The sequence below is a fragment of the Sciurus carolinensis genome, chromosome 8 (genome assembly GCF_902686445.1).
Source record: "Sciurus carolinensis chromosome 8, mSciCar1.2, whole genome shotgun sequence".
NCBI lineage: Eukaryota > Metazoa > Chordata > Mammalia > Rodentia > Sciuridae > Sciurus > Sciurus carolinensis.
In genome coordinates this window covers 33488949-33561037 of record NC_062220.1, presented here as the reverse complement: position 1 = coordinate 33561037, position 72089 = coordinate 33488949, and the positions used below count along the sequence as shown (strand labels likewise).

The 72089-nt window shown below is 34.5% G+C and overlaps 1 pseudogene; it reads left to right on the top strand.

Moving 5' to 3' along the window:
* The first annotated feature begins 13559 nt into the window (after window positions 1-13559).
* Window positions 13560-71401, top strand: LOC124991287 (vesicle transport through interaction with t-SNAREs homolog 1B-like; annotated as a pseudogene).
* Window positions 71402-72089: the final 688 nt, after the last annotated feature.

The following is a 72089-nucleotide window of genomic DNA, read 5'->3' as shown; positions in this document are numbered from 1 at the left end:
GGAAGTCAGGAAAACAAAACCAGTGCAGAAATTAGCACATGAGAGAGTTTTGTCATTCTAACTCTGGGTTCAATACTCCAAAGGATGATCAAATTCTTCCCTTCCCATAGCCTGGTTAAGCTGGCTTGAATTTGGTTCTGACCTTTGAATTTAAAAATTCTTATATAATACCCACTGGAAAGGTCAACATCATTTCTCTAAATTGTATTTGGAAAACATTCCTGCATTATGGCAAATGCATTTTAGAAATTAGAAAATATGCCTTATCTTCATTGAAAACAAATCTTCATAAATGAGGGAAAAAATCACCTTTGAATTAATATAGAACCCATTGTATAATATTAAAGACAACAGACTCAATATTAGGAGGTAAATTCAGTAATAAACTTGAAGTGGTTATTAGTTTTAATAAAGTTAAATAATCACTGAGTTAAGAAAATAGAAATGTATCTTAGGAGAATTCAGCATTTGTCTCAAGTAATATGGTATACCTTATAAAGTACAGCTAGATAGATATGATACAGAGATATGGATTAGAAAAACCAGAAACATGGTGTATATTTGAAGACTGTATAGTCTTATAACTGAGATTTGAAGAAAAATAGGTCTGGAGAAAAAAATATTTGTCATCTATTAGTTTTTCTTCTTTTCCTACATTTGTAATTTAGTTCTTGCTTAATATGATACATTAAAGTATATTTCTATTGTATATTATATTACAACTAGAAAAATCAAAGACAAAATTTTAAAAAATAAAAAATAATTCCACAGCTGAGAGGTAATTATTGGAAATTTTGATGTTATCATGTTTAGCATTTTCAGGGGACTCAGAAATAACCCAATGTTGTTATTGCCCATCTGCTTTCTCCATGATAATTCCAAAGTATCAAGACACAAAAGGAAACACAGATTGTGGGAAACAGTAGTTGGTTTCATCACTACTTATATTTTTACCTAAGTCCCATCTTTCTAATATTTCTAATATTTCTAACAAATATTGTCAGAAACAACAGATATTGAAACCCTGAAATACAAGTCCCTTATAGATAATTTGCAAATATTTTCCCTCATTCTGTGTATTCTCTTTTCTCTTTTCTGGGAGAGTGCTATGAAGCATAAAATTTTAATTTCAAAGAAATACAATTTAAGTAACTTTACCTGTGTTCCTAATAATTCATCTTTTATTTAGGTTGCTCACTTATATTTCTTTTAATTAATTAGTTTAATATATCTGCTGCCTTCAGTTTACTCCAGTAAAAATATCAAAAATCAAATCATACAAGAAGGAGTTTATTTACTTATTTATTTATTTAGGTAGCAGCGATTGAACCCATAGGTACTTAGCCACTGAGCCACATCGCCAGCCCTTTTTTATGTTTTTTTTTTTTTTTTATTTTTGAGTCAGAGTCTTGCTAAGTTGCTCAGGGTCTCTCCAACTTGCTGAGGCTAGCTTTGGACTGGTTATCCTCCTGCCTCAGTTGCTGGGATTACAAGTGTGTGCTACTGCACCTGCCAAGGAGTTCGTTCGTTTACTATCTTGTATACCCAACAACATGATCCACAAAGCTCTGGTGTGAGCGGCTTACAAAACAGCAGCCTGATGTGTTAAGTGGTGCCGCTGCAGACCGGACAATTAGGAATCTCTCCAGGCACTGGGTCAGATAAAGGATCTGGAATCCAGGAGAGCTGCATGATCTAGGGGGCTTGGTGGGGTGACGTCAATGTCTTTTAGGGAATGAAACCTAAAACCTGAAGACTAAACAATGCCAAATTGTGGCAGTTTGCTTGTATAGCATCTGAGCATCTGATAATAATGCAACTCATGAAACATTCTATATTAAAATAAAAGCTATCTTCAGTGAACCAAAAAAGTAAATTGACTAATAAACTTTAACCTCTCTCTTAATAGATTTCCTTTAAAATTCTCTAAATGACTCAACTTTGTTTGCTGCTGCAACCAAAAGACCTGAGAAGAACAATTTGAGCAGGAAAAAATATATTTAGGGACTCATGATTTCAGAAGTCTCAGTTCATAAATGGTCAGCTCCATTCCTTGGGGCTCAAGGGTAAGGCAGGGCATCAAGGCAGAAAGGTACAGCAGAGAAAAGTGGATCAGGGCTTTGCACCAAGAAGAGAACTCTGCTCCATGAGGACAAAATGTATACCCCAAAGGAATGACCCCAGGGACCCACCTCTTCAACCACACCCTACCTGCCTACATTACCACTCAGTTAATCCCTATCAAGCGATTAATTCACTGTAACTGGATCATTTCATCTCTAAACCTAGTTTAAATCTCTCCAATGATTTTTACAGAAAAACTCAAATCTAAACCATAGAGGTGAAAACAAAAAATTCATGTACACTTTTTGCTCTACATGAGTGAAAATGTTAGAGATTCTGAAAGAATAGTATGATAAGGTCAATTGAGAAACACGCCCTGTATGAGCTTGAAAGGCAGTGGGTCCTACTAAAAGTTCCCAGTTGTGACTAATGTTAGAGCAAAGAAAACCACAGGTGCTAAAAGATTCTCAATGACATGCTTTTTATAAAAAAGGACAAACTCAATATTATTTCAGTGACTATAGTGCCAGGAAATCTAGAGTGAGGATGAAGTCAAAGGCAAAAATGATTAAAAAAAAATAAAGAAAACTGCCCTCATAAAGTTACTAAGGAAATAGACATTAGTAAGCAATGCATACAGCCTATCTTCTGCTAATTGCTATATAGAAAAAAATAAAGCAATGGAAAAGAATAACAAATGCCCAGGATGTATAAGAAATGAAGTCATGGAGGTATCAGGATGCCCAGTTCACACAGCTAATAGCAATGCCTCTATTCTAATGGAGAAGGTAACCAACTCAATGGAAGTTTATAACGAGAAGTGACATAATCTGAGTTTAGTTTTAAAATAATTAACCTGACTGCTGTGTTCAAAATAGACTGAAAATGACAGGGGTGGAATCAGAAACCTGGTTAAGAGGCAATTGCAGTTCCCCAGGTAATAAGGGAAATTCAGACCTCACTGAGATGCACTGAGGTGATGAGAAGCCATCAGTCTGAATGTTTTGAGATAGAGCTGACAAATTTGCCGACCTATCAATACTAGCACAAGAGGAAAGGAGGCATCGTGTGAATGCAAGCATTTGAGCTAGCGCAATGGAAGTGAGTCAACTGAGATGCTGATGGCTCACGTGTTGATGGAACATGTTTAGGGGAAGACAGTGGAAATTCAAGTTTGACTTGGACAAGTTGGGTCTGAGATAACCATTAGCATCTAGATAGAAATTTCAACTAGGCCATCGGATATCAAGCCTGATGTTCCAAACATTCTAGAAACAGACATACCTCTGATCATTATCATATAAGTGGAATTTCATGTCATAAGTGTATAAATTTCCAAAGGAATAACTATACATACAGAGACAAAAAGCCAAATACTGAATCTAAAGGTCAAATAGTGAGCAAAGGGAGCAGGAACTTGGGGGAGTAAATAGTCTAGAAACTGAGTGAAACTGGAAAGGAAAGGACAACCCCTGTGGTTAATTAAGTGCTGCTGATAGAACAAGTAAAATGAGGACTGGTCCTTTACCATGGGCTCACTGGTGCCTCTGCTAAGCCATGTGAGGGGAACACTGGTTTTCCTGCCAGGATCACTGTTAGTAGAATGGTGAATTTCAGAGACAATGGGAGTAGAGGAACTAGAAATAATGGCTATAGCCCATTGTTTTGAGATATTTGAGTACCAACTGGGAAATCAGGTGGTAAATGGAAAGAAAGGTGATGGTAGAGACAGAGATTCTAGTTTGTTCATTTGTTATGTTGTTTTTATGATAAGAGAAATAAAACATGCCTGAAGTTGAGGTGAAAATGATGATCATAAAATAGATAATGCTGAAGGTTGAAATAGAATAGGATTGCTAGTACAACTGTCCTTGCCTAGCCAAATGAAAGCAGTAGGTATTGCCAAAGTGAGGGGAATTTAGTGAAATATAAAGACTATACATATTTGCATCTGACTTTTACTTGGCCAGGCAAATAGAAGAAAGGAAAATACAGATTTAAAATGAATGTTATTTGAGAGAGTTCATTGCAAATCCTTAGAAATATTTCACTGCTACTTCCATTTTTGTGCTATTTTTATCAGATTTGATTTGAGGGCTATACTCAGTTCATAAAAGCTATTAAAAACCTTCCAATGTTTTTTCTTTCTTTGTGCTATTGAGGCATACGCACACACACACAGACACACATACATACATTTAGATGAGTTAGGCAGAATTTTTCCCCTAAACAGTATGCTGATGCCAGTTCCACGGTTATATTACGTAACATGGCAAAAGAAACTTTGAATATATAACAATCAGATGAATTTAAAATACCTCAATACAATTATAAAAGCCCTTAAAGGAATAAGAGCATGAAGGGAAAAAAAAATATCAGCAAAATGTGTCAGAAGGAGAATTCAGAGATTCTAAGTGTGAAAAGGACACACTGCTGCTTGCTTGAAGATAGAGAAACCATGTGGAAAATGTGAGGAAGGAATGGATTTTACGAAGAACCAGTGATTGTGGAATTGCAGCCAGAGGCCCAAATGAGAATTCTTGTCCCAGGCAACAACTTGATTTCAGCCTTCTCAGACACTGTACAGAGAACCCAGTCACATTGTTCTTGGCTTCTAGCCTATGGAAACTGAGATGCTAATAAATGAGTATTATTTCAAGCTGCTAAATCATGGTAATAATTTCACATAAGATTAATAATAATAATAAAATAAATAATAATAAAATAAGTAATATTTTGCATTAATAGAGAACTGATACTAATGGCAATAATTAACTGTGAATTTTTAATTCTAGTAAAGAGAGCTTTTTGACAACTTTCACCTAACGGTATAAAATCCTTAGTAATAGCGAAGGGAGATCTTCCTCTGAAAATTTGAAAGGATATGTAGAAGAATGAAATCAAAGTCTGATGATTGGTCTCTGCTCAAATATCAAGCAACTAGTAAGGTGTCTGTCCAACCACAAAAATATTGTCTTATAACTACATCAGATCTATGTAGTTCCAGATGACTGTATTTAGACAGGGTAATCCATTAGTCTGGTCACATTGATTAGAATAAATAGAACATTTACCTAGTCTGGATCAAAGTGCCTTCATTAAGTTGGAAAAATAACATTCATTTTGGTTTTAGAATGAAGGAGATGTGAACTCCAAGAATGGTCATAACATCTTATTTTATTATGTGTGGATTAAAAAGCAAAAAATGTTGACCCATAAGGGTATTGAAAAATATTATTCTATTTAGGGAAGCAAAGATGATGATGAGAAGATTGCTCACACTTCCTGTTACATTCAAACTTACTCAAATATATTTTTCAAGACCGATATGGTGTTTCACAAGATAATCCCATATCCTGATAGGACTAGAAAAGTAGAGGAATGCTGTGGCTGATGAGACAATGTAATTGCGTACAGGGACAAATTCCCATGGAGATGATGCACAAACATAGTAAAGGAAGCTGAGGTGCAGAGATAGGAATCAAATTCTGTTATGCCCAAGAGTAGGAAGGACTTCAGTCATGTGCTGGAGTATGTAGAGGGTTCCATAGAGCCCAAGAGGGAGAGTTCAGGATGAATGAAGAGACTCATTTGGGAAAGTTCTCAGGGCAGCATTGGGGTTAGATGCTGGATTAGACAGATGGATAGAGAAGTCAGATTGTGTGAGGTGGTGAATGAGTGGATGAGTGGCAGGCTACTAAGACATGTATTACCAACTGGTCTCTATGGCATGTGGGGAATTCTGATGTGAGGGTCTGACCACACCAACACAGGTGTTAGAGGGAAGTTAGTAAATGGTTGTTGGAAGCCCAGTCCCACAGTAAGACACAGCACAGCTTAAATGAAGTTCGTGTTATTCACTAGCTATGTTTCTTTGGGAAAGCTATTTACATTTTGGTATCTGCAATTACAAATCTGTGAAATGAAGCAAATGATAAAAATGCTTTACTTAGGTATATGTGAAACAGGCCAAGATGTACTACATGCATGCAATAGCAAGCCAAGAATCAAAACTAGCAGATAAATTTGTAAAAACACCTTCACTTTGTAATGTTTATAGAAATGGAAAGTTAATAGGAATTATAATAAAAGTATTTTGAATATTTACATTTAAAATGTTGTTTACAACATGTGCTATATATTGATAAGTCAAATCCTGAGTCATATACTAAGGTTTTGGTGACAATATAACTGGTGCTCTAGAATCATTAAATAGAAATACACTCAGATGCTTTCACCAAAGGTTAGTTGTAAATAAAATCATTATCTACTACCATAATTATTTCTCCCTACACTTTAATTGTAAAGGAATGACAAAAAAATTTCTCTTTGCTTGAGTTAGCAATCAATTTATCATTCAAACCATAGCTCTTAAAAAATAAAGAATGTTCTGAAAATGATTAGCAACTACCAATTTGCCTATTCAGGAATAAAATGGGAACATGAGGCAAATAGTCATCCCATCTATAGAATCTTAAATGTCTGCTCATAATTACTTGATGGAAAGGAGGAAAAATAGAATGAGTGCTGGTCTGAATTTGGGCTCTGAGAAGTTTCAATATCACCCCCATTCCCTAGTACCTCCTGCTTTCATTAAAACATCGTAGACCACGATTATCATTTCATATACAGAAAAACTATTTTATTTTTAAAGTAAAAGGAAGGCCAAGGGAGGAGGAGAGGATTCTGCTAAGACAGCAACTTGAGTACTTTTTATGGTCTCATTTTAAGCCTAACTCATCTACCTCTCTCATGTCAAGCAACTTCTGCCCTCCTGCTGTTTAGTATGCTAGATGCAGACTGCGTGTGAAAAACCTCATTCTTGCTGGAATCTAATAAGAACAAGTGTAGGCATCCCCCACTCTTTCTATTATGAATGAAAATACAACATTAAAACTCCAGAATATCAGACAGGAACAAATCGTTGGATAAATTATGCCCTCAGATACTAAATTTTCTTAGCGCTCCTGGTCTCCTGGTGTCCTGGCATACTGGAATGGAGAAGCAGCTCAGCAGTCTGGCTGTCTCTCCTCCATGGCACCAGTTGGAGGAAGGCATGGAAATTAGCTAGGACAACCCACGTGGTATCAGGACAGGCAATAGCAATATCCATATTAGAACGGTTAGCCGTAGATCACTGTCCTCTGTGGGTATCAGCTACCACAAAACACAGTGGAAGACACCAAACACTGGGACCTTATTTCCAAGTAGTAGACGAACTAAAATAATATACTTAAAAATAAATAAATATGAATCAAAAATTTTCTCCAGTTTGCAACTGCATCTTGAAAGAGTCACAGTGAATATTACCCTGTGCTCCCCTCCCTTGATCTAATATCAGTTGAGGTTATGAACAAATGCAAATGGGGACCAAGCTATCACTAAGATGATATCAGAGGTCAAAGTTTAGTTGTACAGCATTCTACTACTGAACCCCATATTAGATCAACTTCCCTGCACAGACATAGGCACCACAGGTCAATGATTAGACTTTGCCTGTGAGGGTCTGTCTGTTAAAACTTGTAGTTGACCAAAGTAGATGTACCAAACTCCCCAAAGAAAAGAGGATAGAGGAAGCTGAATTATACATACCTAGTATTTTCCATTATTCTACAGTCAGGTACTCAATCAACCTGTAAAATGAAAGAATAATAGATGGGGCAATGGTTTAAGCTTGCTGAGGGAAAATTCACCCTAAGAATGTAGAACATACATTCTCCCAGCCTCCCACCACTGCCCCTGCCCTGACATTTTGCAATTAGCAACCTAAAAATTGAAGCAATAAAATGTTCCATTCACAAAAGCCTAAAATAGGAAAGAATATATTAAATAGTAAATTCATAGTACTTGTAAAGCTCTAATAAAAGATAAATAGTTAATTTGGAAAAAAAAATATAGAACATGATAATTTGGATCAAATGCAAGTTTCTACTGCAGTATAAGAAGTTCCACTGTAACAGTTTAAAACTGCATTCATTTGATATCTCAGTCTCCCTGGTAACCCACCTAGGCCTCCTACTCTGGTTCATGACAGTTTTCTGATTTATGAGTAGATGAGGGACCAGAGAGACTTCACCTTGCTTTTAAAGGATAGGGCATTGAACTCTGGTCAGAACATTTCTCCAGTAAGACCAAATCAGAAAATGAAAATGAAAGCCCAGTTTAGGTCAAGCCATCCTCTAAAAAGGACATTAACATCAATTATATCTGTAGCACAGTAATACTGTTATACAACATCCACATACTGAATATTTTTCACCAGGGCACCAGCAGGGACTAGAAGGAACAACTGGTAATATCACTGGTTGCTTCTACAAAAAAAGCATTCAAATAATTAGTTTTTAAAATGTTTTTTCTGTTGCTCACTATAGGAGAAAATAACAAAATTAGGTTAAACCATGAAGGTGAGATAGAAACAAATTAAAACTCACCATCTGTAAGTTTGTTATCTTACTTAAACCTTCACAAAAAGTACACTTAGACCATTCCATATTTCAAAAATTATTCGATAATTTTATTAAGACTAAGGTTTGTACAATTTAAATTCGAAATAGATTTATTCCAAATCTTCTTAAAATATTGTGTTGTGTAAACTACTGAAGACTTAGAAATTCATTTTTAAATAAGTCTTTTATTTTAGAAGACTTATATTTATCAAACAGTTGTGCAGATGCATAGGGGAGCTTCCACATAAGCTGCACCTAGTTTCCCTTATTGGTAACAATTATGCTATATACTATATTTGCCACAACTAATCAAACAGTATCAATAGATTATTAACTATGATTTTTAAAATTTGCACACATTATAATTCAACTCTTCATGCTACATTGTGAATTTTGAGAATTATATAGTGGTCACTATCCCTTATTAAATTATCATTTGAAAGAGTTTAACTATCTGAATAATCCTCTGTACCTTTTCTAAAAGTCAAATAAATTGTATCAAATCAGCCTTTCAGTCTGATTTGTGTATTTATCAATATACAACTAAAATTCACACGTAACTTTGTGACTTCACAGATGATACTTTTTATTACTGAAAAGGAGTCATTTATTTTAATATCCCACATTGTTTATTCACCTATGGAAACTCAATACTTAATTGCTCCAATTTTTGGTGATTAAAAATGTGACTGCTATGGCCCCATGGTGGCATACAACAATAATCCCAGTTTCTCAGGAGACTGAGGCAGGAAACTTCAAGTTCAAAGCCAGTCTCTCAAATTAAAAAGAAAAACTTTAAAAAAAAAGACTGGGGATATGGTTCAGTGGTTAAGCACCCCTACATTCAATCCCCAGTGCCAAAAAATAAAAGAATATGACTGTTAGAAGAAATTTCTGTGTAGGTTTTCTTGTGGACGTATTATTATAACAACTGTATAAATATGGAGGATCTTGATTGAAGTAAATTAGAGCAGGATTATGTTCACCTATTGTTTTGCATTCTTGACAGCAGTAGTTATCAAAAGGTTTATTTTTGTATTTTAGCAATTCTATTAAGTGTTCAGTGATAAGTTGTTTGAAATTGCTGTTGCAAATGATGTTGAATGTCCTTTCATATGCTCATTTTCCCCCACCCATGTATCTTATTGCTGATAACTGCTTAGATGTTTTGAACATTAAGAAATTGAACTGTTGTATGATTTCTTTTGTATATTTTGGACACAAGTCTTTTATTTGATATGAGATTTTCAACCATCTCTTTTAAGTGATTTCTCATTTAATTTTCTTAACAGTGCTGTTCAGAACAAAATTTTTAATTTTAATAAAATCCAATTTAGAACTTAGTGATTTTTTTTCTTTCATGAATTGTGGTATTGTTATTGTATGTATCATTCTATCACCAAACCCAAGGTCACATAGACTTTCTTCTTGATTTTATTTTAGAAGTTTTATAGTTTTGCATTTTAGTAAGTCCATGATCCATACCGAGAATAAGTGTGAAGTGTGTGCCCCCAGCCTCATTTCCTGAAGAAATGTGCATGTGCACAGTTATATGTGTAACTGCATAACACATGTGAGTAGGCATGCATATATTTTCCTGTTTTGGTCACTGAATCTTGTAAGTAATGAACTCCAGTAGTAATAATTTTCTTTGTGACTTTGACAAAAAAACAAATGACTACATTGTCCTGAATCTATTTCTGGGTTCTCCATTGTACTCTGTTTATTTGTTTGTGTATAATTTCCTCAATACAATGATGTATTGATTAAAGTAGCTTTATAGTAAATTTCATAATAAAATAATTTCAGTCTTGCATGTTTCTTCTTCCTCAGTATTATGCGACTATTCTATATCCTTTTTCCTTTCCATAAAAATTTCAAAATCATCTAAAAGAAACATAAAAGAACCTGCTGGGATTTTTATTGGGCTTGCATTGACTCTGTAGATCACTTTAAGAAGAATTAATATTTTATGAATGCTGAATCATTTGATTCATAGACAAGGGATCTCTCCATTTATTTAGTTATTGGATTTTTTAAAAAGTCAGTGTTTTGTAGTTTTTCTTGTATGTATCTTCTATGGATTTGTTAGCTTTATATGCAAGCAGTAAGCATAAAAATAGGTATTTTATTTATTTGTTTGTTGCAGTACTGGGGATTGAATCCAGAGGTGTCCTACCACTGAGCTATATCATTCTTTTTTTTTTTTTTTTTGAGGCCAAGTCTCAATAAGTTGCTGAGACTGTCCTGGAACTTGCAAACCTCCTGCCTCAGCCTTCCAAAACGCTGGGATTATAGGCTTGTGCCACCACACCTGGTTTAAAAAGGGGTATTTTTTAAAAGGTAGTTTCTATCTCTGACATTTTCTTAGAAAATAATTGTGTATTATATCTAATCACCTGATAATATGGACAACACACAATAACTTATTTTAACATATGATTCTTTTTCTGACTTTTTAAGCAGCAGTCAGTTGATACATCACCATGGTTACTTCACTCTGGAAGAAGCCGATTATTGATGTGCCCTATTCTCTTAATAATGGTCAATCTGATAGAGGTGACTCACATTAGAAGCGCCCATTTGTATTTTAATAACCCTAATGTTTAAGACACAGATGATACTGAAGTTTAAAACAATAACCAAGTTTTCTTTTCATTATGTAATGTCTCTTCCCTTATAATGGCTTATAACACTGGAGCACTCCCCTTCCCTCTTCCTCTTGCTATGTGAATTAAATAATAAGAATAATATAAACTTAAAGCTTAGCAAAGGGTCACTACATCCTCTGGGGAAAGCTGAAAGCTTTTATTCTATTAAGTTTTTTCATAGCTCTGCAATTCACAGAGCTGGAATGCAGCAATGCAGATGGAATTTAAGCAATGTAGATGGGAGATGGTCAGTAGCAAGCAGTCAAGAGCCCTTCTATTTATCACTTAATGTGACTTTCTCTGGGTTTTAATTTTAGGCTCCAGCTTCTTTTTAACACTTTGTTCCGAGTCTTCTTTGAGCTTCAAACCTGCTTTATGAACTTTCTACTCCATCTTTGGAACTCTTAATCTATTCTTATTTCCTTCATGAAAACCGCTATTGAAGGAAATTAAACTGTCCATGAACTGGTAACTCTTGACTGTGATTTTACTTTTGATCTCTAAGTTGCATTGGACTGTTTCATTTCCTAAGCCTAGTTTGGATAAATGAATATAAAATTATTTATCATAACAATGATGCCTGAAATTGAGTTCCAAAACTAAAATGATTTCATTTTATTACTGAAGACTCACGTCTCAAAAATCTGTTGAGAAAAGCCTGAAATTTGTAAAAGCTCACAATTAGATGAATGGATCCTTTTGATATGATGAATTTTAAAGCCAGTCAGAAAAACTGGATGAACCACAAATCTAAAAATGACATCTTTCATTTTACCTCACAATTGGCATCAAAACTAAAATCCTAACTGTGTAAAGTCTGTAGTCTGAGAGTCGAAGAAGTCATGGGGAAATTAATTTATAAGGAGTTAGGTGCTTCCACAGTAAGAGCTAATTTGAAATTTGCCTTTAGCAAGTATGTGTACTGCTGACCAGGTCATTGAAATTTTTTTCTGATTATGACAGGAATTCATACTTTTTTTCCTTTCATTGTCCTGATTCACTGAAACATCATTTAGATGCCTATAGCTATTAATTTAATAAACTACTGATTAACCACATAGTTTAATGGAAACCTTACAATAACATGGTAACTACATGATTCCCATATGAGTATTTAGAAAGGATGGAACCCTATCAAAAATAAATCCATCTTATAGGACTGCAATTGCTTGGTAATGAACCTACAAGAGCCTTAAAGCCCAAGAAAATGACTCTAGTGGTAATGGTGATGATGTGTTTAATGACTTAAGCCGAGTGGCTTTTAGAGAAGATAAACACACTGGGTAATGGGTTTTAAAATGTACCAAGGAGACATTTTGGTTTACTGAACATAGAGTTTAATTTTATAGGATTTTTGAAATAAGTATTTATAAAGATAAAATGGACAGTTATGACAAGTCCTTCCTTAGAACAGGGTTTCCAAGGGGGCAATGTTTATTGCTAATAGATTTTAATTCCCTGTATTTCCAAAGCTATTACATGCAAGGTTGCCTAAAAAAGAAAACATGGACACAGAGCCTTTTTTTATACTCATTCTAATGTTGATGTTTAGTGTAATTAGCAACAAGTAATCATGGTCAATGTCTTCAAGTCTAAAATAAAAAACAAGAAATTAATTAGATTGGATTTAAAATTTCAACTACAGGGAAAAGGTATTCCCCAAGAGGTACATTCTACAAATTGAAATCAAAAATCATAAGAAAAGTCAATGAATATACCTTCTCATAACACCAAAACAAATGACTGTATTTTTTTTTCAGTGAAATTAGATTTCACTTCTCATTCTTTCACTGAATGCTTATATTTCTATAAATTTACTTAAGCAGAATAATATTCTGCTTTCATTCTCAATTGCAGAGTGAGAATGGTTAATATGATTATTATAAAGTATATCTAATTTTGAAAAAGAAATTCTAGTTCAAAGAGACAACTAAGTACATGTTCTTTTCTCCACACTCTTCCCTTTAAAATAGGTATGTAACTAAAGTACAAGAAAAAACGGAAGCATAAGATTGTTGGAAAATAAGAAAAAGAATGAGAAAAAGGTCAGAAATTTGAAGATTATTTTATAAAATAGAAGGCAACTGAATTAGAAAATGTGAACATGTTTGGAAGAGGAAGGGAAGGAATGGGTAGAGGAAAAGTCCATCTGGGAGGCAGTTTCAACAGATGCCTGTTGACTTGGTGGGTGGCTTGAGTGACTATAATAGACAGGTGTTTATACCCACAGCCCGTTAAGTCCTTGAAATAGGATGTCCTGAGTAGGGCCTGGCCTTAGGCAGAGTGGCTCTGAAGCTGAGAGTGGCTCTGAAGAAAAGAGCAAGGGAGTCATTCTGTTGACAGCAGCACTAATGGATGCACAAGATGCACAAGTTCTTTCCTGAAGGAAACTTAGACTATGTATCTTTATGTCTTTCACACGCTGTCATTCCCTGTTAGACAGGCCTTGAGGCAAGAACCGAAAGCAGCTAACCATGACAACATGCCAAGCGAAATAAGCCAGACACAGAAAGGTAAATATTACATGATCTCCTTTACATGCTGAAACTAGAACAATGAAAGTCATGGAAGCAGAGAGAACAGTGGTTCCCAGAGGCTAAGGGGTGACAGGAATGGAGGAATTGAGCAAGGGGTAGAAATCTCACTTAGGAGGAATAAGTTTTCCAAATCTATCGTACAACATTGTGGCTATAGTATTATATATTTCTGGATTGCTACAAGTAAATTTCAAAAGTTTTCCAATACAAAAGTATAATTTTTTACAAAGCAGAAAAATAAAGGAAATCAGTGAGTAGGTTAGATTGGCAGCATAAGATCCATCACAACTCCACCCACTTCTTTGTCATGAGATGACTGATATAACCTAGGAATCAGATACCCCTTACAATATGAAGATAAAATAATCTTATTATCACTTCTAGCTGCAAAAAGAAATAATAGATAAGTACTTCATCCAGGCACAGTGGTGTGCGCTCCAGAGGCTGAAGCAGGAGGATCCCAAGTTCAGAGCTAGCCTCAGCAACAGCAAGGCCCTAAGCAACTCAGTGAGAACCTGACTCTCAATAAAATGCACAAAATAAGGCTGGGGATGTGGGTCAGTGGTTGAGTGCCCCTGAGTTCAAACCCTGACACCAAGGGGAAAAAAAAAAAAAAAAACAAAAAACTATACTTTAGTATCAAGCATTCATGTATAAAGAAGAAAATGGAGCAAGTGAGTCAATTGACAGTCACTGACATGGAATGAGACCACAGGAGAATCTACTTAGTGGGATCTTGCTGTTTGAATGCACAGAAGACAGGGTGTATAATACAAGAACCTGTAGGACAGAAAAAGCTTCCCACATAGTTGTTCTAAATTCATTAATCCATGGGGGTCAAATTATCAAGATCCATGCAGCCAAGTATCAGGCAGTGAAAAATAAATCAATAGCTCAAACTTGATACAAGTGACAAGCAAAATATTTCTTTGGACTTTGGCAAAAGTATAACATATACTTGAGACTTTATTAAAGAAAATATACCAGAGGCTGGGCTCAGTGGCACACACATCTAGTCTCAGCGGCTTGGGAGACTAAGGCAGGACGATCTCCAGTTCAAAGCCAGTCTCAGCAAAAGCAAGGTGCTAAGCAACTCAGTGAAACCCTGTCTCTAAATAAAATGCAAAAAAGAAATGGGGATGTGGCTCAGTGGCTGAGTACCTTTGAGTTCAATACCTGTTAACCACCCCCAAAAGATAATATACCAGATAATTGAAAAGAACATGACTTCTTTTTATCTGTGATGACCTTATATTTATAAGATACCTAAAAGCCAGTTCCCACATTTTAATTCACGTGAAACTTTTAATATTTGCTAAAGGATCTTTTTTTGGTATAAAATTTTGTGTTTATTTTATGAAGAAATAAAAATATCAGAGAATGACCATAAAATATGGGATATCACCAAGAATCATTTCCTGAAAGTGTTGCATATCACATATATTTGTAATGTCATACACTTAAATTGAATGTGAATATTAAGTCCCAATTTATTTGTATTAACTTGAATGTGCTAGTTGGTTTTATGAAGTGTATGAAACAGAGAATATTGTGAAGGTACCGATTTTGTAAAATTGTTCAATATGAAACTTTTGGATCAAGTTTTAACTCTTTAAAGAATTCCTTTACTGGTATTAGTTCACTTCCTTAACTGAGTTCGAAATTGTGGTTGAATATAATAGCAATAGCCAGGCATGGCTGAACAAGCCTAAGATCCCAGCGGCTTGGAGGCTGAAGCAGGAGGATTGTCAGTTCAAAGCCAGCCTCAGCAATTCAGCAAGGTTCTAATCAACTTAGAGAAACCCTGCCTCAAAATAAAAAATAAAAAGGGTTGGGGATGTGGTTAAATGGTTAAAAGCCCGGAGTGTTCAATCTCCAGCACACACACACATACACACACACACATGCACACACACACACACACACACATAATAGTGAGACAACAATATATTCTCTTACCTGAAGAATTTTTAAAATGTGAATTTCAGCACTAAGAAAGCTGTTATAAAGTACACTAACATGAATGCTAGGAAAAATAAAGAGCTAATTGTGAATTTTAGTCAAAACTTTAAAAGATTTATAAACAGTGTCTTTCATTTCTTCTTTTTCCTAAATACATTAGATTCTTTTCATTGTAACACACTTTATAATTTTTGTAGTATACTTCTATGAGAAGATCAAATATTGCTACTCCATATATCATAAATATATAGTGTCTATTAACATACAGGTTCTATTTTATATTTGTATTAAAACTCAGAAATGGAGCTACATCATCATTCCTATCTCTTGTGTATTATACTTAGGTGATTTTTGCCTAATTTTGAAATAAGCACATTTTCCAGTGTACAATCATTCCTTCTCTTTTCACATCATGCTACAGTTGTAGGAGCAGTTAGGAAACGTGCTTTTAAAGATTTATATATGTTTTGTCCTAAATGAGTGTCAAAGACACACCAACCAGGAAAAAGCTCCTAGAGAAATTCTCCTTCATGAGGGGAAAAATAATCACTCAGGAGTTACACAAGTGAAGGAAAATGAAATCTGAAAAATGAAAGGGGGAAAAAAATGAAAGTGGGGAATCATAAAAGAAAGTAATGGGTGAAAATGATGAGAAAACATTTTAAAGAATCAGAACACGTGTGACTAAACAAGATTCGGTCGTCAATTGAGAGTCTCATGATTTAGAGATCTTAACCAGTGTCAAGCTTTACTACAACTTTTTAAGAACAGGATAGTTAAGGGTTCTGCTGAGGCAGAGGTATGTGCAGGAGACTCCCCAGGTTCCTTCTTCAAAACTTAGAGATGTACCCATGGTCCAGAATAGATGAGGTTGGGTAAATGAAATCACTGACATTATAAACCATTGCCTAGACATGCTAGAAGTGATTGTCGCAGGTGATATTGTCCAGGAGTTAGTCCTCCTAGACAGGCCATGAGTCTCACTTACTGTGTATCGTCTGCAAGAGACATCATCCTAAGAGCATTTCAGAGATGGGGCATCTTTCTCTCAGCAAACATTGCTAATTTATTTACTTGTAAGTACAATTGACAGAAAGATTAGACCAGGTCCTGTTACTTCTTATTTTATTTCCCCAGATACATTCCTCTCTTGGAGTAAATAGATTGCAGGTCAGATGTTTTAATCACTTTCTCTTAGAACATAAAAGAAAATATATTATGAATCGGGAATTAAAGGATTCTTCTTTGGCTGGATAAAAACATAATGACATAGGATTCCAGGTCTAGGAATCCATCTATTTTAGGTTAAATTGAGAATAATAACCATCAAACATAATATTATATGGGATTCTTTTTCATAGCAATCACCTCAAAACAAAACAGAGTTATTGACCAGCTTGTGTTTCTAAATTCTTAAAATGTAAAATCAGTGTTACAGGTCCAAATAAGAGAAACATATCTTTCAACATCTCCAGTGAATTTAAGTGTAAAATCTGCACAGAATGCAGAAAATGCTTTTGGGGACTCTGAAAATTAAATGTAAAGCAGATATATTAGGGAAAATAACCTCTAAGTTTGAGTGACCACCTAGTCATTTAATGAGGTTCATCTTTTTTTCCCTCTGACCTGAACTCAATGCAACACAATACCATAAGTGGGCACTTTGGAGTGAGTGCATAAAATCTAGAAAATACTCTCCAGTATTAGCTTGAGCAGCAATAAAGAAAACTATAAGTTCTGGTTCATCAGAACCACATTAATTCACCAAGTCATTTGATTGACACCAAAGACAACACAGTGCTAATGACCAAATCAAGCAAGCAAAAACAAAAGCAAAGTTGAGGATAGCATTCCAGCAGAAAAAGTGTTAATTTATGCTGAATACAAAATATTACAAAATACTTCTGATATATATCTAAAATGGCATTGACTTTCCCTGATAAATGTTGAACTATAAGAAAAATCAAAACATGCATGCAATGTGGGACTCTCCCTATAGGTTTTGACCTAGACTCTGAGAACCCCAGCATTGGAAATACAAAGGGCAGGCGTGTGTTGCTGTGCCTGTGCTCATATATTGGGATGATGAGAAGGAAAATAAGAAAACATCAAGTGAGGAACAAAAACCTAATTTATTCATGTCTGTAAGGAACATGTGCATATCACACATCGATAATCAAAATCATACTCCAACACAGGTCAGGGTTCTGGGTAGCCTTGGGCCAACCCAGCACTTCCCCATATTTTTGTTTATAATCCTCAAGAATAACTATAATATGTGCCAGAAACACAACACCCCAAGACAAGGGGATCCTGCCCAAGGTCTGGGTTCCATTCTGGTACTCCCAGGACTGGATGTTTTCCAGAACCTTAGCCCAGTGAGTCTTGTGACCCCAAGTTGTATGATGCAGGGTGAACTGCTTTCAGGGTCTCTCTTCTAAGATGCAAAAGGGGCAGATGTAGCTTTCTGAACCTAAGGGAGTCTATTCAAAAAACCCTAGGAGACTACTCTTGTTCCTTTCTACTTATAACTAATAACTTCATGTAATTTATTGCACAGGAGTGTGTTCTGTCTCACAGACTTAGATAAGTTGGTAATAAATGCTCAGTGAACTTGCTTCTCACACACACACACATACAGCTTTCTTAAAAAGTGGAGAAAAAGAAAAGTAATTCAGTCAGGTGTGGTGGTGCACACTTATAGTTCCAACAACATGAGGAAGGAAGACTCTAAGTTCAGAAGCAAACTGGACAGCTTGGTGTCTCAAAATAAAAAATAAAATGGGTTGAGGATATATCTCAAAAGAAGAACACTTTTGAGTTCACTCTCTAGAACCCCTCCCCACACACACACACATACACATACGCACACTCACAAAGTATTTCAGAGGGAAAAGGAAAAAGAAAGAAAAACAGTGTGGACAAGATAATATTTTACCCTAGAATTCGAAAATGATCTAAAATTAAAGATAGATGATTTAATTGTTAATATGTATTTTCTCCCAATCTCCACTTAGGATACAAAATCTGGCAAGAATTCGACTCAAACATTATAAAAGAAAAATGTTATTTAATCTACATAACCATAGCTTTTCTTGATCCTTTCAAACACCTAAGGTCACAGAGCTATCAACTAGCATGAAATCTAAGGAGAGAGAAGCATCGCCAAGGAGACGCATGACTGTAAGTTCTTGTTACTTAAGGCAGACACCAGGTGTCATGCAAACTGGTAACAGTAATTCACCTAAAATGTTCAGTTAGTTAAAATGAGTGGGAGATCAGCTGAGAGAATAAAGACCCTGGAGCAAAGCCACAAATAATTGATATATATTACAGGTGACAGATAATACTGATTAACCTGATTTGATTATTCCGAAATGTATACATGTACCAAAACATCATGCAGTACTCCATATACAAATTATTATTGGTCAATTAAAAAACTGTTGAAAAATCAAACTAAAAAAAAAAAAAAAAAAAGAGGAAGAAAAGAAACAGGAGAAATCTATACCCATCCTTGACTTGACTTTTAACAATATGACTTACAAAGCCTCCTACACATGGCGGATTTAGGAGATCCAGAGAATAGACACTGCAGGATAATTAGAAAGCCATCTAGATCATTCTTTTCTAATTTTTAGGCAAACAAAAACTTTAAGCCCCTGGAGGCAGGATGATAAACCTGGCATTGATGATACCCATTGCGACTGGAGGAAAGAAGTAGAAAAATTTCTACCTACAGGGTGCAGACCATAGCAGATCCTTTACTAATGATGGGGAAGAAACACTGCAGGGCCCTCATTCCCAAGACCTAGGGATGAAATACTGTATTGTTCTCTAGAGAACAGAACCAATAGAATATATATAAATATATAGTTATAAGAGGGGATTTATTATATTAGCTGACAAGATCCGAGGACTGAAAATAGCAAATTGGCCATTTCCAAGTTGGAGAACCCGTGAAATAGGTAACTGCTCAGTTCCAATTGTTCTGTTAGCAATTTTCTAGACATACCTCAATCTCAAACACATACCTAAAACTAAGTCTGAATTGGGAAGATAAAATGCCAAGTAACAAAAAATTGTGGTCTACTATTGGAGATGGGGCAAAAGCGTGGAGAAAGAACACCTCTAAGTTGCAGAGTGACAAGGAAAACAGAGCTGTTATAGAAGAGAAACAAAAGAAATGGTTCAGGCACCATCCAAAACACAATGTAATGCCGGAAGAACTTAAAGCATGTGGTGACCAAAAACAGAACAAAACTAAAAACAAGGCCCACTCCTGAATGGATCTGAGTCAGCCCCTGTCCCTAAATCCCTACCTAGGAAGGAACTCTATTACACAAAAAAGTGAAAATAGCTATACTTCAAATGTTGAAATGCTAAAGTCTCTTAGATAATATATATGGCATGGGGGAATTACAGTACTTGCATTTAAAAACTGTTGATGTGGATAGAATGAAAGAGAAAGTTCCATTCACTTCCCTAAAGAACTCCTGCAAAGATGAAATTGTCTCATTAATCTTTCCTGTCCCAGTAACTGTTGAACACTTGAAACATATCTAGTATTACAGAGAAACTGAAATTCTAACTTTATTGAATTATGCATAATTTTAATTTAAACAGACTTACATGGTTAATTGTGGAGAGGGGTGACTCACTCGGATCATGGTCTTTGATTGACTTGTGCTGGGAATTTCCTGTGCAAAGATGCAGGTCAAGATTGCCCAGTTGCTATGGCAATGCCCTGCTTGAGGAGGCTCTGTGCAAGGCACAGGACTATCAGTATTGACCCTGAGTTCAGACACCAACTGTTGAGGATAGAGATTTATGGACATAGTGATGTAATTATAATTGATTACAACTACTTCAAACTTCAAGACTGCCTGCTTTAAAGAAACGTTTTTATAGAAACCCTTTTGATGATAAAACCTATATAATAGACATGATGACCTAGCTCAGGGTCATTGTCCTTCATCAGAGGACAATTCTCTCTATAAGTGTTCCTTGGTCTTTCTTAATCCCCCATCACTCCTTGCGGGTTTCTAAGATTCAACTATACAGGTTGTAGCAGTTAATGGTTCCTACAATGGACAACTCAAGATACCTCTTTCTTATAAAAAATTTAAAAAAAAAAATAAAAAGAGAATTTTTCAAATACTGTCTATTTTTGATATTTTTTATTGAAAGTTGTTCACCCTTTCCTTTGTGTCTCAAAATATACATGATTTAAAGATAAAAAAGTTATTAATATCTGTATGAAAGATGGGGTTCCTACAAAAAAGAAATTCTTATAATAATTTTACTACATTTCTATGTGCATTTCTCTATTACTTGTGTAACATTTCTTCACAAATTATAAGGAAGACACAAATAATGTTTTTTAAACATTAAAAAAATTATACATCTCCTGTGAAAGGTCCTAGGAATTGATTTGCTTGATTAGATTGTTCACAGAAGTTAAAGGAAGGGGCGATCCAAGATGGCGGCCTAGAGGGAGACTACACCCCCTGTCGCTCCAGAACCCAGGAGTTAAGAAGGGGAGGCATTGAGAGACTCGGACTGAAATAGAGCCACAGGTGAGTCTGCCCACTGGGTAAAGTGCGGCCCGGGTGGCAGGCCCAGATAGAGGTGGCTTATCGGAGCCGGGCGGGGCAGCTAGAGTCATCCACAGGCAGCCCTGCGCACTCTGGCGGTGGGCCCCGCCCACACAGCCAGCTTCTCCAGGTTCTCGGAACGGAACTGGCCCGCTAGTGAGAGCCTTTCTGACCAGAACAAGCTCCGAGTCCCGGAGCCAGCGCATCGCAGCGTACTCCAGCACGCAAGCAGATTCAGGGACCAGATAGGGCAGCCAGAGACTTCCCCAAGTAGTCTGGACCCCTGCGGTGGGAGATGCCGTTCAAGGCTAGTTTCTCGGAGCTGACCGCCCAGTGAGAGACTTTTTACATAGAACCAGCCACAAGCCCCCGAACCAATGGAGAGCCTCGATCCGCAAGCAGTCTCTGGGATCAGGGCAGGGCAGCCAGAGACCTCTTCAGGCGGCTCTGCCCACTCCAGCTGCAGGCTCTCTTCACGGGGCGATCCAAGATGGCGGCCTAGAGGGAGACTGCACCCCCAGTCGCTCCAGAACCCAGGAGTTAAGAAGGGGAGGCATTGAGAGACTCGGACTGAAATAGAGCCATGGGTGAGTCAGCCCACTGGGTAAAGCTCAGCCCGGATGGCAGGCCCAGATAGAGGTGGCTTATTGGAGCCGGGCAGGGCAGCTAGAGTCTTCCCAAGGTAGCCTTCCACACTCCGGCAGTGGGCTCCTCCCACACGGCCAGCTGCACGGTGCAGGCCCACAGTGAGAGCATTTCCGCACAGAACCAGTTCCAAACCGTGGAACCAGTAGGGGGCTATGGGCAGTTTTCTTCGGATGAGCTGCTTTATTAGATTCCTCGAAGACATCAGGCTACTGAAGGCTGGGAGGTGATACACTGGAAATCTACCGGGACACTATAAGCCAATAGCGGAAAACTGCAATATCTCAGGGTCCCACTGACAACTGACCAATATGAGAAAACAAGGGAAGAAAATGTCCCAAACAAACCTAGATACTACATCAATAAAACCCAATGACAGCACAGCAGAAGAAATGTCAGAAAGGGAGTTCAGAATGTACATAATTAAAACGATCAGGGAAGTTAATGAGGAGATGAAAGAGCAAATGCAGGCATTGAAGGAGGAGATGAAAGAACAAATGCAGGCATTACATGATTGCACCAATCAACAGTTAAAAGACCAAATACGGGACGCAAGAGATCATTTTAATAAAGAGCTAGAGATACTGAAAAAAAAACAAACTGAAATCCTTGAAATGAAGGAAACAATAAACCAAGTTAAAAACTCCATAGAAAGCATAACCAATAGGATAGAAAACCTGTAAGACAGAACCTCAGACATTGAAGACAAATTATTTAATCTTGAAAGCAAAGTTGGCCAAACAGAAAAGATGGTAAGAAATCATGAACAGAATCTACAAGAATTATGGGATATCATGAAAAGGCCAAATTTAAGAATTATTGGGATTGAGGAAGGCTTAGAGAAACAAACCAAAGGAATGAACAATCTATTCAATGAAATAATATCAGAAAATTTCCCAAATCTGAAGAATGAAATGGAAAACCAAGTACAAGAGGCTTATAGAACTCCAAACATACAAAATTACAACAGACCCACACCAAGGCACATTATTATAAAAATACCTAACATACAAAATAAAGACAGAATTTTAAAGGCCGCTAGAGAAAAGAATCAAATTACATTCAGAGGGAAGCCAATAAGAATATTAGCAGATTTTTCAATCCAGACCCTAAAAGCCAGAAGGGCCTGGAACAACATATACCAAGCCCTGAAAGAAAATGGATGCCAACCAAGAATCTTATACCCAGCAAAACTTACCTTCAAATTTGACGATGAAATAAGATCCTTCCATGATAAACAAAAGCTAAAGGAATTTACAAAAAGAAAGCCAGCATTACAGAACATTCTCAGCAAAATATTCCATGAGGAAGAGATGAAAAACAACGATGCAAATCAGCAACAGGAGGCGCTAGCCTAAAGGAATAGCCAAATAAAGGAGAAACCAAATCATGTCAAAAACAAATATGAGTCAATTGACTGGGAATACAAATCATATCACAATAATAACCCTGAATGTTAATGGCCTGAATTCATCAATCAAAAGACACAGACTGGCAGATTGGATTAAAAAGAAGAATCCAACAATATGCTGCCTGCAAGAGACTCATCTCATAGAAAGAGACACCCATAGAGTAAAGGTGAAAGGATGGGGAAAAACATACCATGCACACGGACACAGCAAAAAAGCTGGAGTATCCATCCTCATCTCAGATAATGTGGACTTCAAACCAAAACTAGTCAGAAGGGATAAAGAAGGACATTACATGCTGCTTAAGGGAAGCATAAATCAGCAAGTCATAACAATCATAAATATCTATGCCCCGAACATTGGCTCATCCACGTACGTCAAACAAATCCTTCTCAATTACAGAAATCAAATAGACCACAACACAATCATACTAGGCGATTTTAACACACCTCTCTCACCACTGGATAGATCGTCCAAACAAAAATTGAATAAAGAAACTATAGATCTCAACAACACAATCAGCAGTTTAGACTTAACAGACATATATAGAATATACCATCCAACAAAGAACGAATACACTTTCTTCTCAGCAGCACATGGATCCTTCTCTAAAATAGACCATATTTTATGCCACAAAGCTACTGTTAGCAAATACAAGAAGATAGAGATACTACCTTGTACTCTATCAGATCATAATGGATTGAAATTAGAAATAAATGACAGAATAAAAAACAGAAACTTCTCCAATACCTGGAGAATAAATAATACACTATTATATGATGAATGGATAACAGAAGACATCAGGAGGGAAATAAAAATATTCTTAGAAGTAAACGAGAACAAAGACACATCATATCAAAATCTCTGGGACACTATGAAAGCAGTACTTAGAGGAAGATTTATTTCATGGGGTGCATTCAAAAAAAGAAGTAGAAATCAACAAATAAACGACTTAACACTACAGCTCAAAGCGCTAGAAAAAGAAGAGCAGACGAATACCAAAAGTAGTAGAAGACAGGAAATAGTTAAAATCAGAGCCGAAATCAACGAAATCGAAACAAAAGAAACAATTGGAAAAATTAACAAAGTAAATAGTTGGTTCTTTGAAAAAATAAATAAAATTGATAAACCCTTAGCCACACTAACAAAGAGAAAGAGGGAGAAAACTCAAATTACTAAAATTTGGAATGAACAAGGAAACATCACATCAGACACGAGTGAAATACAAAACATAATTAGAACCTATTTCGAAAATCTATACTCCAACAAAATAGAAAACCTCGAAGACATCAACAAATTTCTAGAGACATATGAATTACCTAAACTGAACGAGGAGGACATACACAATTTAAATAAACCAATTTCAAGCAATGAAATTGAAGAGGTCATCAAAAGCCTACCAACAAAGAAAAGTCCAGGACCAGATGGGTTCTCAGCCGAGTTCTACAAAACCTTTAAAGAAGAGCTCATTCCAATACTCCTCAAACTATTCCATGAAATAGAAGAGGAGGGAACCCTCCCAAACTCGTTCTATGAAGCCAATATCACCCTGATACCTAAACCAGACAGAGACACATCGAGAAAAGAAAATTTCAGACCAATATCCTTAATGAACATCGACGCAAAAATTCTCAACAAAATTTTAGCAAATCGCATACAAATATATATTAAAAAGATAGTGCACCACGATCAAGTGGGTTTTATCCCAGGGATGCAAGGTTGGTTCAACATTTGGAAATCAATAAATGTCATTCACCATATCAACAGACTTAAAGTTAAGAATCACATGATTATTTCAATAGATGCAGAAAAAGCATTCGATAAAACACAGCATCCCTTCATGCTCAAAACACTAGAAAAAATTGGAGAAGTGGGAACATTCCTAAACATTATAAAGGCAATCTACGCTAAACCCATGGCTAATATCATTCTAAATGGTGAAAAACTGAAAGCGTTCCCCCTAAAAACTGGAACAAGGCAGGGATGCCCTCTTTCACCGCTTCTATTCAACATCGTCCTTGAGACTCTAGCCAGAGCAATCAGACAAACCAAAGAAATTAAAGGGATACGAATAGGAAAAGAAGAACTCAAACTATCCCTGTTCGCTGATGACATGATTATATATTTAGAGGAACCTGGAAATTCCACCAGAAAACTTTTAGAACTCATAAGTGAATTCAGTAAAGTAGCAGGTTACAAGATCAATGCTCATAAATCCAATGCATTTTTATACATAAGTGATGAATCTTCAGAAAGAGAAATTAGGAAAACTACCCCATTCACAATAGCATCGAAAAAAATAAAATACTTGGGAATCAATCTCACAAAAGAGGTGAAAGACCTCTACAATGAGAACTACAGAACACTAAAGAAAGAAATTCAAGAGCACCTTAGAAGATGGAAAGATCTCCCATATTCCTGGATAGGCAGAATTAATATTGTCAAAATGGCTATACTACCTAAAGTGCTATACAGATTCAATGCAATTCCAATTAAAATCCCAATGATGTACCTTGCAGAAATAGAGCAAGCAATTATGAAATTCATCTGGAAGAATAAAAAACCTAGAATAGCTAAAGCAATCCTCAGTAGCAAGAGCGAAGCAGGGGGTATTGCAATACCAGATCTTCAACTCTACTACAAAGCAATAGTAACAAAAACGGCATGGTATTGGTACCAAAATAGACAGGTAGATCAATGGTACAGAATAGAGGACATGGACACAAACCCAAATAAATACAATTTTCTCATACTAGACAAAGGTTCCAAAAATATGCAATGGAGAAAAGATAGCCTCTTCAACAAATGGTGCTGGGAAAACTGGAAAACCATATGCAATAAAATGAAATTAAACCCCTATCTCTCACCCTACACAAAACTCAACTCAAAATGGATCAAGGACCTTGGAATCAGACCAGAGACCCTGCATCTTATAGAAGAAAAAGTAGGTCCAAATCTTCAACTTGTTGGCTTAGGATCAGATTTCCTTAACAGGACTCCCATAGCACAAGAAATAAAAGCAAGAATTAATAACTGGGATAGATTCAAACTAAAAAGCTTTCTCTCAGCAAAGGAAACTATCAGCAATGCGAAGAAAGAGCCTACAGAGTGGGAGAAAATCTTTGCCAATCATACTTCAGATAGAGCGCTAATCTCCAGAATCTATAAAGAACTCAAAAAACTCTACACCAAGAATGTAAATAATCCAATCGACAAATGGACTAAGGAAATGAATAGACACTTCACAGAAGAAGATATACAAGCAATCAACAAACATATGGAAAAATGTTCAACATCTCTAGTAATAAGAGAAATGCAAATCAAAACCACCCTAAGATTCCATCTCACCCCAATTAGAATGGCGAGTATTAAGAATACAAGCAACAACAGGTGTTGGCGAGGATGTCGGGAGAAAGGTACACTCTTACATTGCTGGTGGGGCTGCAAATTAGTGCAGCCACTCTGGAAAGCAGTGTGGAGATTCCTTAGAAAACTTGGAATGGAACCACCATTTGACCCAGCTATCCCACTCCTTGGCCTATACCCAAAGGACTTAAAATCAGCATATTACAGAGATACAGCCACATCAATGTTCATAGCTGCTCAGTTCACAATAGCCAGATTGTGGAACCAACCTAGATGTCCTTCAATTGATGAATGGATAAAGAAAATGTGGTATATATATACAATGGAATATTACTCAGCCATAAAGAATGATAAAATTATGGCATTTGCAGGCAAATGGATGAAACTGGAGAATATCATGCTAAGTGAGATAAGCCAATCTCAAAAAACCAAAGGAAGAATGATATCGCTAATAAGTGGATGATGACACATAATGGGGGGTGGGAAGGGTTAGTGTTGGGGTTGGAGTTGGGTTTAGGGAGGGGGGCAGGAATGGAGGAAGGAAGGACTGTATAGATGGAGGGGAAGGGTGGGAGGGGAGGGGGGAAGGGAAAAAATGGCAGAATGAATCAAACAACATTACCCTATGTAGATTTATGATTACACAAATGGTATGCCTTTACGCCATGTACAGACAGAGAAACAACATGTATCCCATTTGTTTACAATTTTATAATAAAAAAAAAAAAAAACAGCAAATGAAAAAAAAAAAAAAATTGAGGCCACATTTTTAAGTATATACATACAACTCATCTCTTAATTAGACCTTAAAGTCCTCAATAACATAAAATATCTCATTCATGTTTCTCTTTCTTAAATACCTGAAACACTATTACGGTCTCCCAGTCTAGTTATACCTGGAGAAGAGTCAACGTTGAGTAAGTTATTCACGAAACTTAAGTGTTGGAAAAGACTTCAGGAACATTCTTATTCATATGCTTGCCTTTAATATAAATCACACTTTTATTAATAGATGAATAGTTCAGCTTATGTACACATCTACCTAAACAAATAACAACAACAACAAAAATTTTAGCATTACCCTATCATTGGTTAAAACAAGGCTGTACAGACTTGTAAGGATAGACATGATTTTTTAAAACCCTGCCACCTACTTTCCCCATTTTGTCTCATTTCACTTCTGCTCTCATTCCTGGATAACTTTTCACCTCTCATGAATCAAAAATAAAAGGAGAAGAGTGATGTTCAATATATTTAATAACAATAGTGGTACTGGAATCTTCTTGTCAAAGTAGAGCACTAAATCCAAATAATGCCAACCACCTTGTATTGTGCGTACCACTGGTATATGTGCCAGATGGATACCACCCTTTAAACACGTAATGGGGAAAAAAAAATAGAAAAAAATTTTAGAAGAATTAAGTGTCAAATGTTTTCACAATCATGATACTGATTTTTCACAGTACACCATAAAATATTACCAACAATATTAGGACACTAAAGCTTGGTGAAATAAGTTGATTTTATGAGAGCAACTACGGAAGGTAGAACTAGAACATAAATCTCTCTAAAGTTCAGTCTTTATTTATTATAGTAAGTACAGAAACTGCATAAGAAGTAAAAGAATTAGACTAATCCCATATTATTTATAAGGAAAACATAATATTTTTCCTCTTCCTTTGTGGTTGTTTTCAAAGATCGTAGAATAAGAAAATTTATCACAAGCATATATCTATCTTTCCCCCTTGGAATAGAGGGTCATTCAGGAAAGCAGTCAGTGTCATTCAGGGAAATATTACCAATGATCACACCTGAAAAAGGAAATTAGGCCTTTGCTGACGTATTATGTAGTAGATGGTCCTAAAAATGTGGAGATATCCCACCGAACCTGTACTGTTCTGTGATCACATTCCTCTTCATTCCCTCCAGGCCACCTTCGTATTGATGGCCCTCCCCAGTGAGGGATCTAGTTCCAGCTTCCATTTCCATGGCTCATCTGGTCACAACCTCACTGAGCCATAGTCTTCATCATGCTTCCTGTCACCATGCTGATGGACACCAGTCTTATTATCCGCAGTCCCCTCTGACCATATATTTTATAAATATGTTTCTATGTTAAATTCGTTCAACTTAGTTGTGTTGCTGCCTCAACCAGGCATGGTTGTTTGAAATCCAATTGTTCTCTGTCACCTTTGACCTGGTTAAAACTTCCCCGTTCCTTGCAGTTCTTTGCAATACAATTTATTCAATCCTTTATTGCACTGACAGAACAAAACACTCCACAGCTGCTAGCTTCCATACAACCAAAGGGTCAAAACTAGAGTTATGTATATAAAAGTTCCTTTGGGTATGTTTTCATTAAACCAGATAATCTACAACTCCTGAGACAAAACCTAAGGGATAAGCCCAGGTCCCTTGGTAATGGCATAGTCCCAAGACCTCTCTCTCAACCCCATCCCCACCCTCTGGTTGAGCATCCTTCTGTTTCTAGACTTCATCTTGGCCCCACTGGATACCCCTCTTCTCCCAGGATCTGTAATTAATCATGTACTTCTGTTATTCCATGTGTTTTGTTGTTTTGCTCCTCTGTGTCTCACCTTACCAACACACCCAAACCTAATTCTTCTCCAAGTCAGGGCTCCCCTAGCAAACAGCTAGGAGAGCCAGCTATATCAGATAGGAACCACGAGGGATCTGCTGCCACTAGCTACACATAATAAAAAAAACTGGCAAGGGGCGATAGACAATTGAGAAAAGACAATCAGACACACATAGAAAGAAAACTGGGACCAGGTGAGACACTGTCCTCTGTTGGAGAAACAATGACCCGAGCTAGTTCAGCACATTTATTTTATAGGTTTTATCATGGAAAGGTATTTGTGGGAAAGTCTCTGCAAAGTAGGCAATCTGAAGGATGCAGCACTAGGGAGACATTAAGGTTATCTTGTTATGCCCAGATTTCTCTATCCCTGGGAGTTGGTGCCTGAGTTCAAGGTCCAGACTGATATAGATCTGTTGCCTTTGAATGGAGCCTCCCCAGACTGGGCATCACCATAGCAACTGGGCCATCTTGACCTGTACCTTTGCATGGGAAGTTCCCAGTGCAAACAGCCATGAGGCAATCAGTCCATGGTACAAATCACCACTCTCCATGATCTGCCGCTGTAAATGAGTTTCCTGTGAGAGGGACACCAGTTGGACATCTAGGCATTAGGCTATCCACCAGCATCACAAAGTATCCTATGAAGGCCATACTGTGAACATCCATGAGCGCCTCTGCTGGAGCCCCATCTGTACAGCACTAGAAATCATAGCCACTCTCCAGAGAGAGATTGAGACAAATCAGAGAAAAATGCAAGTCTCACTAAAATTACTTTTATAGTCTTTCTCACTGTATGACAGGGTGGCTAGCACCCCGGTAGAGCAGGCTCCTGCTCAGGAGGTGTGAGCCACCTGGGAAAATAAAAAGTCTGAAATAATCAGTAAGAAATAAAGACAAAGATTAGATTTAAAAAACGGCACCTGATGGGTCTTCCAGCTCTGATAGGAACTGGAACTGAACCACTGAAAATGGCCCCAATTCTTTATTTAAGGGGGGTCCATCAGAGGCAGGGATAAGGTTTCAGTGTGGGACGAGTCTTGTTTTGATGCTTGTTTCTCGGTGTGGCAGGGGTGAGGCAGGGGTCGTGCAGTAAACAGGTAGTTTGGTCTTTGGCAGGTTATGCCCATCTCCAGGAGACTGATCCTCAGGCTCTGAGCTAAGACAGGGTGCCCGCAACATCTGGGCTTCTCGAATCAGGGAATTTCATCCAGGAGTTTCCAGAGAAGCAGCTTCCCTGCCTTAATGACTAAACCAAACCCATAATTTACATATGGCTTCCAACATCACTGTATTCTGGCTATTTAGAAATTTAATCAAAATGTATATGTATATGCATATACAATTGAACTTTAAGCTTTAAAATTCAAGTACTTTACCAGATAAGAATATCTTAATGTTAAGACATACACATTAATGTTAAAATGCAAAACCGACCTATGATTTCATAGACATAAGCAATATTTAAAGAAGCCTTTGAATTTGGGTTACACATATTAAAAACATAGTGTTTTGTTCTAAGAAGTATGACATTTATAGTTTTCCAAGATATTAACTTGATTCCTCTGTAGAAATCATGTTTACTATATAAAGACAACAACGAAAATCTCTGTAATTTTACTTAGTTTGGAGCTTTCTAAATCTTAAGTTAGCTGTGAGGTGGACACAATATGAGCACACGTGGTGCTGATAAAAACATCTTCAAGAAAACCTATAAATGTTTAAATACAGGACATTTTACAAGAGTCTATAGTTTAGTGCTGTTCCATTGGTGAAACACACTTTTTCTGTCGTATAGTAATCACATTAGGAACATTTTATCAGAGGTGTTCCTGTGTTCCTGTCGAAGCATTCAACTTTTGCAGCCCATAAGACAATGAGTTAGAGAACTTCTGCTAGAACCACTGAATTTAGTTTAGTGGTGATGCCAAAATGATAGGCTGGAGTTTCCAAATTCAAGTCTCATAAAGCAAATTTATATATGTTTACATGTTATACAAGAAGCTTTATACCTTAGAGTTCTGGATAAATAATTGTATTGAAATGTTTTAGGGGAAGCCAGGCATAACTTGTTTTACTCAGCCTGAGGAATAGCCAGATAAGCTCCATCTTTTCAACTACAGCTGGTAATCCCTCTCCAGTCCCTTGTGTTTGTGAGGATTATATGCATGAACCCGAAACAGTATTCCCACAAGCTGGATATTTGATACTAATTCTGGACAGTTATCATTATATTTATTATCTCTGCACGATCCTGAATCTCCACCTCTTAAACTAGTTCACCCTGTAACATGTCTCTGCATACACACACACACACACACACACACACACACACACACCTTTCTCTCTCTCGCTCTCTCTCTCTCTCTCTCTCTCTTTCTCTATTGGGAAGTGATGGAGGTTAAGCTTTTAGACACTAAGGTCATGCGACCTCCAGGTATACAATACTTTTATGTTTTTTATGACACTAATTCATATAGAAATAAAAAGAAAACATGTATTCAAGTTTTCAACAGATGTTGCACATACAAATAACTGAAGTGTTAACTTCTTAAAACATTCTCTAAAATTAATGTTTTCTCTGAATGTGAGGTTTGCAGTAAGATTTACAAAGTTCTTATAAAAATGTATTAATATAATAAAAATTGATTAAAATATCAATGTTTGGACAGATGTGCTTTTTGCTTAAGGCATACTATACATATTAAATGCTAAAACAATAATTAGTAGATGATAAAATTGAGATTCAGTTATTGCGTATTTTATGAAAGACTTAGACTTGAAGAATATCAGAAACAAATTTCAAAATTCGACTCTATATTAATGGCAGTTGCTAATCAGATATCTTCCACAAACAGCTGAGAAATATCAGTGACCAAATTTTAGAAATTATGTGATAAACTTTATTATGGAAAAGTAGACCTTTAAAAACCATGCAAAGTAGACATTTAACATAAGAGGTAAAATTCTTTTGGTACTAAGGGACCAGTCATTGAAGTAGTTAAACTAAACACTACTGTTAATTTGGTACCAAAAATGGGGCTGGCTGAAGGTACTTGGAGTTATTTTCTGGGCTGTAAGATTACATTTTTATGACACAAACACTCACCTTTGCAAACTGGAGCAAGTCATTTTAGAACCATTATATTCAAGTGAACAATATCAAAATGAATCACTATTTAGTAAGATGAGCCAACTCAAGATCTTTCAGTGCTGAAGTGCTGCCTAGGAAATAATCTTTTCTAGCAGAATCAGTCAGAGTGAAACAATGCATCAGGTGGGAGACATCCCAATGCAATTACTGCAAAATCTCCACCTGGCTAACTGAGTAATCATTTTAGAGACAATCAAGAATGTTGATATTACCCCTCATTCTTAATGATTCTTTTATAGCTAGAAGGACAGAATAAATGAAAAGAGATTAAGAGTTTATATTTCAAACAATTAATGTATGCAAATCCCTTCATTGATATCATAACATCTAAATAATATGTTTGGATACATATTTGGCATAGACTAGGTGAATCTGGGGACTGTCTACTAACTGCCTTTTATTCCTTTAGCTGGCAATGACCTTTTTCCCCTAGGACTGGCAAAACATAATCCTATGTTTCTGGCTAAATTAAAGCCCTTATCTCCATGCATGTCAAGCTTATGTACTCACTTTAGAGATGGTGACTATAGCACAAATGAACTATTTCTTTAAACAAAGTACACTGCAAAATATAGTCATTTTTATTAAAAGAAAAAAGGAGAAATAACAGGCAGAGAAATAATTTAGTTTCAATTTTTACTTTTCTATGTTTTTATTGGTATATTTATACATAATAGTGGGATTTATTGTGACATACTCATACTTGCACATAACATAATTTGCTTCACTTCATTTCCCAATACCTTTCCTTTCTTCCCCTCCTCTCTCCCCCTTGGTTCCCTTCCTCTACTGTACTGTTCTCCCTTCTATTTTTGTGATACAGAAGTTTTATTCTTTTTTACTCTCTAGATTGTGCTTATAAAAGAAAGCATTTGGCCCTTGACTTTCTGAGTCTGGCTTATTTCACTTGGCATGATGCTATTTCCATTCATTTACCATCATCTTTTTTACAGCTAATGAAACTCCATTGTGTATATATGCCATGTTTTCTTTATTCGTTCATCAATTGACAGATACATAGGGTAAATAACCAATCAATAAAGAACCAATCAATAAATGGACAAATGAACTAAACAAACCTTTATCAAAAAAAAGAAATGCAAATGACCAACAAATAAATTTTTAAAAAATGTTGAACATCCTTTTGCAACCTGAGAAATGTAAATCAAAACTATGCTGAGATTTTTATCTTACCCCAGTTAGAAGGGCAATCATCAAGAATACAAATAATAATAAATGCTGGCAATGATGTGGAAGAAAAGATATACTCGTACATTGTTGCTGGGACTGAAAATGAATACAGAATACAGCTTTGGAAACCAGGATGAAAATTCTTCAGAGTTGCAAAGGAAACTCCATATGACCCAGATATCCTATTCTTTGGTATTTATCCAAAACAATAAATTCAACACAGTGTAGTGATACATGCATACCAATGTTTATAGCAGTATAATTTATAATAGTGGATGTTTTTAAAAGTTTATCAGTATCCTCCTATAGGTAAAGTGTCATTCTAAATTAGCTTCACTGTTTTATATTCCTTTGTTCTCTGTATTTAGTTTTCCTAAAACAGAGCTTGAATGGATTATTCAATATGGCATAATAAAAAGACAAATGCATCAATTCCTAGGACACCTGCTATTATAGCTTAAAAATAGCTTAACAAATGCAATATTAAGATTTATTAAAGTTTGCTAAAAAAATTCATGAATAAATACACAGATTGACCTTGAGAAAAGTAACATGTGAGTAGACTTCCAAATCCTGTCAGATGAAGGAATTTGCTTCATTTTCACACATTTCCATATCCTCTTTAGTCAATTAAATATGTTTAGGAAGTGCTTTCCTGATGTATGGATAGGAAGAAGAAATGAATTCTGTTTATTACATCCTCCTCTATAGACCATGTGACAATGATTTGCCAGGTCTTTTATTTAAAGTAAATTTTTATGAGGTGATCATTTAAATAGCAGATTTTTAATGTCATCTGTCATATGCTCACCAATTTCCCTGTTTCCTCTTTCCACTGTCTTGCCTAAGATGTCAGCAAAAGGACAGAAAGTGAGAAGCACTTTTAAATATAGATAACTCGCTCAGATCTAGGCAACAACGAATTAGTGAATATCGACATCTAAGTTTTCCAAAGGCCAATAGAGAAGAAACCAAATAATAAAAAAATAGAAAAGGAATAATACAGAGTGAGGTGAATGTTGGCACATTTGTGGATATTGAGAATAGGGATCTGTCACTACAGTGAGAATGGTTGGACTCTGAGACTGAAATACCTATAAACAAAACAGTAAATAAGTTTTTATTATTCCAGTACGTTGTTTTCCTGATGTTTGAAAAGTGGATTTAATTCATTAATACTAATATTAGCCTTTTTATTCAGTGAAGAAAAATATCTGGAATTGCAGCTGTCAGTTAAGCTTAGGGTTCATAAATTAATGTTAATTTATTATATAATTATAAAGAATTTTGTCTGTATTTTTAAATTTTACAAAAGCATTATTTAGTGTTTAAACATCTTATAAGGCATGCTAATTTAAAAATTGAAATAGATAAAATTTATTAAAATTTTAGCATTTAAAATAGATTATCTGATTTTATGCTATTTTAAGATTCAATGTGTCTGAATCATAGAAGCTTTCATATACTCAAATGTGAAAAAAAAGGGAAGATGGTTAGATATGACTGTCAATTTTTTTTATATGCAACTCACAAAGCCAGATATGACACCAAAATTTTATGACTGAAAAAGCGCATTAGACCTTTCCTGACAAGATAATGCACTTCCAAAGGCATAGACAGCAATCCTTTGAAAAATCGGCTCCTCAGCCAGCTCAGGAAGGCTTACCTCACTCTGATGATTTCCTGCAGTCTAAATGCTGTCATTGCAGACTGTTCTGAACATAGCCTTAGGTACCAAAATGAGGAGAGACATTTCTAGGCCTCCTGCTGTGCTTGGAGAAAAGGAAGTTAATATTTTCCCTCAGCAGTGAGGATCTGCAGTCCAATGTCTTTGATACAGAGATTGCCAGGGGAGCAGGAGGTGATGTTGGAAATTACTTTATCCCTTTCCCTCTGTGAACAGTATGAAGAATATATCTAAAAGGGTAAGATGATTTAGCTTGGAAATCGGGTAAAAGATTGCATTTCTTCCTCTTTTACTCCTTTTTGCTGATTAAAACCCATCTTCTACCTCCAAGGCAACAACTTGTCTTTGAGATTAAATTCTCTATTTTCTCTGGGGAAATACAAACGCTAACCTGATCTTTATTTAGCAGTAATCTCCAAAGTGTAGCACGTGTACACAATTACAATGACTTTGTAGCAGCTCTCAAAGTTTCCTTGGTACCTACAGAGAATACCTTAAGTGCTGATATTGGAATAGGCAGCTTACTATCATTTATATTTGTTCATTCGGTAGTTCAGTCAGGCCTAAGAATTTTCATTCAACCAGAACCAACTACCAGCCAGACAGATAGGTTTCTGGGAAAAGAGTGTTGATGGCATCTGGTCATGTCTTCTGGGAGCCTAGTTTCAGGAAAAGGATAACATGGGAACAAATAATCACAACACAACTTATAAGCGGAATGTTCAGCATGTGAAAAAAATAGAGCCTGAAGCATAGACTTGTCAGCTCTCTTAGTCTTTGAGTTCTGTTTTTCCTAGGCTGCACACACATACATGTATGTGTTTGTATACACACACATAATTATATATATGCACATAAAGAACACAAGGTTAAGAAAAATAGTTTCTACTTGATCTTTTTGGTCTAGATCTCAAGGTAAAACCCTGTTGATTGACAGTAGAACATACAGAGAATAATCTCTTTTAGGATAGTGTTTAGATTAGGGCTAAAACTCAAAGCAGTTAAGAAACATGAGATTGGATTTAGCACCTAATATTTCGACACAGCGATGATAAGAAATAAACCTGACCAGGGTGTAGGAGTGGAGAAGTATCATACAGAAAGAAAATACAAACTCAAGGAAAAAAAAAAAAAAGGGTCTGGAAGTTTTTCCCAGTAGATCAAAAAGAGGGAAAACCAGCCCCAGGCTCCTGGGTTCAGGGAAACCTCTAGACTTTCAGGAGACCATCTGAAAGGCTACCCTTGATATTTGCATAAATTGGAGAATCACTCATACCAACTTTTGCATAGAATGAGGTAGGAATGGGGAAAGGGAGAAATATGAGTCCCGCAGATGACCACAAGTTGTAGCAAAAATATTTGCAAAGTGTTTGATGATTTGGGGTAGGAAGGAACTGCAAATTAACTTTGGGGAGATTTAAACAGGTTAAGACAAAGGTTGTATTTCATGATAAGCATGCCTAAAATACTCCCACGTACATCCTGGAACAGCTTCAATTGTCTCAGCAATCAGAGCCCGCTGGCTAGAAAAAACTCTGAATTGTTTAGTGGTATATTTGCATTGTAGTGTATAATAGTATTTACTTTGGTTTGCAATATGCCCATGTTGAAAAATGTTTACTAAATAATAATAAAGGCCATAGGAACTAGATGCAGAAAGCAGTGAGTTGGGATACACAGCTGGACTATGCGGTCTATTCCTAGGATCAATTTGCATTTGTTTGCATTTTTATAAAATTTCCCACCATAGTTTGAAAATAGTTCTCTGTAGTACACATGGAGCCCAAAAAGCAACCTAAAACTGCTTTGGTAGTATGTTGGATGGTATGACAGGAGCATGAGTTACATCTGCCCTTGCTCTGCCTTCCAATACTGTCATCGGTACACTTCTGTGAATGACGAAATAGAGCACAGACAGAGGCTAGAGATTTAACCGGAAAAATCTCACTACAGACCTAGGCTCTGCCCTTTTGGGTTTGGAAATTGCGTAAATAATGTGATTTCTCTGGGCTCACTTCTTAACATAATGCTTTTCTCATCAAACCAAAGAAAACATGATTCTATTTCATGTCCTTATAAGCTGCTAATGTTAATAGAAAAGATTTCAGAATATTCATACTTCTTTATCTATTTCAAACTGTGGGAAATTACAGAATGTTAACAAGTGAAAGTTGATATTATAAAAGGTAGTTGAAAATAATGTGATTATAACTACATACTAGTTTCAAGTCTGTTTTTGTATATTCCTACAATGTCTACTTTTCTTACTCACATATTGTTTATTAAATAAGTGTAATACTGAATTCTAGTTCTAAGTAATGCTTAGAAAGAAGAAAAAAATAAAGAAGAACCCATGATGATTGCAACTTTTTATAAATTTAAATGAAATACATACTCTGGCATTGAGTCAGATTATATTTTGGCTTATAATTTAGACTATTTGGTTGACACATTTTAAGAGTAATAGCTATTTTTAGAAGGAAGAAAAATGTTTAAAAACCAAGAAGGTTTTCATAGAAATGGGAAAAAACTGATAAAGAAATATGATGATTCTGTGATATTGTTTATAATGATTTTTCAGATAAAACACTTCAAATAAGATTTGTAATCTATTTTATGTAACTGAAGCACATTCTAGAAACATGGTTATGAGACGAAATATTCATTATTGTAAAGTTTTCATAATTCATAATGTTCAAAAGAAAGCAGGCCCTTTCATTTCATGAGATGTTTAGAAGTGCTTAAAAATTAAACCCATCCTGTTCATTCTAGGAGGACTAGAAATTGAAGGAATTCGGAAAACACCAACTCCCAGGGCCAATAAACTAAACTTTAGAACAACAACAACAAAATCAAATAAATTAAAAAAACCAAATATTTAATAGTTCAAGCTTATCTAGTAATTAAAGTTCTTTTTATCAGTAAATCCTTTTTCCATTTCAAATTCATCCACCAAACACTTAGGCGCACCTGCCATAATCCAGGTACTCACAGCAGAGCGGGAACAGACCAAAATCCCCACCCTAAGGTATTTACTTCTTAGTAATAGGAGAGACAGACTCTACACAAACAAACCAGAAGGTTAGGTTGTATGGAAAGTTCAAAGAAATGAGTATTTGGACAAAAAGAGAAAAAGAAAAGTAGAAGCGGTAAAGGAAATTAGTGGGTTTAAGGAGCAGGAAGGGAGAACAATTGGACAGGTAAAGTCAATAAATGCATCAGCTTACACCAGGTACATCTTTAGCTGCATTTTGGTTTTGTTTCCTGGATCCCTTATCCTCTTCCTTTCTGATGAACATTCGCCTGCAGAAGATTGTTGTGCACCTCACACTGCTGAGCGCATGTTGTTCAAGCTATCTATTCCCTACTATCCTTGAGTTAACGCCTCACTTAGTAATGTACTTAGAGCACAGCCAAAATCTCCATCAGCCATTTACAATATGTGTAAAAAACAGTAGTGGTTTTTAGTCAGTGCACTGACTAGCTTGAGCTGCTGTAACAAGTGACTGTACTACAAACCTGTTGGTTTCAGCATTAGAAGTTCACTGTCTCATGGTTCCCATGGTTAGAAGCATGCAATCAAGGTGTTTGCACAGTTATACTGCAAATCTGGTTCATCCTTTTCTCTTAGCTTCTGGTGTTTTGCTATCAATCTGTTTTCCCGGCATGTAGAAAGCATTCCTCCCATGTCCTCACACTGTCTTCTCTCTGTACCTGTCTGCTTCCTTCACATGGTGTTCCGTCTATAAGGACGTCAATCAAACTGGCGTAGGGACTTCCCTATTCCAGATGACGTGATCTTAACGAATTCTGTCTACAATGACCCGATTTCCAAATAAAATCTTATTCTGAGTTACCTAGGGTTAGAACTTCAACATATGAACTTCAGAGAGACACAGTTCAAGTCATGATAGTCAGTTTTATCATCTACATGTCACTTAACCTCTATCAAAGTTACCAGAATGTACCTTAATTTATTTAGATATTTGAAGACTAAATTTCTATTTAAGAGATTGTTTTGCCTTACTCTCATTTCTAAATGTGTATGTGAGTGTATGTAAATATACTATATATAATATATATGATGCATATACAACAGAATACATCAAAAGTATTGTGAACCAGTTTATCTTTTTAATAGTAGTGAAACTATTATTGCATTATGTAAACATTATTTTATTTGCTAAAGGAAACAACTACTCTCATGTAAATAACAAAAAAATGAAAAATTCTTCAAATGAACATATTTACTCTGTTCCAATACACTACTTAGTCCCTACAAATTGACATATATGTAATTCTCAGAATTTAATAGGATGTGTATAGTTTTTATATTAATATCTAATCAGTACTATGTAATTATAATAAACTATCATTTCCCCCCTAAAAGAGGTGATTCACTGATATTTATTATCTTCCCAGATATGTTCACTCCAGAGCTAAAGTAAAGTTCATTCCTATCTTTCTTAGGTAGGAAACTTAGAACATAATAAGCTACCAATTTACTCCTGAACTCATAAAGTCATTTAATGACTTATCCATCCAGAACATATTTATTAGCAATGAAGAATATACCCAAATACCAACTCCTGCTTATCTGGGATACCAAAGTTAATTATTGATAGATAACACTATTCAAATGCTTCATCTCTCTGTAGAAAAATTAAGTGATGAAATTATTTAATTCACACTTACAAATATTTAAATACAAATGGAGAAAAAAATGCAAGCTTTTAAACTCTGAAATTGTCATTCCCTATTGAAATAGCCTAAATGACCTACAGAATTCAGTTCAAGGTTCATCTGTTTACTCAATATATTGCCGAGGGAGTGTTCAAAGAGAAAATTTATTTGAGAAGAAAATTAGATAATCATTGGGGGGAGTTGATTGAATGCTGACAAAGTGTCAGCAAGTTGCTTCTTTAATTTATGATTTTAATCACAGGAAGTTTGCAGAGCTGGGAAGTATGCACATACTTTAACCAATATGCCAAGTTTCACAGGGATTAACATTAAAATGTGCTCAATGAAATATTAATGCTATATTCAATGTTTCATTCATTCAATCAATAATTATTCGGCATCTGCTATATGCAATGCTTTGGAGAACTATGTTTGCCCTGTGGGTTAGTAATATAGTAGGGGTGCACTACAGAAACTTTTATTCTGAAGGACTTCAAGGAAGGCTTTCCAGAGGAAATTACATCATTGCTAATTATAAAACGATGATTAGAGATTAGCTAGGTAGTCATCTGGGATGGGTGGAAATGTTAGATGACATAGTGAAATGGATTTCAGGCAGAGAAAATAGTATAAATAATATAAAAATTTGAAGCCAATAAGCATGTAGCACATTCTGATTTAAGCTTGGCTGCATGCTGGCAGGGTGTGAGATGGCACATGATGCAAGCAGGCATACACAGTCTTGCAGCCATTTTAAGAAAACTGGAATGTGTGGTATTTGCAAGGGGCAGCCACTGAGGAGGTTTTACTTGTGAAGTGTTTGTACATTTTAGTATTCTACAAACCTCATTGTAACAATAGAGAGGAGAGCATATTGAATGGAAAAAACAACAACCACAAAAAAAGAAAAAAGAAAAAAACACAATGAAATGCCAGAAGACCACAGTCTTTCTGCTGTAAAACCCAACAGAGCTGCTGTGTGGCTGGTCAATATTAACAGAGACAAAGGAGCCAGTACTGGTAAAAACATACTTTGGGAGTCACATTGTTGTCCCACTGGTATGGGTGAAAAAGAAAATTGACTGGACTAGAAAGATTGCAGCTCTGATATTTTAAAAGAAGTGAAAATTCTATCCAGATCAAAAGGGACAAATCACTGCTGATCAGTGGGGGTAATTACAACCTATAGATTTAGGTGAGAATTTTTGCTCACCTATTGGCCTATTTGGGAAAGATCCATGATTTAAAAAAATATATATATGATGTCAATATTGGGTTCAGGAAATGGTACTAGTAGTAAGAATGTCTCAATCTTGCCCACTTATTCCCTTTTTCTACCAGTAGTTTAGTTGGTCTTATCACAAACATACTATCTTTATCTTTTTTATTATAGAGTTTCCGAGCAACTTATATTTTACAAACATCTTTATAATTTGTGTACCTTATGATTCACCTCTTTTAAGTTGTATAATCAGTATTTTATTAATACATTAATAGTTGTGCAATTATTACCATAACACGGTTTTATAACGTGTCACATCAAGAAGTTGTCTTGAACCAATTTTCAGTCCCATCTCTCATGCCCCACTCTAAAGAACAAATGATCTGTTTCTACCTTTATAATTTTTCTTTAATACACATCTGGTATCAATGGAATCTGTTGTAATTTAGACATGAGGTGTCACCCAAAAGCTCACGTGTGAGAAATGCAAGAATTTCCGAAAGTGAAATGTCTAGAATATGGAAGGTGTAACCACTGTGGATTAATGCACTGAAATGGATTAACTGGGTAGTAACTCTAGGTGGGTAGGGTATGGCTGGAGGAAGTGGTCACAGACAGTGTGCCTTTGGGGTTGTAGTTTGTCCTTGTTGATTAAAGCTCTCTCTCTCTCTCTCTCTCTCTCTCTGCTTCCTGGTTGCATGTCCTGAATTGCTTTTCTCCACTACACCCATCTGCCATAATATTCTGCCTCAACTTGGACACAGAGCTTTGAAATTGACTGACCATAGATTGAACCTCTAAAACCAGGAACCAAAATAAACTTATCTTCCTTTAAATTGTTCTCATCAGGTATCCTGCTCATAGTAATGAAGCTGACTAGAGCAGAATTTATAATATATAATATTTTTAGTCTATTTTAAAATTTGTTTTGGTGTATAAGTTTTGTGTCATATATCAGCATGTATCCTTCCTATCGCTACGTAGGATTTCATGGTCAGGCTATGCGACATTTTGATTTTTATTTACCAGTTGACATCTAGTTTTACTATTTGGAAAAATGCTGTCAGTGAAAGCATCCATTTCTTTGTGTCTAAATATACTTTATTTTTTTGATCCTAAAAGTAGAATTATTAAGTTTTGCATTAAATTTATACTTGACTTTTTTTTCCAAATTGTTTTTTAAGATGGTTGCACAACTTTACCTTCCTCCAGCAATGTATGAAGATTCCAATTTTTCCACATGCTTGCTGATACTCAATCTTATCTGGACATTCTTAAATGTATTCTAGTTGGAGTGAAAGGATATTTCCCAGAGGTTTGAATATGTATTTTAATAATGACTAGTAATGTTGAGCATCAATCCTGTATTAAGCATTTATATATCTCTTTAGTAAAATTCCCAACAAAGTATTTTATTTATTTTATTTGTATTTTTTTTTATTTTAGTACTGGGAATTGAACCCAATGGCACTTTACCAATGAGCTACATCCCCAGGTCTTTTTGTTTATTTTGAGACAGAATCTCACTAAATTGCTGAAACCGGCCTTGAACTCAAGATCTTCCTGCCTCAACGTCCAAAGTCACTGGGATATTTTACCCAGTTTTGCATTGTCTTACTTTTTCTTATGATTAACTTGCATGAGTTCTTTATACATTTTGGATTAATGTTCCTTATCAAATATAAATGTATAAAACTTCTAGAATGTGGGTGATAAGCTTCTGAGTGTACTAGAAGTTTTATAGGTTTAGCACTTAACTTCCATTTAGTGTTAATTTTTTTATATGGAATACTTAACCTACAAACTTCAGGTTCCTTTTTTACTTTTTTCTTATTGTCTATCTGTTAATCTTCTTTCCTTCTCCCCCTCCTCCCTTTTCCTCTTTTCTTTATTCTTTTTTGCTTGTGAACACCCGTTATTCCCAGTACCATCTGCAGAAAAACCTATTCTTTTGTCATGGAATTGTCTTATCACATTTGAGTTTATGAAAATATGAAGGCTTATGTTTTGGCTTCTAAGTTCTATTTTATTACTCATATACCAATATCAAACTTTCTGATTACTCTGGCTTTATAATGATTTTGAAATAAGACAGTTATTTGAAATTGGGTCTTTTTCAAAATTGATCTGACTCTTTCACATCCTTTGAATTTCTTTAGGTCTTTAAGATCAGTTTGTCAATTTCTATCAAAAAAAAAAAAAGTCCACAGATGCTTTGGTAACTAATGCATTGAATTTTAGATCAATTTGGGAGGGATTACTATCTTGATAGTACCATATTTTATAGCTTAAGTGTTTTAATTTAGATGTTATTCTCAGTAATATTTTTTCACTTCATAACCCTGTATGTCATTTGTTAAATTTATGCTATGCTTTTATTCTTTTATTTATTTATTTTATTGTAAATGGAAATGTTTTCTTATTGTACTTTAATTATTTCTTACGTAGAAATAGATTTGATTTTGCAAAAATCTTATATTTTACGATTGTGCTGATTTTTCTTCTTTATTTGGTATTATCTACATACAAGATTCTTTTATGTGCAAATGAGAGATTCTTATTTCTCTTTCAATCTGTATGCTGTTTCGTTCTTTCTTTTGCCTTATTTCACTGACTGGCTAACACCTGGAGTAAAACATTAAGATCACAGTGGTAAGAGTACCTCCTGGGCTCTGATCATGTGGGTGGAGCAATCAGCACTTACAACATTGAATGTAATACTAGGGGTGAGTGTCTCATAAATAACCTTTACCAGCTGGGAGCTGTTCTCTCCACTCCTAACTTGATAGGAGGCTTTTGTTATTGCTGCTATTTAAGTCGATAATGTCAAAAGCTCTCTGCACCTATCTAGATGTGATTTTTTTTTCTTTCTTCTATTAAAGTGACGTATTACATCAATGATTTTCAGATGTTAAACCATGTTTGCATTGTATTTGGCCCATAATCCCTTTTAGATGTTACTGAAGGAATTATGATAATATTTTCTTAGAACTTTTGAGGTGATATTCATGAGGAGCTTCAGGCAATAGTTTTATAGCCTTACAATAAATTTACCTAAATGTATCAGAGTAATACTGACCTACAATGAATTAGTTGGGAAATATTTACTTCTTATTTGCTGGAAATGTTTAGTGATGTGGTGGTGTTTATTCTTCCAATATTTGACAGAATTCACCAAGTAATCCATCTGTGCTTTTTCTTTGTGGGAAGACTTTCAATGACTAATTAAATTTTGAATGAGTTAGAGTCCATTTTTGTTTTCTGTATCTTCTTGAATTGCCTTAGGAAATTTGTTTCATTCTAGGAATTTTCCAAATTGAAGTTGTCTACTATATTTTCTTTAATTTTCACAATATTCCCATGGAGTTGTTTTAATTCCTACATGGCTAGTAGGAATATCTTCTCTTTAATTATAATAAATTGAATATTTTTCTACACTTTTCTACTTTAGTCTAGCTATGGGTTTGTCAGTTTTGTTAATCTTCACAGATAACCAAACTTTGGATTTCCTGTTTTTCTATTATTTTTCTCCTATTTAATTTTTTTTTATAATTGTTGTTAAATTTTGCTTGCCTTGGGTTTAATTTTTTAATATAATTTCCTGAACTATGAGCTTAAATTATTTGCTTTGAGATACTTGTTCTTTTGAAGATAAGAGTCACTTTTCATGAAGTGGACTTCAAATATTAAAACTTTAATCATCCCATAAATTTCACTATATCACATTTCTTTTCTTTTCAGTTGGCTAAAGATATTTTCTAATTTCCCTTGTGACTTTTTTTTTCTTTTCCACAGGTTATTCAGAAGTATTTTGCTTAATTTCCAAGGATTTTGGGATTTCCCAGTCTCCTTTCTGTTATCAAATCCTAACTCAATTTTCTTTCCATCAAAAACACATTCTGTATAATTTAAATCATTTCGAATGTATTGAGACTTGTTTTATAGCTAGCACCTAATTTTGTCTAGAGAATGTTCTATGAGTACTTGAAACTAATGCATATTCTATTGGGTGATTCGATAAGTTTCAATTAGACCAAGTCATGGGTTGTTTTTCTAGTCTTTTTGGTGCTTAAACTCCTAGTTATTTTGTCAGTTAATGAGTGTGGTATTAAATTCGCCAGCAACTATTGTTCAATCGCTTCTTTCTCCTTTCAATTCCATAGATTAAGCATTACATAGTTTGAGACTTTGCTAGGTATGCATAAACTATGGTATCTTCTTTAAAAAGTGACTATTTACTCTTTATAAAATGTCACTATTTTTCCCAGGTTTTTTCAGGCGTATGTATAGTTATTGTCTGTTTATAGTAATCTTATGTCTATTTTTACAGATATTGAAAAGTCACTCCAGCCTGTTACGTTTCCTTTGTTTGGTTTATTATTCCTATTTTTTTTTACTTGTAGCCCATCTGTGGTTTTGAAAATAATGAAGATCTTTTATATACAACATGTAGGTGAACATTGCTTTTTGAAATCCAGCTTTATAATCTCTACCTATTGAATGTAATGCTTAGAACTTTTGCATTTAAGGTAATTATCATTATGAGTGAATATGTATTTTTTCATTTTGCTATTTATTTTGTAAATATTTTCTGTCTTTTTGAATTCTTTCTTTCTTCTTTACTGCCTTCATTATGTTCCATACTTATTTTAGCAGACCTTACAAATTTCTCCATTGATGTTTTGTACTGTTTTGTTTTTTTCCCCATTGTCTTTTGGTAGTTTCTCTAGAGATCAAAATACACATCTGCTTTTCCTCCCTGTACATATGCATAGCCTTAGTCAGGAAAAAGTTTTGTCTAATGATGATGGCATGCTCAGGCTTTCCCTGTTGCCAAGAAGATTATAACTTCCAGTGGTAATATCACTGGGTGAGGGTACCATTTACTGATGTGAATTCAGTGAGCCCTTCTTTGAATATGGCAAAGCCTCCAATCCTGCAGACAGAATTGGAGGTCAACAGGGAAGAAGAAACACCTAAAGAATGTCACAGAATTCCACTGCTTTTACTTGAAGTTCAGCAATTTTCAAGAATAAATGTTTCTCAATTTATTCATAAGACTTTATTTGATACCCAGTGTACTGAAATGATTATTTTTATAAATTTTCTCATCATGATAATTGTGTTTATGAAAATGATTTGGTGACCTCCTCATTTGAACAAAGCAGAAAATCCCTCACCAGAACTTTTGGCTTGTAACTTATAAGACATTAAATAATTCAAAGTGACCAGGTTACAGGGTTGAACTATACAAAGATTAAGGATCAATAGGACTTTTTCATGGATAGTATACATGAGACAGCTCAATAAGCCACAGTCCCTTTTTCACTTAAAGCTGCTCAAAACGGAAACATTAAGGCTACCATTGAATGCATCAGGTATTGTAGATATTCTAAAGCACAGTGGCCTATGCCTCTAGAGCACTCGTGCTCATGGTACCATTACTTTATCACAAATACCTAGACTAATAAACTACATTCAACTACAACATGAATTTGGATGTTATACTTGCTTATCAAAGAATTGCTAATTTGATACTAGAAAATGGTCAAAAGAAACTAATATTTAATGTCTCCAAATACCCACTTTGGATCCAGTGCTATAGGGTTTTTTCCTGAACAGAATGCTATCAAGAAAAATTAAGGAGGAAAACAAAACAATCTGATAGTAATCTACTTATGCAGATTGTATTTTTCCAGATTTAAAAAAATATATAATACACCTACAGTGAGAATACAGATTTATTGCCAGAAATATCAATCATTTTGTGAATTATCCCTGGTACAGATCTAATAGTCTTACTAGGTAATAAGAGGAGAGAATTAGTAGGGACAAGAGTATATGGTCAGAGTAGACACAAAATCCTGCACTGCTAGATTTGCTGTACTCACAGGAGACAAAGGAGGAAAGTTGTCCTCACACAGCCCCATCATAGACAACATGGCCAATCTCAACATCATCCACAATGTGTGTACCCATGAACATTGTGTGTTTAATACAGTAAAAATGCAATATGAATTTGTTAATAGCTGTTACTTTCAATTTCCTGAATGATGACTCATATTCTTGCCATTGCCTAGAATCTTCAATTAGAAAGTAATTTAGGAAATACCATATTCCTATTAGGTTTTAAGGAAAAGTTTTGCTTTATTTGTTTGGCAGTACTCAATATAGATAGATAAACTATTTTTGAACTCGATATCCTTCAACTTTCATTTCTGCATGTCCACATTTAATTTTTGTAAAAAAAAAAAAGGTCACAGCCATCTTGTTGGTAGTTCAGGTTCTGATGTGAACTCTCTGCATTTGTTATATCACTTGCATGCTATAGTTTAATATTCAATCAATAATTCAGAAATATAAGATATTGTACTGTACTATATTTATTGTATTATAAGATTAGTCTTATTAAATTTCACATAGTTTATAGTCATTCAAAATCACTTTCAATTTATAAAAAATATTTATGTCATTCTGACATATTTTATCAAATGTTGAACAGCTTCTATTTAAAAAGGAATGCTATTGCTAAATATGAAACCTAGAATTCCATCCAACATACCAGTGTTTCCTGAATATTTTCACTAGGTTTTAAAAGTAGTATGTAATGCTTTAAAAAAAAGTGAGAATTTGCCATCATTTGTACCAAGAATAATGGTAATCATTTTACTTTAAGCATAGTATTAGGTGGGACAAAGCATTTTAAACTATCAAACTCATTTTCTTTTAATAGTTCTTTTATGTTTCAGATTCCAAGAAACCATATACCTCCAGATTTTCTGTGCTCTATTTGATTCCAAGCAATCATGGTAAGGAAAACTGACTTGACCCAGAAAAATTAGAAATGTGTTAAAATTTCAAGGAAGGGCATAGTAAGAGTGAAATATGTATACCTCAAATAAAAATTACAATTAACGCAGACCATTCAAGTGCTTCAGGTGGCAACACAGACCATTCGAGTGTAAATAATTACCGAAAAAATAAGGTGACATTTAGAAATTGAACATAACTCAAAGAGCTGTGAAAATCAATTAATCAAAAATAGCCTGTTCCAAAAAAAAAAAAAAAGAAAGAAACAGATACAAATGAAATCATATTTTAACCTCTAATTTCTCTAACTTACGTTTGTCCTGAATCAAATCTGCTAGACAATCTCCAAAAAAGGTTAGGCCTTTCCCTAAGGACAATATCTTCAGAGTTAAGTGTGCTAGGATATTTCTCTTGCTACCCACATACAACACAGACAGAGCCAATAATATATGCCTGTATTTAACTTTCTCCTTTGTCCTCTAACTTAAAAATGTCTTCATCCACAGATTTTATTTACGTTTGTACAAAATTGTGCTCAAATACTTTACTCATCACAGGTATGTTTAATATTTTTCAATTTTAAATTTAATTCAGTAAGTATTTTTTAGTAAGCTATTGTTCTGGTTTGGATAAGTGGTATCCCCTAATAAGCTTATGTGACAGACAATGAAGGAATGTTCAGAGGTGAAAAGATTAGATTATGAGAGTTTAAAACCTAATCAGAGGATTAATCCATTAAAAGATTAATAATTTAAAATTGACCACTGTGCTGGATAGTAACTGTAGGCAAGTGGGGTGTGGCTGGAGGAATTGGGTCACTGGGAGTTTGCCTTAGGATTATGCACTTTGTTCCTGGCTCCTCCCACTCCTTTTCTACTTCCTGGTTGTCATGACCTGAGCAGCTTCCCTCTGCCATGTCCTTAAACCACGATGTTCCATGATGTTCACCTCAGGCCCAGAGCAATGAAGCTGACTAACCATGGACTGAACCTCTGAAATCATGAGCCAAGATGACCTTTTCCTCCTCTGAGTTGTTTTTCTCAGACTAACACATCTGTTTTGTACCATATGCCTGCTTTTATAGGAATTATAAAACAAGTAATAAAAGAGTGCTCTCAATCACTGTATTTTCTTCCTCCCTCTCTCTGTTTATTTTGCCTTTTCTATAATACTTTCCTCCTTTATCTTTTCCCTCTTTGTTTTTATTCCATTCCTTCAGTCTGAGAGTAAAATTTTTGCATGGAGATATGATCTTCCTCAGGAGATATATGTATGAAGATTTTATTGTTAGTATTTATGTATTTAATGCAATACCTACAAAAATACTGTGCCCAAACAGAATAGGTAATTTAAGTCATATTTTTAAACACAATGTGAATTTATATATTAGCAGTATCAACTAATAAATGAAAATAAGAAACAGAAGTTTAGAACTCCATGTGATAACTATTAAAGGGATTGCTTTTAATTTATTACTTCTGTATGTCCTCCCAATTACATTTATTTTTAAGTGACAAAAATCGTGTATTATAATATATAACACAGTGTTTTAAATAAAATATTCTCATTGTAGAAAGGTCCAATCTACCTAATTAACGTGTGATTGCCCCACATTTTAATTTTTTTTGTTGAGAACACTTAAAATGTACTGTCACTGGCTTTTCAAATACACATGCATAATATTATTATTAACTATTACACATTGTACGATTAATAGCTTGCTACTTCCACCCCAACACCAGGGAACTTTCTTTCTACTCGGTAAGTTCTTCTGTATCAGATTAAGTGAGATCATGCTGTAGTTGTTTTCTGTTCTAGGCTTATTTCATTTAACATTATGTCCTTCAGGTTCATCCATTTAATTGTAAATGACACAATTTTTTTCTTTTTATACCTGAATATTATTCCATTTTGCATGTAAAGTTGTCCCTCAGTACCTGTGAAGAACTGATTTCAGAACTCCCCAGAGGTGTTAAAATCTGCAGAAGCTCAAATCTCTTATATAAAGTGGCACATTATTTAGATATAACCTATGCACCTTCTCCTGGGTACCTTAAGTAATGTCTAGATTATTTATAACTAATAAAATGCAAAAGGTGTGTAAGTAGTTGTCGTGTTGTTTGAGGAACAATAATAAGAAAAATAGTCTGTATATGTTCAGAACAGAAGCAATATTTTTCCTGAATATTTTGAAAAGGAACTTACGGGTACAGATATTTGAAAACTCTTCAACATGCCAATTGCATTTCCTTCCCAGATAGACATGTAAGAGTTGAATGCTGGATCATTAGGTTGTTTTAATTTTTTGAGATATGCATAAGCTGTTTTCCACAATGGCTGCACTAATTCACATTTTTACCAACAGTACATGGGAGAGAGGATGTCCTTCTTCTCCACAGCTTTACTAATATTAGTTGTATTTTTTTCTTTTTTATAGTAGTCATGCTAACAGTTGTTAGGTGATATTGTTTTTTTAGTTTGTTTATCCTTGATAGTAATGCTGTAATTTTTTTAATATACCTTTGGCTATTTGTGTATCTTCTTTTGAAAAATACATATTCACATCTTTGGCCATTTTTTAATCAGATTATTTTATTGCTGTTAAATCATTTGAATAACATCTATATCTTGGATATTAACATCTAATGAGATGTATGTCTTGCAAATATTTTCTCCTATTCAAGAAAAGGTTGATTATTTTCTTTGTTGATCTTTCATCCTGCAACTTTATTCAATTAAATCTAGTGTCAATAGGTTTTTTATTATATATGTAAATATATTATATTTATATATGTATATATCATGTCATCTACAGAGACAGTTTAACTTACTGCTTTCTGTTTTGAATACCTGTTATGTCTTTCTCTTGCCTCATTGTTCTCGCCGGTTTTTCAGTAAGGCAAAAGTAGGCATATATGTCTTATAACTGATGTTATAGGGAAAGTTTTTATAATTTATATTGAATATGATGTTACAGCTTTTTATTATGTACCTTCCTTCTTCACCTATGTTGTTGAGAGTTTTGATGGTGAAAGACTGTTGAATTTGATCAAATGCTTTTTTGGTATCTACTGAGATGATCACAAGGAGTTTGGCCATCATTCTGTTAATGTGATATATCATATTTATAGATATATCATATTTAAAGATTTGTGCATGTTCAGTCATTGTTTCATCCCTGGGATAAAGCTCATTTGATCATTAACAACAGCATCTTAATGTGCTGTTGCTATGTTTTACTGGCATTTTGTTGAGGATTTTGCATATACTTCATTGGGGATATTGGTTGGTATTTTTTTTGGGGGGAGGGTTACTGGGATTGAATCCAAGGGCACTTAACCAGAATCACATCTCCAGCCCTTTTATTATATTTTATTTAGAGACAGGGTCTCACTAAGTTGCTTAGGGTCTTGCTAAATTGCTGAGATTGACTTCAAACTCTCGATCCTCCTGCCTCAGCTTCCAAAACTACTGAGATTACAGGCCTGTGTCACCATACCCAGTTATAATTTTTCTTATAGTGTCCTTGTCTGCCTTTGGCATCAGGGAAATTCTGTCCTCATAAAACGAATTCAGTCGTATTCTCTTTTCTTCAATTTTTGAAAGAATTTGAGCAAAATAGGTTTTTGTTATTTTTAGGTTTTTTTAGGTTTTTGTTGTTTATTTTTAATGTTTAGTAGAAGTCAGCAGTCAGGTTCTTAAGTCTTGGGTTTTTCATTGATAGAGGAATTTTTATTATTGATTCAATTTTTTTAATCTTTATTAATCAGTGAAATTTTCTCTGTCTTTATGATTCAGTCTTGTTAAGCTATATGTATCTAGGAATTCATCCATTTTGTCTGGGATATCCAACTTGTTGCCATATAATTATTAATGGTATTATCTTATGTTCCTTGGTATTTCTCTGAGCTCAGTTTCAATGCCACCCATTTTGTTTCTGATTTTATTTATTTGAGTTTTCTATGTTTTTCCTTTAGTCTAGGTAAAAAAATTTAAAATTATTTTTGTTTTGAGAAAAACTTAACTTACAGTTTTTTGATCTTTTCTATTATTACCCTAATCTCCATTTCATTTATTTCTTCTCTGATCTTCATTATTGCTTTCCTTGTACTAAATTAAGGCTTATTTTGCTCTTGGTGTTTTTGTTGGGTTTTTTTGTTGTTTGGTTTGGGTTTTTGTGTGTGTGCATGTGTGTGTGTTTGTTGGGGATTGAACACAGGAGCTTAGTCACTGAGCCACATCCCCAGAGTTTTTTATATTTTCTATTTAGAGACAAGGTCTTGCTGCGTTGCTTAGGGACTTACTAAATTGTTCAGGCTGCCTTTGAACTCACGATGCTCCTGCCCCCACCTCCTGAGCCACTGGGATTACAGGTCCCCAGTAGTAAATTGTCAATTTGAAATCCTTCTGTATTTTATCATTACAAACTTCCCTCTTTGTTTACTTTTGCAGCACACCATAAAATTTGAAGTATTTACATTCATTTATGGCATTGTTTTATATCAATTGTAAACTTTTCAAAAAATTTCAGATTTTAAGACCAAAGAATGGTTTTAAAACTGATCATTAAATTATACAGCCTAAAATTAAGTTATAGAGTAATCCTCAAGGAAACACAATCTTATATAATTCCTGAGCTAAACAGGGGTCAGTGCTGCACTTACTAACCACCTCTTATAACATCTTGGTGGAAACTATGTGACCAAACTTTCCCATTAAGAAGAGCTAATTTCTCTTCAGATATTTTACTAGGTTTCTTGCAATCTCTTTCTCATAGCATCGGTTTCATTTAGATGCCATTAATTGCAAGAAAGAGGATGAACACTGGTTGACTACCAAGGCTCACTCTTCACCTCGTACTAGAAATGGGCTGTTGCAGGATTGATCATTTCATAGTGTCACAGAAGCCCTGTAAGTCCCACCTTTCACCATTCATGCTAAAATGGCTTCATTCCTCAGTTTGGAACTTCTGATTATGAAAGGTCTGCTGCAGCTCCCAAAGTGACATTTACTTAAAAATATACACAGAGACTTTGTCATTGCTTTTCATTTTCTATCTCATTTTTCTTATTTTTTTTTCTACTATTTCATCATTTTCCTTTTGACTTCATCATTAATTAGGGAGATAACTTGTTTCCAGGTAGGCTCACAGCACATGCGGCTTTATTTATTTATTTTTCTTTTCTGGATAGTGCATGGCACAGTGCTTCCACAAATATAAAGACTAAGAATAGCAGATGTAAGAGGAAAAACGGATGTTGACTTGGTAAAAAAAAAAAAAACGTGGCAACCATTACATGCTACATGTAAAATAAAAAAAATAGTAAGTGAATTGAAATCACTTCTTAGTGATAAAGAGCAACTTATATTTAAAGAATTATAAAATAACCATTCTTATCAAGTACGAGAGATTATGTGAATTAGCAGAATGAGAATTGAGACAGAAACATACCGAATAAATGAGCACATGAATTATTTAACATCAGATTTTTTATCTATAATTGAGGATTATTAATTTTATCTAGTTATACAGAAGCCTTCAAGGATATACACACCTATGATTATTGGGCTAAACCAGGAACCAGGGTGCACTCACTATGCTGAATATAAAACTAACCGTGATATAATAACCCCTACCAGAGTCTTTAATGATCTACAAGTTTTGCTGAGATCAATAATCTATGCAATTCAGCTTTGTGATTAAGTATATTATAAATAACTGGTTCTCTAAATCAAATTTTTTTTCTTAAGTCCTGTCTTTAGGACAAATGGATTAGTCTGGAATTGTAATTTGACTGAGGGCATGAAGGTGATTAGCACCTGTGCATAAACTGAGAAAGAGAGTCTTTGTGGTCATGGCAGGATGAGCAGTTCTTAGACCATTTTGAATTTAGTTTCCTTTAACAATAGAGTTAAAAAATTCTCTACAACTCTAAAACAGAATGGGTGGATATTCACCTGAAAAACTCATCAAGTACACTCTCTGATGATCCTGGTTACTGCTAACCTCCTCTTCATTTGGCATTAGCTCCATAACTAGCCCAGATGCATGTAACTATGTGGTTATGAATACTTTATGTAAATTCTTTGTAAATCTTAGTTTCCAGATGTGCTAATAGAGATAAATATAGCACTTACTTACATGGGGTTTTGTTAAACATGAATGTACAGTGCCTGATTCATAGTTCTGTAAACTATGACTAATCATTTATATATATGCCAAAAGTGGAAAGAAACTTTTTCCTGTGTTCTTTTTATATACTAATTCTCTAACTAGAGTAATTCTTCCAACTTGAATAGTCTTAAAGAACTTTTGGATATCAATCTCGAAGATAATCATGATATCACTAAGTCATTGTGTTAATATAGCGATGAGTTGGTGGGAGAGAATATCAGTGTATTTTAATTGTGTTTATGCACATTATACACATGTGACTTTCTGTGTCCTACATATAGATATGAATGTGCTAGTATAACAGGAAAATAATAGTTATAAAGTATCACAGATCTTCTACAAATAAATTTACCTAGTGGAATCCTGCTCCCATACAATTTTTTGTTAAATGATATTTATTAATTTCTATTTAGGAGGATAAAATACAAATATGACCTGCTAAAATTGAGATGAAATATTTATTATTCCATGTATACTGAAAAACTGGGAGAACACTTCTAAACTTTCTAAGATTTGCTGTTATAATAAAACAGGAGTTAACTCTCAGTATAAAGAATAATCTTTTGGAATATATTTTTATTACTACATATTAACTTATACAGAATATTAAGTTTCATTGTGGTATATTCATACATGCATAAAACATATTTTGATACTATTTTTTATTAGAACTGCGTGGTTATAAATAGTGTTTGGGTTTATACTGACAAACTTATAAAGCAAATCAAAACTATACTAAGATTTCATCTCCCTTCAGTCCAGGTGGCAAAGATCAAGAATATGGACAAAAAGAAAACTTAACTATAAGGAGTATACTACATATCTATATTTCAATGGTATGAGAAGCTTTAATACTTTTAGTATACTTAAGGTTATGTTTAATTAAATACAAATGAATATTTTTAAGTGTTTTTAGTTAGAAGAAGAAATTTTAAATAAAAAAGATGATATCCAAAGCAATTAAGAGGTATTCCAAGGCTAGTTACATTAACAAATTAATTTATTTCAACAATTATGGTAACTAGGCTAAGCGTCAATAAGAAACATATAACAGTAAATATAAAAATGTTTTTCTAGATTAATACTAAATATTCTCTAAGATGTATTGAAGTGAGAATAAATTAAATTATTCTAGGGTAGGGAATAATTATTGTACAAAGTGAACTGCATGAAGAAAATGTTTCTTTCAAGTTTTAGTTTTACTGCAAATCTAGGCCCACAATTCAGACTATAAGCTAGCTATTTTCAATTCCAAGATATAGATGAATAAATATTAACTGAGGAATTTTTCTCAACTCTGCAATTTCTTCAATAGAACTGATACTATTATTATATAACAAATATTATAGTAAAACCAACCCATTTACTAAATTGCCCATGAGTTTCATTTTATTTCTAAGAGGCTAAGAGTATAATGGTTCCCTCAATTTTATCAATAAAATATATATCTAGGTTAGTGCCTATTTATTAGGTAATAATACCCACACTCACAAGTATCGTTTTGCAAATCATTCCAAAAAGTGTTTAATAATTATTCTTTCATTTTGTTAAGCAGTTCTAACTTAATTATTTTTAACTAAAAGCATGTATTTCCCCAAAATAGTGAGCCATACATACAATATATACATTGTCCGGTATTATTCAGTATGGCACGGGATAATTTTATGGATGCTGATTATCAGTGGGCATAGGAAGACCTAAAACATACCTGAGAAATCTATAATTAGAAGTATTTTCTTTAATCCATTTGTTATGATAAATGCTTATATTTCAATATAGAAATATATGACAATGGAAAGGGTAATTTAATAAAATTGAAAAATCTACTTTTTGTATTAAGTATACACAATTGCAAAATATTCTCTCTCCCTTACAATTATCAGGGAAATTTAATTACCCTGTAAAATCACCTTAGCCCGTTTCCATTCTGAATTTTAAATTCCTAGAAGTCATGGAATCCGTTTTTGTCAGGTTTGCCACACTTCTCTCTTCTCTGTCCTCTTCTTTGAGCACTCAGAAACCACTGTTATAATAATAGAAACCCTGCTCCCTTGTGCATTATTATTTCTTGCCTTTACTGGAAACTTTCTTTTGTTTACTCTTCACTGACCGACTCACCCATTCTCTACACAATGTCTACTTTTTATTGGGCAAAACTCTGTCTTGTTTTTCTCTCTCTCCCTCCTTCCCTCTGCTTCCTCCTCCCCCTCCCTCCTCCTGCTGCTTCCTCTCATCAGTTCCTATGCATTTTCATGTATAATCTTCATGGTCGATGTCCCAACTCTCTTCCATTCCTTTAGGGCAATGTGAGTAGGATCATATGTGCAGAAAATGTCATTGTCATAAATCAGGGAATTACTGAAATTAATAAAATGTCTGTAGACTGGGCATTAAGCCTGCCTTCCTGTTTAGATTTTCTTTATAGTCCGTTAAAATAATATTTAATTATATTATAAAACATGAGGGTTGCTTTTATGTTTTATATTCACTTGTAGGTCATCTTAATAAACTAAGAATATACTGGTCAAGGACATGACTTCTATTTTTCTTTGTAGTCCAAGTAGTAGATACAATATGTGTTGCATTGTACTTACCTGGGTAGCTATGAGTAGATATACTCTTGAAGGAGGAATGACCAGATGAGACAATAGTATTTGACTGAGTCAAATGAGTGTAAATTGAAAGCATGAGGTTAAGAGAGAATTTTTTCACTGAGAAAGAACAATTCTAGAAAAGGTTTAGAAATAGAAGACTATAGGACATGTTAGGGACCATGGTGGCTCATGGAAATAGATAAACAAGGATAAAGAAAGGATGATTTAAATTAAAATAGGACAAAATATAGAAGCCAAATCATCATCTTTTTTAAAAATAAGTGTATATTTAATTTGTATATTTGTGTATATTTAATGCACACAAGATGCATGATGTCATGTGTACATAGAGAAAGTGAAAAGGTTATTATATATTAAGTAATATATCCACCATCTTACATAGTTAACCTTTTTTGTTTGTGGCAAGAGCAGCTAAAATCTACTCATTCAGCATGAATTCCACGTACAAATAATCTTATTACCTGTAGTCCTCATATTATGCTGAAGATCTAAGATTTGTTAATCTACCTATCTACTACTTTGTTCTTATGACTCATTCTCCCCATTTCCCCTACCATTGGCCCTGCCAACCTCTTTATTGTTTGATTTTTTTTTTTTTTTTTTTTTTTTTTTTTTTTTTTTTTGGTTTTGATTCTGCATGATTCTGCATGAGATCATGCAATTCTTTTCTTTCTGGGTTTGACTTAGTTAATTTATCCTAGTGCCTCTGTGCTCATTCACTGTTATGGCAACTGGTGGGATTTCATAATTTTTAGTTCCATTGTTCACATTTTTCTTTACCAATTATTCCATCAATGAGCACATAATGTTGTTTCCATGTCTTAACTGTTGTGCATAGTACTGCAATCGACATTAAAGTGTAGATGTCTTTATAAGGTAGTAATTTCATTTTGGGGGTACATATACCCAAGAAGAAGGTTTGCTGCTTCTGCTTCTAATTTCTCTAGAAACTTCCATACTGCTTTCTATACTGGTTGTACCAATCTACATCTTTACCAACAGTGTACTAGACTTTGCTTTACTCCTCCTAAGTCAACATCTTAATGAAGCCTAGCAACTTCAGTTTTAAAGAAGATAACTTAGGGAGTAGTTGGGAAACATACTTTGGGTAATAGTCAAAGGTGTGTATAGTTCCTGGAGATATGACACTAGTAGACTGATGAATTTAGTACCTTTGAAGAAAAAATAATATGTTTTAGTTTGTACAGTTTCAAGTTTGAGATTAAACTGGGACATTTATGTAATTTCAATTAGGAATTATGAAATATTAACATGTACTTTGAAAAAAATTATGGTGAGTAATTCATTTAATTAACAGAGTCACCAGCTGGGCAAGGTGGTACACACCTGTAATGCCAGAGGCTTGGGAGGGTGAGGCCAGAAGTTGGCGAGTTCAAAGCCAGCCTCAACAAAAAGGCCCTAAGCAGCTCAGTGAGACTCTCTAAAAAAAATACAAAAACAGGGTTAGGGATGTCTCAGTGGTCAAGTGCCCCTGAGATCAAACCCTGGTACCCCTCCCCAAAAAGAGGGTTACCAAAGATTTCCTCCAGTAGTGCTGAGCATTCTAGACATTGGTACACATGAAAAACTTTTTACTATTTATCTATGTATATAATTATTATAGTTATTAATATGTTAATATATGCATTCAAAAATAGTCCCTAAATGTTAGTCCCTATAGTGAACACTGGAAATGTAAATAGTAGTATGACTAGAAACCTGTTAATGAGGACCTGGAAAACAGAGAACCATTAATCTTAAAGACACTCACATTCCCTAACATAATATACCTATTTCAAATCTTACATATTAAGGTGAGAATTTGAGGGTATTGCTATTTATAGAACTACTAAAATTAAATAAAATATATAAAGAATTGTATAGAAAGAATAACAATTAAAAGACAAAGAAAATTTAAGAATACCCCAAAAGTAGTTACAGAATTGAAATTTGTGACTAGTACTTGACTATTTTAAAGAATTTGTTGTTCTGTCTTTGGGAGACTATACTCTGCCTGCATTATAATCTTCATATAAATTTTATTGACTTCAGTACACTTTTCTGACAGAGCTTCCTAGGTCTGGATATTTTTCTTGGCCTTTGCACATGAAATACATCAACAAATTGCCCCCATCATGGCTAAGTGTTGCTCCTTAATCATATTAAGCGATGGAAAGCATATCTGAATGTCATTTGCAGTGTCGTGAACATAACATGCTCCTTTAAGAGGTCAAAGAACATTTAATTTTTAAAATAAATTAATCTTTTAAATGTTCATCATTAATAGAGCTAAAACCATCATAACTAATATAACCACACAAATTGAGATGAGCTAAAAAGGAAAAGAACTTTGACTTAGGTCTGATGTTTCGAGATTAGTATTTCATATTTGTTTTCTGAATTAATGATGGGGCAATTCAATTAACCTTTTGCACATGATGTGTGTTGGTATAAGCGATTTATTATTGCCATCTTTTTCACTTTCAGGATCAAATCCAATGATGATGTTACTTCACAATGGAGAAGAAATTCAAACATGCTAGGTAGATGATTCATTTCCTTATTGTTAATACATAAAAATGTTTTCACAGGAATGCATGTGGGTACAATCTTTGTTAGGTACATCATCGCACAGGGGCACAATTTCAATTTATGTATTGGAATACTTTTTTAGATTATTACAATGTTACTGCACTTTCATTTTTAGTTAATACATAAAAATATAAAAATTGCACATATTGAATTGGGTACTGTTTTAGTCATCTTTGCATTGCTGTGACCAAAAAACCTAATGAGAACAACTTGGAAGAGGAAAACATTTATTTTGACTCGTGGTTTCAGAGGTTCAGCCCATGATCTGCTGTCTCTTTATTTCTGTGCAAGGCAGAACATCATGGTGGAAGGGTGTGACGAGCAGGCAATTCAGGACTTGGCAACCAGGAAGCAAGAACCACTTGCAGGAACAAAATATAAAACCCAAAGGCAAGCTCCCAGAAACCTACTTCCTCCAGCCACCCCCTAACAGCCTAGTTACCATCCAGTTAACCCATATCAGTGACTTAATCCACTGATTAGGTTACAGTTATCATGGCATAATAACGCCACCACCCCTGAGCATATTTATGTTGTCTCATACAATGAGACACCTCATATCTATCTTTTAACAGTACTATACGATGTTTCAATGCACATTAATAAAGTTTAAATGTGGTTAAGTTTATTTGTCTCTTCAAACATTTGACTTTTCCTTATGAGAAAAACTTTAAAAATATTTATTCTAGTTTTTGAAATGTACATTATTGTTATCTAGAGTCACCCTGTTATGCAATAACGCACCAAAATTTCTTACTACTAATTAGAGCTTAATATACATTAATTAACTTTTCATTATCCCCCCGTGTATGGAATACATATTTTAAATACCACAAGGTATTTGATATGCATATTTTAAATATTATAAATTTTCCTTAAAAATGTGATATTACTACTCTTGAGTTTCACTTTAAATTAATTTGTAATTATGAAATAACCATATAGTTGGAGAATCACAGCCTGTATAAGATATTTTTGTGTTTGTATTTGTGTGTGAGTGTGTGTGTGTGTGTGTGTGTGTGTGTGTGTGTTTTGAGGGGAATCATGAACTCTAGCAGACTCTGCAAACTAAATGCTCTCTACAAGCATCTTGATGATCTAGAAAATTGTCACTTTTGCCATCTTGTTAGTATGTTTGTTTTGACATCACTCTCATTTCAAATCTGAATTTGAAACTTTCCCTAAAACCTAAAACTGGGGTTCTGGAAAGAGTTAACATATTAATGCTCATATTGTGATGCTTAGAAATTTCCGGTGGGCTCTGAATACCACTTTAGAGAAGCACTTTTTTTTTCTTTTTTAGCAGCTTTATTGACATATAATTGACATGCCAGACAATTCATCCATTTAAAATGTAAGATGCAATGACTTTAATATTCAGAGTTATGCAACTATCACCACACTCAATTTAAAATATGTTATTGGATATTTCAAGTCAACAATGTAGTACTACTAATGATAGTCACTATGTTGTACATTAGATCCCCAGAAATCATTCATCATATAACTGAAAATTTGTACCCTTTGACAACCATCTCCTTATTTCTCACAATTCCTAGTCCCTGGCAACCACCATTATTTGCTGAGAGAGCCTTAATGTTCTCACCCTCACCAACCCTCTTCCTGCAAAGTCCAAAAACTCAGGAAACTATGTGAGGTGAGGGATGTTCAACGAAGCTGATTTTGGTGATGTATCATAACAATAATAACAACAAAACAGACAGACATTTTCATTGTCCCCGAACAAACCCAATGCTACATAGCTGGCCCACCCATCCCACGCCCAGGAGCCCTAGAAAATCACCATCAACTTTCTCTCCTTGCTAATTTTCCTTTCCTGGACCTTGTATAAATGGAATCATGGAATATGTGGTTTCTTATGTCTGGCTTCTTTCACTTAGCATGATATTGTCAAGGTTCATCCATGTTGCAGGATTTATCAGTACTTCTTTTTTTTTAAATTATGATTTTATTTTTTAATACCAGTTTTAGATTCATAGCAAAAATTGAAAAAAAAGATACATCAATTTGCCATCTGCTCTTCTTCATTTATTTTTATTGTCAAATAATATTTTATATGTGAAGAAACTGAAGCTCAGAGACCTAATGTGATTGGTGAATTAACTTATGGAGCTATATGGCCAATCTCTCTATATCTCTCTGGCTTACGTGACAGAGATTTTATTTCTCTCTTTCTCTCTCTTTTGCTTATGTGACAGAGATTTTATTGCATTGCAGTTCTATAATCAGAAACTCAAAATTGAAATATTTACGGATTTGGTTTCTTCTGTGATCTCTGAAGGATCTGACCCTTGGCTTGTAAATAGCTGTATTTTTCTCTCTTCACATAGTTTTCCTTCTATGATTGTCTCTGTGCACCAATTTTTTATTTCAAAAGGATGCATATTGTTAGTTTAGTGTCCATGCTAATAACTTCCTACTGAATTATTTCAAAAAGAACTTATCTCCAAATCAAGATTTTTCAGGTACTGAGTGTTGTAACATTTATATGTGAATGCATCAGTAGGGTATAATTCAGCAACTGGTGTGCGGTGTTTATGTTTTTGAATCTTGTTTTACTTTATTTATTTGTTTTTTTAATTTTCATATGTCTTTTTTTAGTTATACTTGACAGTGGAACCTATTCTGATTTATTTATACAAGCATGGAATATATCTTTTTCTAATTAGAATCCCAGTCTGGTGAATATATACTATGGTGAGATTTACTGTGGTATATTCATATATGAATGCAGGAAAGTTATGTCCAATTCATTCTACTATCATTCTTATTCCTATTCCCCCTCCCTTCCCTTCATTCCTCTTTGTCTAATCCACTAAACTTCTATTCTTCCCCTCCCCCTTTGTTAGGTATTAGCATCCCCATATCAGAGAGAAAAACCTTTGTTCACTTGGCATGAGAGTCTCCAGATCCATCCATTTACTTTTGAATATCTTAAAACCGTTCTTAAACTGTCATAACACAGCATTGCTTAAAAAGATCCCAAGAGCAATGTTTAAAACAAAGCCTAGTGTATATTATATATAGAATAAATGTTATTTTTCTGTGTTGCCAAATATCACTTAATTAAAGTCCCATTTATTATTCTAGAGAAAACTAAAAAGAAAAAAGATTAAGGACATAGTAATCAAAGGAAATATTTATCTTGTTAGCCTCTGTCATTTTAGGGAAAGCCTGACTAACCTCTTACCTTCCCAAATCACTATACAATACAGATTACATCTCCCCCACTTTTGAGAGTTTTTAGGAGTAATAAGTGCAGTTTTTTCTTAGGCTTCAGAGTTAAATTCAAGACTTTATTTACTAATTTCTTATTGGTGTTGTTAGTATTTCAAGCGTTGGTATAGATACTGAAGATATGTAAATTTTCCAGTAATCCTCAAATTATATCACCCATTTCTTCTATGTCTATATTTAGGATATCTAATTTAACTAACCATCCTTGCAAACATATTTACCTGATGGAGTAACCACCTTGAGAGTTATTTTTTTTTTTTTCACATAAGGGAGTTTATTAAGCAAACAAAGTTTCTCCCTGCAGGGTAAGAGAGAAAATGAGAGGAAAAGAGAAAGGGCACGTACTAGAGAGTGGAAAAGTGAGGAGGAGAGAGAAAGAAAGTGAGTAGGAGAGGGAAAGCAAGTGAAAAGATCGAGAGTTCTTTTTAAAAAATATCTTATTTTTTATTGACAAGTGATTATTGTACTTATTGAGTACACTATCATAATTCAATACATGTAAATAATGTATACAATCAAATTAACATTATTATTTCTATCTCCTTAAACATTTAACATTTCCTTGTGTTGTTAACCTTCAAAATTCTATATAGTTATTTATAAGACATAATAAATTATTGCAAACCACACTCACTTTACAATGCTGTAGTTGTAGAAAATAAAACTTATCCCTCCTATCTAGCTGTATGTTAGTAATTGCAGTTATCTAATTGTTATCCAATTGCTCTCTATCTCACCTCTCTATACTTCCTCACCTCAAGTAGCCAATATTCCATTCACTACTTCTGTGAAATCATGTTTTTCTTTTTTTTTTTTTTTGGCTTTTACATAAGTGAGAAAATATGGTATTTGTCTATCAGTGTTTGGATTATTTCACTTAAAATATTGTCCTAGTTCCAGGCATTTTGCCACAAATGACAGGATTTCATTTTTTTTCCATGGGAGAATTATATTCTATTATCTATCTACTGCATTTTCTTTATTCATTCATCAATGGACACCTCAGTGGATTTCAATGAAATTTTTTACAGAAATAGAAAAAATATAATATTAATATCCATATAGAACCACAAAAGATCCCAGACAATAAAAAAAAAACCAGGTATTAGAAGAACAAAGCTGTAGGCATCATAATACCTGACCTTGAAACATACTTCAAAGTTATAATAACCAAAACAGTATTGTATTTCCATAAAAACTGACATAGGGGAATGACACATAATAGAAAACTCAGAAATAAATTCACATGTCTATAGCCAATTGTTCTTCAACTGTGACCTCAAAGACATACATACATTGAAGAGAGTCTTTTCAATAAACAGAGTTCTTTTTATGTGCACAGCTTGATAATTTTAAGCAGAAGAAAGCTTCAGTTAATAAATTATTGAAATTTTAAATTGATGAAATAAAAATTTGCCAAGTGTTATTAAGAAATATTTTATCTGGTAGTTCCATTAAGAAAAATCATCATTAAAGTATCTTCAATATCTTTGAAAGTATAGATATTTAAGTTTACATTTGATCATTGAACTTTGGCAAGAGTAGTCTTGTTACATTCCAATGGATGATTCATTTTTCATTTTCTCTTGACATGATATCAAATTCCATTCAATTTTGTTCTCAATTCTTTAACTTTCCTTTCCTGGCTGATGTGGATTAGCATAGTAGTCTGCTAGAACAAATAGGAAGTTTTTTTAGAATATTAATAATGATCACACTCTTAAATGTTGTTTAACCCTGAACTGTTAAATAACCTTAAGCAATTTTGTCCTTAGTTTATTTTTATTTAATGAATATTTTCTATGAAAAAATATTACCCTGTATAACAGTATAAAAATTCCCTTACATAGAGGAAATAGAATGTTCTAAATTTTAGGGACACATTCAAACAGACTGAAACTTTTTTCTTATATTGCCTATAAGAAGTCAGGATAAATTTATTTCAAATATATCTATTTGCTCCAAAGTCCACATGCCCACACACTAGGAGCCCAAAATAATATGTAGTTTTTCACTCTTTAGTGAGTAACAATTTAACTTTAATATTCTATTGCAAATAATTTCATGGTGTGTTCTATTTCTTAAAGTAATCAAATAGCAACTGAAAAATTTTACTTGCAATGTTTTCAGCCCTAAATTCACAAACTAAAAACACAGAAAACAGACTTAGAAATTCCCACAGAAAAACACAAATGCGTAATTAATTATCTTCAGTGTTCTGAAATTTGAATCTGAAAATCTCCAATAAAAACCTAGGATTCGGGTGATTTTAGAAAAAAATTATAAAGCAAAGTGTTGACCAGAGACAAAGTCTACTTAAACTGTGATTATTAAGGCAGAAAGTAATAATCTCACCTGTTATATAATTTCCTAACAGTTGCTTAATGCCATTTTAATTCAATGACTTTTCTGTATGATACAGTGATAACAGTGTTTACCTCATGGAATTTTAAAATTATGTGAGAAAAAAAACAGCCAGTAAACAAACTGTAACTATAATTATATGTAAAATGAACTCAAAACAAATGAAATGTTAAATGATCCCCATAGGGAAAGTGTATAAAAAATATCAATTAAAACTTTTAGAAAACAAATATACAATGTCAGATTTTAAACGGAGGCTTAAAAAGGAAGATAAATGTCTACTAAAAGGTTTATGCATTTGAATATAGGTAAAAATAATTATATTTAAAGAATAGAAGGAAAAATAATTGATAATATAAACAGAGCTTCAAGTACCTGTGGGATGATAAATAAATATATATATAAACTATTATAAAGGTAATTACAGACCAGAGAGAGAGAATAAGGAAGAGAAGTATCTAGAAAAATATATTAAAAATTCTAAACTAGATAAAATACATAAAATTACATGTTTAATTCTTTCTGATAAATACAAAGATAATCATATGGAAACATGTTACAGACTTATTGCTTAGACTAAAGAGAAAGGAAAATCTTGAATGCTCCCAAAGGTAATTGGACCATTACATATAGAAAATATCATTTGAATACTACAGAATACTTAGCAGTTATTAGAAGCTTATTGAAGTAAAAAAATTATGTTAATTTCAAATTATTGAGTAAAGTTTTTAAAAAAATGTTAATTTCAGATTCTGTATTGAGTGAAATTAACTTAAATAAATATAAATAAATTCCACATTAATGAAAGCTAGGAGAATTCTTTACCAGTTTTTCTATACTCCAAGAAATACTAAAGAAAAGGGTTGCTATCCTCAGGACATGTACAGAAATCTAATGGTTTAATTACAAAAACATGAACAACCCAATAGAAGTGGGCACAAACTTGTATGTATTTCATGAACATAAACACTCAAATTAAAAATTAGCACATGAAAAATGTTACACATTTTTAGTAATCAGGGAATGCACATTGAAGCAACTATAATTTGTTTATACCACAAATTTGGAAACTATTCTGTAAGTTTCTCATAAATATAGGTGTAAATCTACTATATGGCCCCCAAATTCTACTTCTCTTTATTTATACAAGAGTTATAAAAATTTATGATTATAAAAATTTTGCATAAGAACTATCACAGTTTCTCTCCCCCTGCCCCATGCCTTTGGAATGGTGAGAACCTTCAAATACTTTCCATGTCCGTCCAAAGGAGAATGGATTAAAAATGATGCTATGTCTACGTAATGGAATTCTATTAAGCAATAAAAATTATGATTTGGTAAAATACACATAATATGAATCATCTAAGTTAAAATGTCTTAATATATTATTTCTGATCTAATTTGTATAAAATTATAGAATATAATAATCCATTAAAGAAAATACTAGAACAGTGTTGCCCCTGGAGAGATGAGAAAAGGCAATGATTGGAAAATGGAATAAGCTCTCTAGGGTAGGGGTAATCATAAGTATTTTGATTGTGGCTGGTTGTTTAAATGCAAGATTTTTTTTAATTTTTGAATTTTGGGGTGCTAAGGATCTAACTCAGGGGCTCTTTACACTGAGCCACTTCCCCAGCACCCCCATCTTTTTTTTTTTTTTTTTTTGGAAACAGGTTCTCACTAAATTCCTGAGGGTCTAAGTTACTGAGGCAGGCCTTGAACTTAGAACCCTCCTGTCTCAACCTCCCAAGTCCTGGGATTACAGGCATGTGCCACCACACCTGGAACATGCAAGAATTTTTGAAAATGTGGACAAAATACTGCTACATTTTATTGTATACAAATATCACATCAAAAGAAAAACTACAAAAAATTAGTTCTAGTTAAAATTATTCAGACAGAAACATTCGTGGATACATAACATTTTCAATTCTCATTTTTATTATCCAACTTTCCTATATTATTTTTCTAAGCGGTTAATTTTTCTTTGTAACCCACGTCCACTCTAGAGTTCAGTTTTATAAGTTTGCAGTGATGCAGTCTTTAATCTTCAACCTTTTCAGGATAAAGAACCATTGAAGCATGATGAAGACTAATTTTATTGCCCTAAAGATTCCCAGTGCTCTGTTATTTGTCTCTTCTTTCCCCTTATTATTTCTACTTGTTCCATTTCTAGAATACTACATAGTCGGAACATTCCATATGTAGTCATATCAGACTGGCTTTTTTCACTTGGTTAATTGCATTTATGTTTCCTCCATGTTTCTTCAGGGCCTTTCAGCACAGTTTGGGAGATATTTTTCCCCTAAATAATGTTCCCTTGTATGGGTATTCTTCAATGGGCTATCCATTAACTAATGTACCCCCAAAGTGTGTGGATTAAAGACTTGGTTTCTAATACAGTGATGTTCAAATATGGAGTTTTGGAAAGAGATTGGAATAGGAGGACTCTCACTTTATCAATGAGCTAACCCACTGATGGGTTCATAATTTAATGGACTATGGGAGCTGGTGGAATCTGTAGATTCCTTATTGGAGGAAATAGGTCACTGGGGGGAATACAATGAAAAGGAATATCTTGTCCCTGGTCCATTCCTCACTCTCTATCTCTCTGCTTCCTTGCTGCCATGAAGTGAGAAGCCTTTCTCCACCACACCTTTCCACCATGATGTTCTGCCTCACTGTAGACCTTAAAGCAATGGAGTCAGCTGACCATGGACTGAAACATCCAAAACTCTGAACCAAAAACTTTCCTCTTTTCTGTATATTTTCTCAAGTATTTTCCCACAATAGTAAAACACAAGGTTTCGCAGGTTAAAATGTCTTCTACTGTCCTTGTTTTTGTCTCATCTTTTTGATTAAATTTTCTTATAGATTTTTTTGGTATTCTTTTTAGACATACATGACTGCAAAGTGTATTTTGATATGTTATACATATGTGGAATATAACATTCTAATTAGGATCCTATTCTTCTGGTTGAACACAATGTGGAATTTTCACTGGTAGTATTTTCACTTATGAATATAGGAAAGTTATGTCTGATTCATTCTACTGTCTTTCACTTCATTCACCTTTGTCTAATCCAGTGAACTTCTTCCCCACCCCCATTCGTTGTATGTTAGCATCCACATCAGAGAGGACCTTTGACCATCGATTTTTGGGGATTGGCTTATTTTATTTAGCATGATAGTATCCAGATACTTCCATATACCAGCAAAAGTCATAAAATCATTATTTTTTTTATAGCTGAGTAACATTCCACTGTGTCTATATACACCACATTTTCTGTATTGATTCATCCAGTGAAAGGTCCTTAGTTTGGTTCCATAGCTTAGCTATTGTGAACTGAACTGCTACAAACATTGATGTGACTGCATCACTGTGTACACTGATTTTAAATACTTCGGGTTAGGTCTGAGGTTTTAATGTTTTTTTTAGCTCTAACCCCATTATTGCACCATACCCCTAATGATGTGATGGTATGTGTGGGGTCAGTGAAAGTGTTCTGTAATCGCACGATTAGGTCTTAGTCTTTTAGTGAGCCTGAGTTGAATATATTCTTTCCCTGAAATCAGTTAGGCTTTGAGAATTCCCAGTTTGTTGCTTCTGACAAAATACCTTTACTCAAACTATGCCTTGCTATGGAGAACAAAGAACTCTTGGTTTATTTCAAATGACTAACTTTGCCCTCTACCTGATAGATGCACAAGGGGATATTTCTCAGATTTTCTCTTTGAGAACCTGATAGAGCTCCTGGAAGTAAAATTAATGAAGCTTTGAGTTATACTCTGCCCCCAAAGACTAGAATCCCTCAGTCTGTCTAGCTAGTCCATACTGTTTCCAGTCTTCTGTCAATTATAAAGTTTTCTTGCCAGTATCACCTTCGTCTGTGGTCTTCAGCTCCTGGCAAGTTGTGATTCTTTGTACCTACCTCTCATTGTAATTTGCAGTGCAGAAGTTACTGTGTGGTCTCAGTTACCTAACCATCAGAGAATTTGTGATTGCCTATTTGTGTTACCTTTTTCTTGTCATGAGATTTCCAAGTTAGAAAACCCTAAGTATTATCTTAATATTTAACAATTCAAAAAAATTATACAATCCACAGAATCATTTACCAAAGTACTACTCTGATTAGTATATTGATATGATCTGCTTCAGTATGCTAGAACTTAAAAGGCAACTGGTCTGTGACATCTGGGACAACATAAAATACTTTTTTTCTTTATCTTGAACAATTGATTCTTTCACTACAATTCATCATCCATAGAGGACAAATTTGTGAATATTCTGTGCTCATTATCAAATAAATTAATGAACTATTTATCTTGATTTTTAATTTTAACATTAACATTTAGCATTAATAAAAATGTTGGAATGTCTTAACCATGTTTCTGAAAGACTTTGATTGAATTCTGGTTGGCTGTATAGACTTATTTAATAAAATATTGAAGTGAGAACCTATGGAACCCAGGAGGAGAATTGGAGAGGTTATAACAAACAATTGATTGACTGTTAATACTGTCATGATACAACTGATGGGTTTCTTGCACTCCACAATGTGTACTTTTGCAAATGCTCCACAGGTCTGATGCCTGTAGCAATAAGCAATTTAACCATCAGCTTGGAAACAACTTTTGAATTTAGTTGGAGGTTAATTCTCTACTCCATTGGCTCCCCAAAATGGACAAACAGTAATTGATTTTAATAGCACTCACAAAGTACCTTAACCTATTGAATAATGAAGTAGCACTCAAAGAGACATCCCCTGGAAAATTAAGTGGATATCAATCAGTTGTCATTAAGAGTTTATGCTTATATGCTTAATCTTCATCTACCTTTAATAGTGTGCTGCTCCAGGGAAACTATAAATTCTAAAATATCAAAATATTTTATATATTCTAGTGTATATTCACTTATCACTTAAACAAAATGCCCTGAATAGGTCCTGGAATTCTTAAAAATACTCAAAAACACATGTCATGATTAGGTGAATAAAATAACAAACTTACTATATCTGATCATCATTTATGTGGATGTACAGTATTGAATCCACTAAGTGCAGTGTGGTGGACAGAATAACCATCTCTGTCCCATTCCTGTAAGACAGTCACCTTTAATCTCCTGAAACTTACTTGACAGAAGGGATTTTGCAGGTGTGATTGGTTAGAAATCTTGAAATGGGAAAGTTATCTGGCATTATCGAAGCAAGCCCAATATGATCACAAGGGTCCTTGTTAAATGATAGAAAGAGGCAAACAGATTGAGTTTGAAAGAGAGTTGGGAATGAAGCACTTAGCTTTGAAAATGGAGGAAAGAACCATAATCTGAGGAAGGCAGGTGGTTTCCGAAAGTTGAAAAAGCAAGAGAGCTAATTTTCTTCTCGAGTCTACAGAAGGAACACAGCTCTGTCAACATCTTAGAGGGCCCTGGGTTCGATCCCCAGCACCAAAAAAAAAAAAAAAAAAAAAAAACATCTTAATATGAATCAGTGAGAACTCCAGAGCTATAAGACATATTTATGTTGCATTAAGTCATTAAGTTTGCGGTATTTTGTCAAAAGACTGCGAGAAGGCTCTGAGCAACAGTGGCAGCTTCAAGGCTAGACAGCTGTTTCCTGGGCAAGGTGCAGGTCCAGTGCCCATAGTCTTCAGTGACCTCTGCTCCAGCAAGACCTGCCCCTTGACCACCCCTGCCACCTCTTTGGAGAATTTTGAGAAGCTACACAAGATTTTCTGTTGCCTTTATGAAGACCAATGAGGGGCCCTAGAGCAAATGCTTTGGTTGGGCCAAGACAACAGAGAAGTAGTTTATCTAAGATTTTGATAAAAAGAGCCAAGAAGCAAATGAAGCACTGCAGAGATGAAGGAAGAGCTGCAGTATGCATGCCTATCTTTCTGTAATGCCAGGGTTTTTAATGTGTAAAACCAACAGAAGGACCTTGGCAATTTCTGTTAGGAAGTGAGCAGCACACCTTTGACAGCCACACCCTGGGACCAAGCAGATGTGAAGTATAGCACCTACACATCAGAGAATGAGCATATGAATTGGCTCCAGTCACAAATGACATTGATTCTGTAAGGCACTGAAAGTCTAAACTGGTTACCCAAAGTATTGAGCATTCTCATTGGATTGGCTCAGAGACTAACTACATTGGCTCAGAAATCATAGAAGAGCTGGGAGAGCAAGGAAACTGATTGGAACATACCAAAATGGACTAGGAAATACATGAGAAAACTTGAGCAAAAGTAGAAAGATTCTCTATCCAACGTCCAGAAAAGTAACAACCATTAAGCTGCCACTTTCCATCATCATCTTATTTGAACTAGCCATCCTGGGAGGCCTGGTTTATTACAAATTCTTTTGCAAGCATTGAAGATACTATAAGGAAGGGTTTGTAGACCAGAACCTTGATGCTGTGAACCACTATCGTTAGGGCATGCAATGAGCATGCTGCTGCTGTGGACTAGCTTTATAGCCAGACTGCAAGGAGGAAGGGAAGCCAGAAAGACCACATAAATGTGAAAGAACAGTAACAAGACCAGTATGATATACCAAGGTAATAAATGCTGTTGGTTACTTCTACCAATTTACATAGTACCATAACATAATAACACTTCATGAACCACATACACAAAAATACATTTACAGTAGTATTCATGGTTACAAGAATGCAGAGAAGAAATTTTACAATTGTAAAATTATGTAGATGTTCTCGTTAAGGTAATATTAATCCAGACAACCAATTAATATCTGTTCCCTGAAAGGTCCTCTGCAATGCCCATTGTGAAAGGTGCCAGTGCACAAGTTTTCCTACATTTGCACGTGTTCCTCATATTCTGGTTCATCTGGTGAACTGGGAGTAGAGAATTGTTCAAAGATAACTTGCCCTCCTTCCCTTGTCTGACCAAACTTGAAGCAATCACACCCATTGTCAGGATAGCCTTAGCCTTCACCCTTTCATCTACAGCGGCCAAGTGAGGATTAACTTCAACAAGAGCCAATGCTGACAGCAACCCTGGAAGAACATGATATGACCATACCCTAGAAAAACCCCTAGCTGC